Source organism: Neolamprologus brichardi, chromosome 3 (genome assembly GCF_056152115.1).
Source record: "Neolamprologus brichardi isolate AB-2024 chromosome 3, ASM5615211v1, whole genome shotgun sequence".
Taxonomy (NCBI): Eukaryota; Metazoa; Chordata; class Actinopteri; order Cichliformes; family Cichlidae; genus Neolamprologus; species Neolamprologus brichardi.
The window spans coordinates 46544744-46616832 of NC_142106.1; the positions used below are offsets into that span (position 1 = coordinate 46544744).

General features: G+C 39.7%; 4 protein-coding genes across 6 annotated transcripts in view; 2 read left to right on the forward strand and 2 right to left on the reverse strand.

Moving 5' to 3' along the window:
- Positions 1-8976: 8976 nt before the first annotated feature.
- Positions 8977-14087, reverse strand: cfap184 (cilia and flagella associated protein 184). The gene is made up of 3 exons (XM_006802577.3): positions 12927-14087; positions 9708-10055; positions 8977-9618 (listed from the first exon to the last, which is right to left on the reverse strand). The coding sequence occupies exons 1-3, from the start codon at positions 13647-13649 to the stop codon at positions 9304-9306; spliced, it is 1386 nt and encodes a 461-aa protein (XP_006802640.2). The 5' UTR covers positions 13650-14087; the 3' UTR covers positions 8977-9303.
- tada2b (transcriptional adaptor 2B) lies at positions 13848-19015 on the forward strand. Its single transcript, XM_006802576.3, has 2 exons — positions 13848-14153; positions 15786-19015. Exons 1-2 carry the CDS (start codon positions 13884-13886, stop codon positions 16995-16997), a joined length of 1482 nt encoding a protein of 493 aa, XP_006802639.1. The 5' UTR covers positions 13848-13883; the 3' UTR covers positions 16998-19015.
- A 2574-nt stretch (positions 19016-21589) lies between these two features.
- grpel1 (GrpE-like 1, mitochondrial) lies at positions 21590-25156 on the reverse strand. Its single transcript, XM_006802575.2, has 4 exons — positions 25005-25156; positions 23832-23979; positions 23413-23494; positions 21590-22703 (listed from the first exon to the last, which is right to left on the reverse strand). The coding sequence occupies exons 1-4, from the start codon at positions 25070-25072 to the stop codon at positions 22357-22359; spliced, it is 645 nt and encodes a 214-aa protein (XP_006802638.1). The 5' UTR covers positions 25073-25156; the 3' UTR covers positions 21590-22356.
- A 31543-nt stretch (positions 25157-56699) lies between these two features.
- Positions 56700-72089, forward strand: part of sorcs2 (sortilin-related VPS10 domain containing receptor 2) — a 375253-nt gene continuing 359863 nt past the window's right edge. For all 3 annotated transcript variants that reach the window (XM_087837752.1, XM_087837753.1, XM_087837754.1), the window contains exon 1: positions 56700-57125. In XM_087837752.1, the coding sequence (XP_087693878.1) occupies positions 56790-57125 (336 nt within the window). In that variant the 5' untranslated portion in view covers positions 56700-56789. The remainder of the gene's footprint in view (positions 57126-72089) is intronic.

Genomic DNA, 72089 nt, shown 5'->3' on the forward strand with positions numbered 1-72089 from the left:
TTGTTAAATTATGTAGTTAAGTAATTATTTAATTAACTCAAAAGTTTCAGATTTTCATTTATAGAAAGATGTTTTTTGGGGTGTTTCTTGCATTATTTTCTTTGTATACAGCTAAATAGTTTTGTCCTGTATTTCAACCCTTAGAAGACCTGCATGATGAGCAACTACGTCTCCTGTAGTGAAGCTCCCAAGAGTCAACACACCATCAAAGAAGGTTTCTCACAGACGCTCTGCACATTCTTGTGATAGAGTGAAACGACAACTGAACTCTCCTTATCAAAGTTATCGACATAAGAGATCTAGTAAGGGCGCTGCTTTCACCATATGGTTGAACATTTTGTGAATTCTTTTGTACCAGCACTAATCAATCATTGTACATTGCTCAGAATCCTCACATCATTAATATTTTCATTACTTTGGTGCCTAAATCAAATAAAAGGTCATGTGACATAACCTCTGTCTGATCTGGAAGTGATCAATAAATGAACAAACTTGTTTGTTTATATATTCTGATCAGTTTTACGTGTTTGGATACTTTGCTTTCATCATATGTTACACACACTACTGGAAGGTAGTCGTTTGAAAAAATAAAGTACATATTTATTGAAATAGAATTTTGAAAAGCTGGCTTTTTCAAAGTTCACATTTCTGAACTTAAAATTATGTAAATAAAGACATATTTTCCATGTTAAATTCCCCAACATCCCTATAAAATATAGCACTTTAGTAAAATGTTAATACAAAGAAATGTTCCTAATCTTCTCTCAGACAGAACAGGGCATCAGCAGCCAAGTTTTTGAATGTGATAACTTGTGAAGTTATCACATTTCAAACTGATACCAGATACAGCTACTAAAAATATCAGGCAAGTCTAAATCCCGGTCAGAAGTTTTCCTAAAAGTGTTGGGAATGCAAAAACTTGAGAACAAGGCGAGGTGGATTTTGAAATGTAAACCATTTGTGTATTTACTTGGAGGATGAGGGGTAGCACTCGTGGCCGTCAGTATGTTTTTATTGTCTGATCTTAATGCTCGAACAGGACTATTTGCACCTGATTTACTCAGGTGCAAATAGTCCTGACGGCTGCTGCCACAAGTTTTACCCAAGAAGAATTAGAACAAACCTCATCGTGTCGTATTACCTGACTGATCGCCGATGCCCAAATCCTGCCGCCATGTAAGTGAAGAAAAGTAGGTTTATTTTTTGCCATAATGTTTAACACAATGACTGAAATTACTGTAATGAAAAATGCGCTGTATGACCATTGTAACAGTATTTGTACAATTAAAAACGGCAAATTATGCACATGATGCAAAGTTCTATATTTTTGAACTGAAAGTTATGTAAATAAGGACATTTTTTCATGCTAAACTGCCCACTTTCCTTTCGAAATAGAACACTTTAGAAAAATGTGTTTTTACCTTTTTATTTTTTAAAAAAAAGAACAGATAATAACTGCAGCATTTCTACCTCTTTGTTTCAGCTTCATTACCAAAAAGTGTCATCCAGTCTGTGTGGGTCCGTCTCTCTCCTGGGTCAATAGCATCATGAAAACGCTGGATATGGACTATTTTCAAACCTGCTATCTGCTCATCCTTATACGTTGTTCTGTTTTATCAGATAATATCATATCATGTTTATAATCATGTTTATAACTTCATAATATCATTTTGTAATTAGTGCTTTGGTGAGCAGCAGCTAGATGAGTTGTGCTTGGTTTTGCAAATCACCCCATTGTTTTTTGGCCTGGTGTGGCTGGGGAAGGCCTCTCAGGCATGTTTTGTAGCCGACACAGTTTTGATTCTAGACAAATTGAAGATTAGAACATTCAGTGGTTGGAAATCAAGGCAACTCTTTTCTTCTCCTTTTCTTAATTTTTCTTGTGACCATCAAAGACCTGCCCATCTTACAGTAACGCGTAGCGCGTCAAAAATGTCTTGGTATTTCTGCGTGTATAGATGCGCCTGCTCCTTATTTCAAAACATGTAGCTCTCCGACTTTATATCCTGTACGAGAGTTTGTCTTGTATTATGTTCAAATGTTTAATAAAAACGTGTATCACTCATTAATAAAGAAGAAAACTTTGAAGAAAACTCTGAAATTATCCCGATTAGTGAAGAGTGTGTTGTTTCCGCAGCACTATTCTTTGTTTCTATTTAATGTATTTAATGTATTTAAATCTAGTATTGTGTAGATTCAATGAGAATGATCATCACGTGTCCTTACATGATATTGTAAGAACTGTATTTAAATAATGTAATGGAGAGCAGAGGATCATCACACTTTTTTCATATAAATGGTAAATGGCCTGTATTTGTATAGTGCTTTACTAGTCCCTAAAGACCCCAAAGCGCTTCACACATCCAGTCATCTACACACACATTCACACACTGGTGATGGCAGCTACATTGCAGCCACAGCCACCCTGGAGTGCACTGACAGAGGCGAGGCTGCCAGACACTGGTGCCACCGGGCCCTCTGACCACCACCAGTAGGCAACGGGTGAAGTGTCTTGCCCAAGGACACAACGAGACTGTCCAAGCCGGGGCTCGAACCGGCAACCTTCCAATTACAAGGTGACCTCCCAACTCTTGAGCCACGATCGCCCCTTTTCACTTATTGTATAAGACACAATAAGTGAAAAAAAAATTATCACCTGTGATAAAAGGCATCGCATTATGAAGGGGGAAGCATGGATTAAACAGTATCAATAGATCAAATGAGTGTTCAGACAGCTTAAGAACAGTGAACTCACTGTGATGTTCAAGAATTGAGTGTATTTGTGTCCAAATGTCACTCTGGTTAATTGCACTGATGGTACATTTTGTGCTCTGGAAACCAGACACTTTGAAGATCATGTGCTGTTGGTTCTTTGTGGTTAAATGAGAAATTGCTCAATTTAAAACCCACAAACACCCGCAGAGAGAGATGAAGTTATTTTAAAATATCTGAGGGCTGCTGATGTATCCTTCAGCATGTCTTTATTGCACACCATCTGTTACTGTGCTCACAGTGCCAGGTGCATGTGCAGGTGCAGCACACAGAAACATGCAGTGGACTCATGTTATGGTAGCTCTACTGAACATCATGTGGATTGCTTTCTTTTTACCTCCACATCTTGTCCCAGGTAAGAGCTTTGACTTTGGTGTTTTAAATGTTCATGTAAAATTGTGCCTCCAATAATAGCTCATGTTTCAAATATAATCATTCAGTGTAGATCCATTGTTTTGAGGTGATGTCATTTGCAGTGTTTGTGCAGAGAAGAAGCACAAGCATGTCTGATAAGAAAATCCTGTTGAGAGAGTTTTGTATTCAGCCTCCACCTGACATAAACTGGATATCAAGTGTACCAGCAGTCTACATCCCTGATAATAAAACCAACTCCACCAACACAACCTTAAAAAGTAAGCTTCCTTTCTGCTTTCATCCCTGCTCAAAATAGAATCAAGACTCTACATAACAACGAGTTTAACATGTACCAAACCAATAACTACTGACTATTGAGTTCTATAGAAAATGGTGCCACTTAATCTTTGTGAATCAATAATTTGTATACCCTCTTGTTAAATTATGTAATTACGTAATTATCTAATTAAATCAACAGTTTCAGATTTTCATGTATAGAAAGTTGTTTTTGCATTATTTTCTTTGTATACAGCTAAATAGTTTTATCCTGTATTTCAACCCTTAGGAGACCTTGATGGGACAAAAGCAACTACTTCTCCTGTAGTGGAGCTGAAGGTCCCAGGAGTCACCACACTGTCAGAGACAGTTTCTCACAGCAGCTCTGCAGCTCCTCGTGTTAGAGTGAAACAACAACCGAATGCTCCTTTCCAAGCAAATTATGCTTCCGGTAGACGTGAGTTAGTGTGATGTTACTTTCATTATTTGTTTCTGAAAATGTGGATAAACAACTTGCCAATTTTTTTGTACCAGCACTAATCAGTCATTGTATATGTTCAAACTTGTACCACAAAATATTTAGGCAAAGTTTAGCAGAAGTCCTGAGTTATTTTGAACCTTCACACATTCTGCTGGAGGGAAATGATATAAAATACTCATTTATATGTTTATATTATAATGGCTTGTCTACTGAGCTTCTATAATCATAAGTACATACTATATTATTAAGGTAGAATTTTTAAGATGGCTTTAAAAAGTATTTTATCCTTCATAGAAGAAGAAACAAAAATGCAGTTTGCAGTCATAATTTATTAAGGGAACTACAACGCTAGCCAAAGCTAGCAGAATATCTTTAACCTACTTAACCAAACCTACCAAATATTATATGTTTCTGGTTATGGTGAGTTAGTATGCTTCTGCTTTCCCTTTTTGTATCCAAAAACATGGATGAAAATTTTGTGAATCCTTTCGTATCAGCACTGATTCATTGTAAATTGCTCAGAATCCTCACATCAGTACTATTTTCATTACTTTAGCGTTGGTCACAAATTTAACAAACATTCAGATGACATCACCTCTACTACACCTTGCCTGGAAGTGATCAACAAAATGAACAAACTTCTTTGTTTTTATGTTTTGATTAATTTTTGACATGTTTGACTACTTTGCTTCTTTAATATGTTAATACACAACACTACTGCAAGGAAACTGTTTCACATTTAGATTCACATATTACAGCCTAGTTGACATTTTAAGCGAATGAATATATATTTATTGATATAGAATTTTGGAGCTGGTTTTATTCAGTGTTCAGATTTCTGAAATGAAAGGTGTGCAAATTAGGACATATTTTTTATATACAATTACATTTTAAACTTTTAAAAATTTGTAACAGGGCTCTAGACTAACTTTTTGCCACAGTTGCACTGGTGCGCCTAACTTTTTTCTTAGGTGCACCAGGACAAAAGTTAGGTGCACCCAAATTTTTCAACCGCATCGCTTAAGCTTGATAGTGGCCATGATGCCAGGTCTCTCTTGGAAATGAGATTTTTAAAACTTTTAATTTAAAATCTTCTTTTGCTGCTGGTTCAGTCAATTTTGGTTGTAGAGTGAAAAAATCTGCAGCATCAGAATGTAGCGCAAAAAAGACATAAACACAGAGTTCGGACCTCATGCATAATATGTGAGCTGTCGGCTTCCAGCCCCGATGGCACGTACGTGGACACGCTGACATCTCACTAATGTATCGGGTCCACGCTCTGTGTTTACTCCTTTGTTTGGAATCCGTTCACCTGCTCTCATCATGTTTTAGTTATTTGGAGGTTGTTAAAATAATTGTGTGAGCTTTAACCTGAGATTCTGGCGTTTCTGGTAAAAATACACATATATTTAAATTTCAGGATTTCATGAATCGATATCGCTTTATTCAAGCTACTCACCTCCCTCTATCCAAATGCACTTTCAAACATACACACGCGAAGGACTACAGGAATATCTGGACTGGACTACGGCCAGTCAGAGAGTTCCCGCCTATCTCTGTTTGTTTTGGTTTGGTTTTTTTGCACTGAACAGCTGGTCGCTATAGAAGCCTGTTTCCGCCATTAAAAAAAAAAATCAAAAACTCGAAATTTCGAGTTATCTTTCTCAAAATTTCGAGTTACTTTTCTACAAACCAATAACTACTGACTATTGAGTTCTATAGAAAATGGTGCCACTGGATCTTTGTGAATTAATAATTTGTATACCCACTTGTTAAATTATGTAATTACGTAATTATCTAATTAAATCAACAGTTTCAGATTTTCATGTATAGAAAGTTGTTTTTGCATTATTTTCTTTGTATACAGCTAAATAGTTTTGTCCTGTATTTCAACCCTTAGGAGACCTTGATGGGACAAAAGCAACTACTTCTCCTGTAGTGGAGCTGAAGGTCCCAGGAGTCACCACACTGTCAGAGACAGTTTCTCACAGCAGCTCTGCAGCTCCTCGTGTTAGAGTGAAACAACAACCGAATGCTCCTTACCAAGCAAATTATGCTTCCGGTAGACGTGAGTTAGTGTGATGTTACTTTCATTATTTGTTTCTGAAAATGTGGATGAACAACTTGCCAATTTTTTGCAGTTAAAAAAAAAAATCAAAAACTCGAAATTTCGAGTTATCTTTCTCAAAATTTCGAGTTACTTTTCTCAAAATTTTGAGGTAATACCTCAAAATTTTGAGTTAGCTCTGCCAATTAGTAATCTACGTGAATGAGGTCATTTTCTTGTTGCCCGGAAGAATATGGCGCAGAGGAATGCGCAACAAATTGGCGCTTTCTAGAGTACGTTTGCTGATAGTAACGCCATGTGATTCAGCTAATAACACAAGGATTTCATCATTTGAGAAGCCACGTTGAAAATACTCAGCTATTTGTACATTCATGACTGGCTCTAATACTGGTAGCTTAGCTGTAGCATTTGTAGCCAGGGACTTCAGCTTCCGGGTAACAAGGAAATGACATCATTCACGTAGATTACTGACTGACAATGCAACTCAAATTTTTGAGTTACTTTTCTCAAAATTATGAGTTAGTAAGTCAAAATTTTGAGTTAATTTACTCAAAATTTTGGGTTAATAAGTCGAAATTTTGATGGGTACTTTTTTTTGTGGCGGAAACAGACTTCCATAGGGCTGCACCAGTGCGACCTAGATTTTTTTTAGTTGCACCGGTGAGAAATTAGGACCAAATTGGACCAAATTAAGGCGACTTTTTTTGTGATTTGGCGCTATATAAATAAAATTGAATTGAATTGAATTGGTTTCACTCTAGAGCCCTGTGTAACATACAAAAACGTTCCTTATTCTTACTGTTACTATTGGTTTATAGAGATTTCTTACTGTCTTACTTTTTAAAACAGTCTAATACATTTCTTAATGTTCATTGTCCAGGATGTTGCCGCAGGTTCGCTCATGGAAGACTTAGGGAGGTTGATATCAGATCATATTACATTACGGATCAACATTGTCCAATGACTGCAGTCATGTAAGTTCCTTTACAGCAAGTTTACTTACATTTCAATATATATTTATTACACGTGCAAGTGTAATAAATCATTCTCAGGATGACCATTGCTTAGGAAATAAAGTAGAATTCAGGGACAATGAGAGTTTTAACATAAAAGTTTTTATCTCCATTGCTCTCACCTGTCATCTAAATTTTATCTCATGCACATCTTTATTTTGCAGCTGTTTTTATTTTGTAAAATAAATAAAAAAATACATTTTAGTAATGATAATCCTTTTTCTTTGTTTCAGTTTCGTTATCAAAAAGTCTCGTGAAATCTGTGTTGATCCCTCTTCGCCCTTGGTCCGCAATGACTTTTTAATTCAGGAAGCATTACTCTCCAGGAAGCATAACCATCCTTAAACTATTACTCTCCTGCTCATCTATAAAGTTTGTTCTGAAATATAAAACGTAAAAATATGAAAAGCCTGTAATGCTGCATTATTTGAAATAAAGTTCCTGCTCAGTCAGTGAATTTATGATCAGAAGTGTGTACCAGAGGTTATTCATTGTTCAGATTTGAGATATATGTGTGTGTCAATAAAATGCTCCTCTAAAAATGATTTAAAATTATTTGTGAGCCTCTTCTGACTTTTGGTACAAAATGTTGCTGGTGTGAAAAACTGTAGTCTGTTTGAAAGACACTTAGCGATAATATCAACTTTACACCGGAGTGACACCATTTGTTAGATGTCCGTGTAGCTTCTCAGTCATCCAGGTCATGGTAAGGAGCTTGGAAATAAAAGCAACTGGACTTCTTTAAATTTCTTGCAGATGTTTCAGACGTGAAAGACAGTTGGTGTCGTAAGCCACTCCCACCTACAATGCAGTCTTGAGATCCTTTCCCAGGCACCTGAACCCCCACTTACACCTTGCATCAGATGGTATCAATAGGTCACTTGATAGGGTTAGGCAAGGTCCCACAGTGGTTTCACCCACAACCTCTGGTGATAATGACCCACACTTTTTTTTCACACCTTGACTCATGTTATGAAGCACATGATTAACGACCCCTCATCAGTAGTGCACTCAAATACACTAATAGTATTTTAGTGTGATTTAAAATGGGGTAGCACGGTTACCTCACTGCAAGAAGGTCCTGAGTTCAATTCCACTATCAAGCCAGGGTCTTTCTATGTGGAGTTTGCATGTTCTCCTCATGTTTGTGTGGGTTCTCTCCAGGTACTCCGGCTTCCTCCCACAGTCCAAAGACATGCAGTTAGAGGGGATAGGTCAATTGAGAAATCTAAATTGCCCATATTTAATAAACACCTAAACATCATGTCTCTGTACTTTCACAAGGATGAGGTGCCCCGGCACAAACAGTAACAGTACTATATTACTCTGTACCTGTAATATAGTGTACGCTGTTAAGTGCCAGGAGGATAGCTATGATATATTCATCACTACACTACGTCAAGATGAACGGAATCAACTTTTTGGGATTTTCTTACCTGGATGATTGAGCATTCATCAAGATGTTTTATCCCCACTATTAGGAATTAACAGGCTGGGGGTAAAGTCTCAGACTTTACCCCCAGCTTCTTCTTGTGTATGTGCTAACCTGAGCTAATTGGCGGCTGGCTTTATTCTTTTAATTTTTTTTACCACTCTAACAAAATCAGTTTTCCAACAGAAAGCTAATAGGTATGTTTTGTAAAGTATCAAACAATCAGGAGGGCGACATGTAGGAACTCGTTTTACAGTAAGAGTTGCAGATGTTGAGAACTCCCCACTAATAAACTGAGCAGTGCAAGTCAAAAGTTTACCATCATCACTTAGGGAGGGAATAAAAGTTAGATTTGACTCTATAGTGTATGTATTGTTGGGAGTCTGTTTAGTGTTTAATAAACTTTGCATGTTGTTGTAGTTCCAGATGACACTTGGTGTGTTTTTCCTGCACTTAAAGATCACAGAACAAGTGACATTCTTCGCCATGCCCTCTGTTAACTCCCCTGGTGGTTCATTCATAGTGATTTCCTGAAATGGACCTGAGCAAAAAAGTTAGAGTGAAGCTTAATGATAGCAATTGTTGTTTAATTCAAGTAAAACCTTTTTTGTCTGTTCATGACAGCATGTGTATGATGTGTATACATTTTTTCAAAACTAAAAGGCATTGGTTGCTATAAGCTGCCATTCACACAACAACTGATGTCTCTACGCAGTTGTCTATAGGGTGTGTTATTTAAGCTGCTTTAGCCTGCCCACAGTTGCTGTGCACCTTCATGCCACCTAGCAATCCACTTCCACTCCAGAGTCCTCGGTTTATACTGTGTCTGATTTAATCATTGTCTTATCTGTGAAGCCTACTCTTTTCTGCACGGCAAGCTTTGAAACCTGAGATAAAGTTTTAGTCATTATTGACTCTTCCACCCGCCACAGCTGAAGAGGATCTCGGCTTGCTGGCACTTCAGATGTTCTAGTTGTTCCTCCAGTTGGTCAGAGGCATTCACAGTATCCTCAAAGTCCTGCAGCAGGACCCTGTTGCCCAGCAGCCCACGCTGCTCCTTCAACCTCAGGTTTTGTCTGTGCAGGCGACTGTTTTCTTGCTTGACCCTGGTTAGGTGGTCCCTCTTCCCAGCCACCACGACCTCCACCTCAGTCAGTTGCTCTCTCTTCACCTTGACCTCCATCTGGCACCAGCGCAGCTTCTCCTTTATATGTGACAGGCACTGATACAAGAGAGACAACAAATATCACTGCTATTGCTCATAATCAAAGAAATTAGAAGCAATCTGTATCCATGGATTTGTCAGCATACCTCCAAGCTACTGCTGATCTTCTTCAGCAGCTTTACAGATCCCTCGTGCTGCTTTTCGGCTTGTTTTTTCTGCTCTAGCTTCTCAGCCTGCAGCTGCTCAAACTGGATCTGTGTGGGGTCCCTGTCATGTTCTTCCCCACGGCGGAGCTCTGCCTCCAGCTTGCAAATCTTCATATTCAACTTGATGTGCTTCAGCCGCAGTTTGATCAGCTCGTCCTGCCGAAGCTGTTCAGCTCGCAGAGACGCCTCCACTTTGGCCCGAGCTGCTTCTTTACCCAGGCGTCTGCTTAGCATCTTCACAGCTGTATCCTGTTTCAGTCCCATCAGTGCTCGCCATTCATCTTCCACCTGAGGATGAAGATGAGACCGTTTTTGGGTGCATTAACAGTTTGCTAAATAATTTAAATAACAGGGCTATATGTACAGACAATGTATTTTTGGTGTATTTTTATTAAAATGACAGCAGATTTCTACTTAGTTTGAAGTTATATTTAACAAACGGTCTTTGTGCATCTTCCACAGCTTCCACTGTGTCTGCACAGTTCAGTATGCACTGCACATCCATCCAGCTTCCCTGCAAGTGTGCATGTGTGGCTCACTTGTGCCCATTTTCCCTGCAGAGACTGAGGTATCATATAAAAGCTTTTCCCTTTTTCTAAACATGCAAAAATAATGATAAGAAAATGAACACATAAAAAATGATTTACTGTTTCATGCATGTACTGTGCTAACGTCTGTGTGTCTAGTTCACCCATGTTTGACGTGAAATTGAAGCCAACAAACACAAACAAACAAATAGATGGATTTTAGGTTCAAATGCAGCTAATCGGACAGCTGAACTGAAATATATCACCTTTTGCCCTTACAGAGCACTCTACTCAGTCCATTAAAGTCGTATTTTTGTTGTGGACAGAATTCTCCAACACACACAATTACAAAAATAACACAATTTTAAGTGTTATCAACTTAATTAGTGTTGTGAGTCTTTCAATAATTTTGATCCACAATGACTGGAAACTGGAACATTTTGCCATATCAAAACTGTGATTTTAAAATCTACTTATTTTTGTTTGTGCTTTTAACGTCGAATTCGTATTTAAAATTAAGGACAACACTAATGAACAGGAGCCTGAATAGGCTACATTGAAAACAGTCTCAAGAAAAGTTAACTGTGCGCCCGTGAAGACAGAATCAAAGCTGCTCTCTTTTCCTCATTTGTCCGCCTCTCTTGCAGATACATTTCAGTGGGTGTTACTGTGAACAGCAAGAACGGGGGCAGAACTGTGCTCATATTTGTGAGCAACTGAAAATGTTTTTGTCTCTTCTTTCTTGTACCTTAAGTACATCAATTTCAGGTGACAAAAGATCATCGGTTTAATTAATCCTCTGTTGTTTTAATTTAGGCTCCTTTTTAAATACAGGCTAAGGAATGACTGACACTGTAACTGTGTGCAGCTTTCTCTGCACATCTACTCTCAACAATGGCAGTAAAGTTGTAGCAAATCTAATCTCATGGGAAATAAAAGTTTTATTGATAACTCTTCAGTCAGTTGAGGAACACTGGACATTACTGTATCACAGAATTTCTCTTTTTACTTGTAGCTTGACTTTGATCTCTCGGGACTGTAATAAGTGCAGCTATTGTTCTGTTTGGCCTGTAAGAAGAGGCCTTATGGTGTAGACTGTGAATCAGAATTTACATAACAAGTTTCTTTCTTAAAGGTGTTGTGGGTTTGGTGTCCAAACAAAGAAGTGTGAAGCTGTTAAAGAAGTCATCGAGTCAGTGATGGAGCCTAAAGTAGGTTCAAAGACATGTAAAATAATGCCTCCATGCCAATCAGCATCAGCGTTTTTTGTTTTTTTTATTTTTTTAGGATGTACATTTAAAGTGTAAAATGAAACTCCAGTTCCTGACAGAAACTGTGGCTTTTTTCAGTTAACTAAAGTTTTTTTCTTTTTCTTTTAAAGCTACTATGTATTTAGTCACATAAACACTTTATATCACATTGCTGTTATTTTTAAAAGTGGACCTAAATGTGCCTGTTGAAAATGTGTCTTTGCAGAACAGACAGAATGTGGAATCCAGCTTTCTGGAAAATCCAGCTTACGAGCAACAGGAGTGAGTGATTAAAGTCTTACCAATTTTTAGACCATCTGATTGATGAAAGGTTAAAGGTTTCAGTTTTTTACAATCCTTCTGGCTTGTTTAAGGGTTAAGATTTGGAGTCAATGTTATGGTCAGTTTAAGGCAAGCAGGCAAACCTGTGCGTCCTGTCCGATGACAAAAGTTATGCCACAGCAACACCAGTAGAGTCACGAAGGCAGAAGTTATAAAACCCGCTTTAGGGCGGAGTGTGTTTCTTTCCAACTGTCAAGTGCTTGCGACTAAAAAAGCGACTGGACTTCTTTAAGTTTGTTGAAGATGATTCAGCTCTCATTCGATAAGCTTCTTGAGTTCTAAGATCAAAGATGGAGTGTCAGAAGTATTTAAGCCCTTGATTATGTGGCTCACCACATAAGCTAAGGTGTGAAAATGTGTGTGTGATATCTGCAGAGGTTTTGGATGAAACCATTGGGAGATATTGCCTCAAACTATCATGTGGCGCTTGGGAAGAGATCTCAAAAATGGATTATAGATGACAGACAGTTGGTGTCATAAGCCACCTCCTCTGTTCAAAGAGGGTCGTTAATAACAGTTGGACATAGATGGCTTCTTTCACTCCTCTTTAGAACCAAAATGTAAACAGTAGCATCCTTGAAAGAGTGACCTTTGTCCTTTAGATGCAGATGTATCTAAAGGTTCTGATTGGGGCTTTCAGTAAATTATAGCCAGTATTTGCCCCCTCCAGGCCCAACACTGGTAACAGAAGTGGTATGCAGATAAAGATTGAGTGGGGAACAATGAAGTGTGAAACAACTACTGATTAGTAAACGACACTTGACCTGTTGAATAGTAGTCGAAAAGGATTCTGTCTGAAAGCATAAAAAAAACAGAGACAGAATTTTTAATGAAATCAGACCCATCTGATTTCTTTCAGTTTTTATGAACTCTGGAGTTAAACCAAACAATAAATCACATCATCTATGACCAGATACCGAGAGAGACTGAAGCTTTAATAGACTGGAAGTTTAATTGTTATTGTGCTACTGCAGATGTGAATATGGGATGTAAAACTGTGCTTTAATGTAAAAAACACAATCCCTTAAAACAACACCAACCTTGCCCAGCTGCTCCTGGGACTGTAGCCTCAGGTCCTCTGCCTGACGCTGGGCTGCCTCTGATTCAGCCCGGAGCTGCTGCTTCAGGTCAGTCAGGGTGTTGATGTACCTCTCGTACTCCTGCAGCTGCTCTGACACAGGCTTCTCGCCCTCCAGCTGGACACTGTCCCCAGCCTTCTTGAAGTATTGTGCCAGTTTCATCTGCAGCTGGCTGCTGTTATGCCTGGCCTTATCTCGCTCCTTGCACAGCTCCTGGAGGAGCTGTCTGTATTCTTTGTACTTTATGTTTAGTTTTTGTGCACATGCAGATGTGGCTCCCTCTTTTTCAGCCTCTTCATCTTCGTGGTGTAGAGGGCTGGAGATCTCCGTGTCCTGAGTCTCAGGATGTAGCTTCAGAGCGTCATCGTGGTAAGTGCTGTTCGTCTCAGAAACCACAATTTCTTCGTGGCACAGTGGCTGTTCTTTGACTTTAATCATCACATCAAACTCAGTGCAGAGCTCATCTTCACTTTTGGCTTCTGGTTCAAAAGTGGCGGCCTCTTCAGCTGAGAACTCTTCTGTGACTTTCCCACTATCACAGTGCTTTTCTTCAGGGTCTGATGTGGGCATTTCAGCTGAGACAGCTTCATTTTTATCCCCACTAACAGAAAGAAAATTCTCCTCTGTGTCTCTGTCACTGTGAATTCTTACCTTATTTTCTCCCTCTCCCGCCTCTTTGTCCATTTTAAATAATATTTACTTTGTATACAGAGGTAAGGCTCGTGCAGTTCTGTGGTCAATGAAACTGTTCGTTTTGTTTCGGTTGCCCTGGAAACTAAGCAGAAGAGCCAATCACAGGAGCCCTGACCCATTCTCATTAATATTTATGAGCAGGATGTGAGTAGCTCGCGCTGCGAGGCTCGCTGTACGCAGGCGCGAAGGATTGCCTCCAACAACAAGAAGCAGACGCCAGGCAAGATGGCCGACTTGGGGAAGAAGTACTGCGTTAACTGCCTTGCAGATGTTACAAACCTGCGGCTTCGCTGCACCGAGTGCCCTGATATCGAGCTGTGCCCAGAGTGCTTCTCAGCGGGCGCTGAAATCGGTAATCACCGGAGATGGCACGGCTACCAGCAGGTCGACGGCGGTCGGTTCTCTCTCTGGGGTACAGAGGCAGAAGGAGGGTGGACCAGCAGGGAAGAGCAGTCGCTACTCGATGCTATCGAGCAGTATGGATTTGGAAACTGGGTACATCACTTTTTAAGTTATTTTTCTGACCTTTAGAGCTTTCTATACAAACTCATAGGAGTTTCGTTGTGTCTAGTGCTTAGAAAAGAAAAGAAAAACAAGAGCAGTAGGCTTGTAGCGGTAATATAAGAATAACGCTAATGACCTTTAAGATAAAAATGATTTTTTTCTTCTTATTTTCGTTGTTATCGTTGTACATAATTTTCGAGACGTTAAAAACAGAAGAAAAGCGTGAATAAAATAGATTTGAGAATAGTGTTACAATTTACTTTAAGAAATGTGGAATGTCAACAGCACGTCGCATAAAAAGGAAAAATAATCGTAATTATCATTCAATAATTGTATTGCTCCGAGTCACAAAACAACAAGGGGCAAAACAGGAAGCAAATAAGTAAGGAAAAACTATATTGTTATGTAGTAAGTAGTAATTAACTCCTTATTAACTGAAACCTAACCTGAAACTTGTGTTACAATGCAGCATATTAAAGAAACATGTAAAGTGTATCAACCTCTGAATTAAATGTGTACCAAAGACCAACTGTTTTGATATCAGACTAATGGAATACACACAAATGTTAAATTCTTTCCATAATATCCCACGAATCCTTGAGTCACAGTGCTTTTTAGTGCCTACTTTAGCTTAGAGATTCATTCAAAACTCTATTTTTATAAGAAAATTAACAAAAAAAGAGCACAAAAAAAAAGAAAATGGCACGAGAAAGACCACAGAGATGCTTGTGGATGTAATGATGGAGGGTATGCAGAGGGTTGGTGTGACTGTAGGGAGAGGGTGAGATGGAGGCGGAAGATCTGCTTTAGCGCCCCCTGAAACAAAGTCAGAAGACAAGGAAAGGGAAAAGAAAGCATAGTTCTGTGTAAACACAGAAAGAAAAGTAATGTAACTGTAATCAAATCTCATTTTTCATAATGCAAAAGCATATCAATCTATTTTGTTATCAACTTATCCATCTCAAGGTCAGGAGAGGGTTGAAGCCTATCCCAGGGGTCAAAGGGCCAAAAACCAAGGCTAACATTTAAGAGTGGAATAGTGTCACGAAAGGTTTGCTGGATATGTTACAGATATGCAGAGTTATCTTGTGGTACAAACCAACCACCACCAAGTTATGTTTAATTTACTCAAGTATAAAATAAATGTTTGCATGTCAAACAGTCAGAAAAATGCTCAGACATCTGTTAATGTGGAGACTCCTCTTAAGTATATGTGGACCAGTTACACTTCACCTCCAAAGCTCCATTTACAGTCAATTACAAAGTGCATGTGGCTTATGTGTAGCGTATTAGAATATTTGTCTGTGTAAAATAAATTATATTAAGTTTGACTTACTTGGAAGTTTTTAGATAAAATTATGCACCCCTATAATGCATCAGAAAATGTACATTTTCAAATATTTCATGGTGATGTCTACAGTTAACTTGTTTAATTTTAAAAACAACCCAAAATTGAAAAGCAGAAAATATGAATATTTAAATATCAATGATGAGAATTCATTTTCTCTTGAACAGCTAAACAGATTGTTTGAGCATCACTCTTTCATCTTCTAGTATAACATAGAAAAAATACAATGGTGTAGGTGTCCTCTTAGTAACAACTTCCTTTTTGTGGTCTTTCAGGAGGACATGGCTGATCATGTTGGAGCATCCCGGACTCCTCAGGAAGTCATGGAACATTATGTCACCATGTACATCCATGGAAACCTGGGGAAAGCCTGTATCCCTGACAGTATTCCAAACCGGGTGACCGATCACACCTGCCCGAGCGGAGGGCCCCTGTCGCCCAGCCTGACCACTCCGCTCCCTCCGCTGGATATCAGCTTGGTGGAGCAACAGCAGCTGGGCTACATGCCACTACGTGACGACTATGAGATTGAGTATGACCAGGACGCGGAGAAGCTCATCAGCGGACTGTGTGTCAACTACGATGATGAGGACGTGGAAATTGAAATGAAGCGCGCCCATGTGGACATGTATGTGCGTAAGCTCAGAGAACGCCAGCGGCGTAAGAACATCGCTCGTGACTACAACCTGGTGCCTTCATTTTTAGGCAGAGACAAGAAGGACAAGGAAAAGGACAAAACAGGGATGTTGGGAGTAGTAGGAAGTGCAGCTGGCGTGAGTGGGACAGGGGCTGGTGGTGGTGCAGTCGGATCAGGATCCATGGCGGCATCGGGAGCAGGTCCTCTCCCAAGTACACCTAAAAGAAAAATCACCAAGGAAGAGAAGGAGCAGCGGGTGAGGCTGCGAGCGCTTTGCCAGTTCATGGCCCATCGGGAGTTTGAAGAGTTCTTTGAGAACATGCATAAAGAGCGAGTGCTGAGGGCCAAGGTGCGCGAGCTGCAGCGCTACCACCGAAACGGCATCACACGCCTGGAGGAGTCAGCGGAATACGAAGCAGCACGCCACAAACGGGAGAAGCGCAAAGAGAACAAAAGTGTGGTCACCTCAAAGCGGGGAAGCTCGGGAGGAGGAGGGCTTGGTTCTGGGATGGGGCTCGGGGGTGGAGCTGGAGGAGGAGGAGGCGTTGCTGGAGGACTAGGGGTTGGAGGTGGGATCAAAGAAGAGGGCAAAGATGGTGAGTTTGCTGCCATTGAGAATCTGACAGGCTTCGAGCTGCTGTCAGACAGGGAGAAGGTGCTGTGCAACTCTCTCAACCTCAGCCCGGCACGCTACCTGACTGTCAAAACCATCATCATCAAAGATCACCTGCAGAAAAGGCAGGGCATTCCTGCCAAAAGCCGAATGCCCAGCTACCTGGATAAGGTTCTTAAGAAGCGCATTCTCACCTTCCTCACAGAAAGTGGCTGGATATCCCGAGACACCTCTTAGCAGTCCATCGTTGCTCAGGAAATTATAAACAGATAAGCTATAAGCGCTGGAAGGCAGGAAAAACTACTGGTTTTCACCATTTTTTTTTCAGGAGTGACCTTGTAAATATATACGTTGAAAAGAAATAAGATGCCCAACTGGAGAAAAAAATATTTTCATATAAGGGCAAGGAACAAAACTGCCTATATTTTTGCATTCGGAAAGGAACAGGGGATTAATACAGCTGTGTGGGTTACAGTACTTTCTATTCTAAATGTTTTGACAAAAATAATAACAGCAGTGTTAACGCTTGCAGGTATTACAGAGCTGTTTTGGTGTTGTTACAGCAGGTACACTGAAGGTAGAAATAATGTAATGAATGCAACCGGCATGCTGAAAAGAAAAGCAAATAACAAAATCGGATTTGATGATAAACTCTTATCCCATTGGTGGCTGCAAAATAAGGTGATTGGGGAAAAAACGCAAAGAAAAAAGCTCCAAAAACCAGGGTTTGCCCATGGTTTTAGCACAAACTTAATTAGATAGCCTAATATTAGTTAGAGCGGGCTTGCTGAAGTTTACAGTCATTATCGGCCTATCAGAGTTTGCAGTTTGCACCAAATGCCGAGTACAATAATGAATACAAAAAGATGAGTTTCCACAGGTTCCTTCGACTTCATTCCTACCCATACCTTTCGGTTGATGTCATTGCTAGCCTATCACTGCTTACTTAGATTAGCTAGAGCTTGACCTGCTGCAGGTGGCTGATTGCTGTATATCTTCCCCCCAAATTTCTTTTACCAAATAACTGATGCAGAAAAAGGCGTTGGGGTAATTTAGAAATTTAATTTAGAGTTTTTGCAGGATAGTGTGTGCCAACATCCATTCCATACAATACTCCCAGTACATGTAGCAGAGTAGAAACTAGTTTGAGAAATACATTGCTGGATAATTAAAGAGAAGCAAAACAAAAAACGACACCCGTTATTGTCCCTTTTTTAATGTAACTAACATAAAGAATATATATGTGTATATTTATATTAAACAAATATTGACCAGTATATCAATATTGGAATCTTTTCTCATTCCTAAACATGACCCTTAAAAATCCACTAAGGCTAATAGCAGCAGTGTCACCGCAGGTTTGAAAAAAATGACCAGAAATGCCAAAGAAGAGATCATAGTCAACGCCAGTCACACTCTGTCCACCAGAGGGCACTGCCAGGCTTATTTTTAACCTGTAAAAAGTCCAACTCAGAATGTATTTTTGTTTGATAGCTAATTTAAAAAGATCCTGTTTAAATATCTTTTTTAAACAAATTTAAGTTAAAATTATGTATGGCTTACATTTGTTTTAAAGCCCCTAAAATCTCAGCGTGAAGTATTTTCTATATTTAAAAAGAATATTTTCTTTCAACCTTCTATGTTGTAGAAAATGTAAGTGGAGCGATTTGATTGACTGCGTCAGCAACCCACCAATAACTATTTTATTCCTTTCAGTTTGTCCTGAGGAAAGTGTGGGTTCAGCTTGAAAACTTTAAATATTTTACAGTCCACGTGCTGTACTACAGATGATAGGACTTTAAAAGTACAAGACTGCTGTTTACCGAGTGAGTACACAGAGCTAATGCATCATCACAACGTTGCACCTTAAGGTTTAAGGTTCAATAGTCTTTTAGTCTTATAGCTGACCACATTTACAGCTGCCCAAAAAGGCTGATGTGCAGCCTATCAACATGCCTTCACTTCACTTTTTACATTGGCTAAAAGTAGAAGCAGAACAGTGGCACTGTGTGGCATTATTTTCTTTTGTATTGCTTTTTTTGGCGACCCCAGCTGAAAATTAGTTGTCTCACAGCTGAAGCAGGAGTACGTTTAAAAACAAAAGAATTAGAAGGACAAGAGGTAGTGTGGGTGTTACCTGTGCTGGAAAATGTCTAGATTCACATTCTCTTCTTTTCTTTGTAGCTGACTAAAATTTAGCTTCCTGGATGGAGCGGGGATAGTCATGCAGGGCATTGTTTTTGTAGTGTCGCTTTAAACGTAGTGTCGCTTTAAACGTGGAGCTTGTTTTGTTTATTACAATGTAGCGTCTAAGATTGTAAGGTTCCGCTCTAAGCTTGAGGATCATTTGTGCAGGGTGTTAAATTTCACTTACATGTTAACAACATTCGTGGCCAAAGGAGCTTCATTATGCTAAATGCTACAGCTGATTTTTTGATTGTCAACAAAGTCTTATGAAAAGACCCTGACAATCAGTCAGTGTATCACACAAATAGTGTGTGCCTGTTGCACTGATGAGTACAAACAGTCCAATGTACATTGTCCACCTGTAACCAGCTAGAGTACCAAATGTGTATTGATCTGCAGCAGGAAATAGTCCCTCTTATTTACAGTATGCAGAAAACACAGAAAAATTCATTCAAGCAGATTTCTTTAGGTCATGGATATTGTTTTCGGGTCCACTCCTGTACATTGTGTTCATTGGCTGTAGTGGGTTTCCAGAAGATGCTGGTTGAACATTAGATGAGTGTTCTGTTGATTTTGCAAAAATAAGCATTTTTCTGAGCCTCTGGCCCAGAATGTTTTTCGAAGGTGATGCTGAAACCAACTGGTCATTTTTCTTTAATTGTCACTTTTTCTTTTTTTCAGGTTTGCACGTGCAACTAACTGTTCTAGATTGTTCCAAAATGGTGTGTTTTGATATTAAAATCTCAATCGAAAATGTGGAAACTGAAGAATTTTTGTTCTCATTGGGAAAATACTTTTTGTAAGGGGGATTTGCTGACTTTACATTACCAAATGTAAATATCTTTATAAGAAAAATTTTAGGGGGGGAAGAACTATGCTGACCTGTGAAATGTACAGTATTTTATGTCATGGAAATTTTTATAGCTTTTTGTAATTAAAAAAAAAAAGTTTTTGGAATCGCAAAGAAGTAGAGGTTTTGGTTCTAGTCGTGGCATGCTGTCGAGCTGTCCTAAATCTTGTTGCCCGTCTCATTATGTTGAGTTGTTTTGCTGTTCTGTTACTTTGTTGTTGAAAATGACAAAGTATCTGTGGAGATGTATTAAAAGTGCAAATACTTTATTATTCTAAGTGGTGGTGTTTCAGTGTCAGTAAATGTGATCTTTCAAAAACTAACACAAAATGCCAGAATTGTTTGAGTCACAAAGAGAGGGTTTGTCACTTGTATAGCTGACCTAACGTCCACACCAGGGCAGAATATAAATGAGGTGACAGAAGTTTCAATGATCCCTTTCACTGGGAAAGAAGACTTGATATGAGAAAGTAAGAATAGAATGGACTAACTGTAGTAACGTGTCAACCACGCAATAAAAAATGTAACAAGTAAAACTAAATGCGCTATATTAATGCAATCCATCATTAATATTATTGTTATTATTATTATTATTATTATTATTAAACTGAAAAGGAAGAAAAATACATTTCTTAAAGAAAATTAGCTAAACAACAACAATAAAACCTTAACCTACTTTACAGTACAGTAGTGGATTGCAATTCTAAAGTAGTTGTAATTTAGTATTTTCCTATTTATTTTTTTTTACTGTAATCATCATGTCCTGCAGGTTTTAGATGTGTACTTCATCCAACACAGCTGATTTAAATGACTAAATTACCTCCTCAACAAGACATGTTGGGGAGGTAATTTAGTTCTCCAGAGGCCTGGTAATGAACTAATCATTTGATTCAGGTGTGTTGACCCAGGGTGAGATGTAAAACCTGCAGGACAGCAGCGCTTGAGGCCTGGAGTTGGATACCGCTGCTCTAGGGCATTGCCATTCTGGTGATCTGAAAATGTACACACTATGAGGAAAAAGGGTGGCTCTGACTCAGAAGACTGTCATTCCCACAATGAAGCACATCTTGCTATGTCTGCATACATGATAATGTTTATTTTGCACATTTAAAAAAATGAAGTGATATTTAATCATATGAGAAATTAGCAGCTGAAACCTTGAATTTTGTAACTAAAGTCACAAGCATGACTTCACTTTACAGTGCTTTGTGGAACCAGAACTGCCCCCTGCTGGCCAAGGGAAACAAAGCTTTAAGGGACTTCCACAGTGACCTACTTTTCAGATCTGGGAACCATATACATCAGGGATGTCGGACTCCAGGCCTCAAGGGCCGGTGTCCTGCAGGTTTTAGATCTCACCCTGGGTCAACACACCTGAATAAAATGATTAGCTCATTACCAGGCTTCTGCAGAACTTCAAGACATGTTGAGGAGGTCTTTTAGCCATTTAAATCAGCTGTGTTGGATCAAGGCCTCGAGGCCTGGAGTTTGACACGTGATATACATCTTTTAGTTACAGTTTATGGAACAAATAAAAGTACAGACAGCTTTACAAACTTACTCTGGTATTAAAGAAACCTAAGGTCAGTTCTGGAGTTATAAATGCATTAGATATTAGAATGGACACAACTGCTAATTATATCCTTGAGAGAAAAAATAATAATTAATTAATTAATTACAAATGTAAACTGATTAGGGACTCTGAACTGGTTGCATGAGCTACCTGCACCTTTCATTAAAATGCAGTCCATTAAAGATGTGTGTAAAAGCCAAACAGTACCACAATAAGGATTTCAAAATTGATCAGTTTATTTGGATGCAATGACAATTTGGACAAAAAGGTCCATATACAGAATTCTTCTACTTGACAGATAAAGCTCTCACATCACAGTCAACCACAACTCTGGGAGAGATGTTACACTGGCTGAAGTTGGCTTACCCCACCTGATCACATCCACAATACCAGGATTACTTTAACAGGGCTAATAGAAAGCCGCTATCAGCACAGAGCAAATGTCAACCTTCCTATCATTTCCTGTTGTGCTGTTCTTTCACTTTTTCACAGAATGAAATTAATTATTATTCTAATATATGGTTATTAATATGAACATTTTACAATGAAGTCTGGAATGATAACAACATTAACCACTTTGTGAACATATTTTATACCTCATCTCCGCCCAAAAAGTCTTGCAAGCAGGGGTTCACGATCTCACTTCATACTTTTCTTATTATTTATAGTTCTGAGAACTATGTAAATGAATACCTGTCCTTGTTTCCTTGATCAAAAGACAAAGATCACAACTTGCATGTCTAATGAAGAAAAAAAAAAAAATCCTGTGCGATACATGGTGTATCTGTTAAAAACTGTTGGACACTGTCCAGATACAAAGTTCAGCTGGGCTGCCCTTCTCTTTGAGGCACCTTAGGAAGGGGATGTGTGGACAGACGTGAGAAGATGATGGTAGGGTGCCTTGAGCAGTCTGCTGAGCCTGAGGTCAACCAACAGTCAGGAAAGAAATACTAATCCCGCTCTGTTACAGACTTACAGTGTCAGTTCTAGAGAGCTTTGGCTACACCCACCAAAGCTGGTCTGAGGGTACGACCATGAAGCTTGTAGCCCACTTTGGTTACTACGGCAACAGTGCCAGGCTCTTTACCCTCGACAGGGGCGTGGAAGAGGGCCTCATGCTCATAGGGGTCAAATTTCTGGCCATCTGGGTTGAGCTTGATGAGGCCGTGCTTGGTGAACACCTTCTGGATCTGGACCTCGGTCATCACCAGGCCGTCGTACAGGTTCTTCAGGTGAGGGTTCTGGCTTGTCACCTCCTCCTTGGGCACGCTCTCTGTGGCCTTCTCTAAAATGTCTGCAACTTCCAGCAGGTCCTTGCAGAAGCTCTGGATCCCTAGTGAGGGCAAGATGTTGGATAATTATTCCAGTTACACCTTCACTTATATTGCATTTTTCTATCAACAATCAACTCTAACCTTGTATCATTTTTAAACTACTCAGCATTTTCTTGAGTCATTTTAACTATAACCTAGCAACAAATACCAAAGTCTAAAAGATATGATGTCACTATACAAAAACAACTGAATTAAATCACATAAGAAAATCATTTTTCTAACAAGGCTAAAGTTGACCTCTTCTGACATCTAGTGGTAGGAACGTGCAACAGCAGATTGTTAGGTGGTAAGGCTAAAACAAACATTGCATCACTCGTGGCACCTGTTTACTCACCGCATTGCACATTGATGGTTTATACTAGTGATAAGGGTGTAAATAGGTGCTGCAGTGATGACTGATAAGTATCTCCATTTAGACAAAACCTCCACATCAGCATTGGTGAAGGAGGAGAAGTTGTCAAAACCAGAAGCAGAGAAATCCTTTTTTTCGCTCATAGAAAGTCTCAGTCTTTAAAGTGTTGCCAAATTTCCCTTTGTATAACCTGTGAATCTCTGAGCTTCTGTAATACTTCTCTGATATATCATTAAACTATTGCTATGTTCATGCGCTCATGTCTTCAACCTGGCTGCAACAGCAGCAACAAAGTGTGTGAGGTTACAAAAACAAAAAACAAAGGGTATAGAACCAGCTGAAACGACAGCGCTTACCATATAATTTAGCGTCCTCTATCATCTTCTGAGTTCTCGTCCTGAGGTTCTCTGTATCTGCCAAAGCCCTCTTGTACTTTTCCTGGAAACAAACTGCTGATTAAAAACTGCACTTACATTTGTTAAGCCCCTTTATAAAAGCTATAGTGTTCTATCACTAAGACTAAAACTCATTTGAGCTCAAAAAGGGCCAAATACTTTAATCACATGCCCACTGGAGAATCCAAGCCTTTTATTTTGAGTGATAGGTTATAAATGTATGTGCTGCTCTGTGAAGAACACTAACTTCACAAAGAACAGCTAACTTGACAAAAGCTGAAGTACAGAAAAAGGTATTGACGTGGTAATGTTTATACCAGGTCAGTGTAACTTTGGTAACCACTGAACTGGAGGCTGATCTGCAGCCCACACTGACTTACTGTCATGTCCTTGAGCTGATCCTCCAGCTGGGTTTTCTCCTCCATTAGGGATTTCTCCGTTGGGCTTGGTTCTGGCTTCTCAGCCTCCTCCTCTGACCTGTGGCCATTCTTCTGCTGGGTGGCCATGCACAACAATCGTGGAGACCCCCTGGGTGGCAAGGACACTTTTAAATTTTAGCAAATTTTACCATATATGCACCACACAGAGAGCATGATCTGATTAGTCGACTAATCGCAAAAATAATCGGTGACTAGTTGACTATCTGTGGCAGCCCTAATGTACAGTGCTAAAATATTTCTTAGTCCATAACTTGTGTTACTCTAAGCACTTTGATAACAGAAACCTGAAAAAGAGCTAATACAAATGTTTCCTCATAGCAAACAAGGGTATGAAAATGACACATTCAGTGTCCCCATATGAACACAATTTTAATATTCCTCAGCAAGGCGTTTAAAGTCATTGTATATGTACTAAATACATAAGACACATCAAATATCAATTCAACTGGTAGAGGATCAACTTAGAATTTCTGCCACTGAATGATAAATGCTGTATATCATATATGTCAGCCTTATTTTGTTAAACTCATTGTAACAGCCCATTTCGCGGAATATGTGCATCTTTCTCTAGCCATGAGGAAAGTTTGGAGACCTGACGCTAATTTTGATATTACATTATTTAATGTAACACGAAGGTGTAGTTAAACAAGAGGGGCTTGTGTAAGGAAGGTATCTACATATATGAAATTAGTTTGGTCCATACGCATTGCGTCAAGTCCCACATAGAAACACAGAAGACGGTTTAGTACATTAAAGAGATCAAATAAATACAATTTTTAAAATCCCACGTCCACAACAGCGTGTGTAACAGACCCCTGGATATTTACTGTAGCATGGACTACTTTCAGGATACGTCAGGTTATGTCATCATCCTCCAGTTTCTAGGTGTTTCACGCCTATACGGTGATTAGGCTTCAGTTTGACCCACTATATTATCAAACATACGTATTTAAGCGTTTCTTTGATCTGGATTTTCACGTTAATGGTAACTGTAGGGACTATTTAACCCTAAAAAAGCTAACTCTGCTAGCCACCACCTGACCAATGAAAGCCTGTCGTTACTGTAAAAACGCCCATGTTAGGGGACGTAACTCACCAATAAATACTCCTTACCTTATTAGCGCAGGCGAAGCTACAAAAGAGTAGCTCTGTCTAACTGCTCGTACACACCAGCTCGCCATTTTCAGAATAATTAGCTGTGCAGTTCAAACCTCCTTGTAAAACACGCTGACGGGACGTACAACCCTGCTGTCAGCAGCGTGGGATTCGCACCAATCACTGACAAGTAAAAAGACCCACTCTCGCAGAGGGCCAATCGTGTTTATTAAAGCGTTTGACGACATAATATAGTTCGGTTGAGTTAAAGTTAAAGGTGAAAACTGCACAGGAGAGCAAGGACAGTTTTTTAAAACCCTTATCAAACAGAAGGTTACTCATCGCTTGGTTATTCAACCGTAACCGTTTAAGTAGCAAACACTTAGTCGTATATTTTATTTATTTTGTAGTGTATAAAACGCGATTGAATTAGTAGTTCTTTGGTATTAGAGTCTCATTCAGGTCTGTCAGTAACTCTTTAGAAGGATCAGGCTTTCTAGCTGCCTTTCCTCACCAACATGCTCTGCCGTGTTGCACTATTTGATTCTGATACTACTACTACTACTACTAATAATAATAATAATAATAATGATAAAAAAATGTCTTGGATAGTTTATACAGTAAAAATTCTGGGTTTTTCAACAAAAAGAACAGCATTAGCAGAATAATAAGAGCAATTTTTAAATGGTTAATTTAAAGTTCTTGTGGAGGTCTAAGAGCAAAGTATTACAATGATCAAGCCAGCCTGATAAAAAAAAAAAAAAAAAAGAAAAACAAGAAAGGATGTATATGGGAGACCTAAGATTGTAAAATGTACTTCAGATTTTGTTCTTAATTTGAAAATCAAAAGACAGATTATGGTCATTGATCACCGAGGTTCTGTTTTTTTGTCTCAACAGTGCATGCAGCTCAGTAAATTAACCAGAACCATCAAAACAGATTTAGAGCTTAGAGTCCTTTATATGTAAATCCTATATAGTAGTGATGTGTCGGTTGTGAACGAAATGGCTCTTAGCCAGCCAGTTTTTTTTTTCTCTCACCCTCTCTTGCACTTTGCGCTGGGAGGAGGGGGGAGGGGCGGTAGTTACACGCAGTAGCACAGGAACAGAGCGGGAGGGAGAGACAGAGAAAGAGAGCCAGGGACAGTATAGTAATCATCCACAACTATTTTCAGTTGCGGATGATAAAGGATTCAGAAAGTTTATTCATGCAGGCCCATATGACAGAGAATATGCATGTTCCTTTTGTTTTCATATTTTAATTTATATTTAATTGTGTTGTGGTTTGCAGTGTTTTGTGTTGTTTCACTTTAAACTTGTTTAAGAGGAAAAAGCTGAAAATTTAAATAGTTAAAAGCTGAACTGTGAATAGTTGGTTTTTGTAATATATGATTTATTTATTACATTTTATGTGGAGTGAATAAATAAAAGTATATTTACGATGGCCACTAGAGACAAAGCACATACAAACTCCAAAACACGTAAAAACTCCAAAACACATACAAAACACAACAGAAGTGCTCCAGGATGCTAGGGGCAGTGTTGAGCTTTTGTTACCTAGTGGCTACACCAGCCAGCAAGTACCAACGACCGGATTTGGTGTGTGGTAGTAACAGGTAAATGAACATTTTTTTAAATTATTTGAATATATATGAGTGTTTGTGTAAATACACAAACAATACACATTTGCTTTCAATTGTGTAAATTAAGTGATCGAGGTAGTTCTGTTTTGGAAGTTCAGTTCATGCTAGAAATGTGTTTTGGAGTTGTTAATAATAAATTAAAGCAACAAAACAACCTGAAGAGTCGGTTCGGAGCCGAAAGAGCCAGTTCTCTAAAGAGAGAAATCCCATCACTACTATATAGGATGGCGGTTTGGAGGGCTGAAAGTCCTTATTTAGGTTGAACCAAGTTTTAATGCTGGATTATGTTTCAACAATTCAACAAATATAAAACTGTGATTGTGAGCTGTTTAAAGTCAGTGCGAAGAGTGTTATTTCTGAACTGAATAAAGTATTGTAGTGTAGAAACTTTACCAAACATAACAAAAAAAGTGGCCCCATAAGCCAGACATAAACCAGACATAAACCAGACATAAACCTCTTATGTAAGGAAATCAGTGGGCTTATTACTAAGTCAGGTAATCCAAATCAATTTTATTTATAAAGCACTTTTTTAAACCAAGTTTAGCAAAGTGCTGTACAAGGCACCAAAACATCATACAATAACAACAATAATGATGATAATAATTAGACGGTAAAAACAAACCACTTACATTTGAGTTAAAAGCTCTGGAATAAAAATTCTTTTTATGCCGCACTTTAAAAACTAACAATGATGGGGCCCTCTAACATGGGCAAAGCTATCATTCGTAGCTCAGATATGTATGGTGGTGCTGATCCATTGAAGGTTTTAAAACCAAATTATTAATCCTAAAAACAAACAGGGAGCCAGCAGAGGGAGGCAAGGGCAGAGGAAACGTGCTCCTGTTTCCAAATAAAAGAATGAGCCGGAGCATTTTAGACTAACTGTAGGCAAGCAAGGCAGGCTTTGCTAAGGCCAACACAGAATGTGTTACATTACATTAGCCTGTGTTGTGATAAAAGCATGAATGAGACGTTCAGAAATTTGAAAAGATGAGGTGGATTTGATCTTGGATAAAAGCCTCAAGTAACTAGCTTTAATAGCATAATTTTTGTTAATCTAGTATATATAAAAACCATTCAGTTTTACACCAAGTTTAGTCACTGTTGGTTTAACATAACAGAGGGCCCAGGTCCAAGAGAGATGCAGCATACACACTTTGATATCATTCAGACTCTCCAGTAGTGCTTTAGAGGAGACGGCATATAAATTTGGGGTCATTCGTAAAATCCATAAAAATGGTTGGCAATGCAATTTGTTTTTTTGAAAAAGGCCATAAAGTCAAGCTTAAGTTGCTTTAGCTAGCCACCAGGTCTTCTAGCTTTGCTAATTTATGTGATATTTTTTCTTGTGCGCTTGCTCTGCTGTTGCTCTGTTCTCCTGTTTCCAGCAGGCAGGAAGGTCCCACGTCAAACTATATACTGCCAAATATAAATTTCTGCAAAAATAAATGTTTTTTGAGTAAAGTGGTCCAGCCTGACATGTGGTTTATGGTTCATTTTTATACTTCCTCATATAAACATATGCTGCCCTGCAAGCTCAAAACTGCCACTGAAGAGACAAGGACTCCTGACAAACCATCCAACTGTGATAAGCTGGGAGGGAGAAGAATGATCATCACCATAAGATCCCGGAGGTTTAAGGTGATCAAAGGCTTCCAGCTCTTTCCAAGGAATCTTGAGACCGTACTGGGAGATGCAAACCTTCTGGCAATGATACATGTGTCATTCCAGAGGAGTTGGACTACCCGTTCAACCTCGTAGGGGCCAGGTATTGCATCATGCTACCAGTAGTAACACTGACCTAAGCCAAATGCAAAACTAGTAAAAAGGGAGCCATGAAGGAAGGAGGGAAAACGTCAGCAGCATCCACCTCTAAGCTATTCCTGTTTTGCAGGGATGTCTCATTGTTGCACCCTTACTGCACCTGCTGATTTCTTTAACAGCAAAGCAGCTGAAAGTGACTGACCGGATCTCAGAAGTTTAATCGACCTGATGCTATAAAAATGTTCCTTTTTAATTTATTTGAGCAGACAAACACATGGACACACAAACTTGTGAGCAGTTATAGGTGAAATGTGGCTCCATTATGAGAGTTGTGACAGTCAAATTGCCTATATCTTCCACCGTGCTCCTGTGAATGACATTTCCACTTACAGCCTGGTATTTGAAGATGTGTTGTCACTCTGTCTGCTTCCCATCAGCGAATCAGCTTCATTCTACATGAAATTAAACCTTGCATCATTTTTCTGTCTCTTTATGTCACACACACAGTTCAAGCTCCTTTTCATTTCCTCTCTCCTCCTCCTCTTTTTTCAGTGCACATCTGACAAGGTGGAGCTAACTGATCAGCCTGCCATTTTCTCTGCCCCCCCAGCCCTGTGACTCCACCTGTTCACATTTCTCTGTCACTGCCTTAAAGGGCTGGAAAAGTGAGGATGGAAATGACTCCGTTTTGCAGTAAGCGTAGCAGACATGTTGGCTCTTCCTCATTAGGAGGGGGTTTGTTTCATGAGGTGGAGCACAGATCCTTCTTGTTTCTGCTTTGATGAGGCTGCTCACTGTCAGACTTTGATGTCTGTCATTAATGAACCTCTTTAAACATTTTTGACTCAGGCAGCTCGGTGCTGCTGAAAGCTTAGCAGCAGCTACTCTCACTGACTAAAACCATCAGACAGAAGCTTTAACCCAGTTTCTTTTTTCATGTGTAAAAGCATGTTCAAGGCTTTTCACCAAAACGTTCTCGCATTCTAGCAGCTTTTGTTGAGACATCTGAATTTAAGCTGAGTTAAGTTTAGCACTTGGTGCAGAGTACAGTCAGCCAGAGAGGGCTGCTTCTCCTCAAGCTATTGAGATGTTATCCGAGGCACAATCTCAGTAATCTGAAGTTTACAACAGGGAGTTATTACACACTGAGGCTGTTAAGCATTGTTGGAAAAACCAAAGCATACTTTTATTTACATTTCAGAAGGAAAACATTTCTTTTTGACAGTTATATCTATTAAAAAATACATTATTATTAAGTGAGCTCTTTTTTCATAATGAACAACTTTCGATTTGGTGCAACTAACTACAACTTGAAGCTGGCTTACAAACTTAAGTGCATTAAAAAGCACTCTAAACACCCCGTAAAACAGGGGTGTTGAACTCCAGGCCTCGAGGGCCGGTGTCCTGTAGGTTTTAGATGTGTCCTTGATCCAACAGAGCTGATTTAAATGGCTAAATTACCTCCTCAAGTTGTTTTTTTAAGTTCTCCAGAGTCCTGGTAATGAACCAATCATTTGATCCAGGTGTGTTGTACCAGGGTGAGATCTAAAACCTGCAGGACACCAGCCCTCGAGGCCTGGAGTTCGACACCCCTGCCATAAAAGGAAACTCGAGGTGAGCATGAACGCACTGTTAAGCACATATGCATGCCGTTTGAACTTTGGTGGACATACTACTACATTTTATTTCGCTACAAAGTCACTAACCCATTTAAAGCACTTTCAAATTTGACAGGTGAGTCTATGCATGGAGTTTTATGTCCCAGTCTCCATTCACATAGAGAATTATAACTTTATAAAGCAACACAATGGTGACGTTTCCAGGGTGTACCCCACCTTTTCGCTCAGTCACAGCTGGGATAGGGTCCAGCACAGCCACGCCTCTGAGATGGACAAGCAGAAGAGATTCAGTTCACAACAACAATTGCCTCAGGGGACTTTATATTGTAAGGTTAATTTTTCATGTATTCACATAGGCTCCTAACTGATTTTTTTGATAGGTCTCATCTATTTTGTTGACCCTCATTCTTGCCGCTCTTCCATCTTTCTTCCTTTCCAAAGTTTGATAGAGGCGACACGATGAGTGTGTTTGTCAGGCGCCTATTTGGGTTAAGGCTTTAGTCCTCATGAATAATCATGATGAGCCCCCAGCCTTGGGGATAGTGCAGCAGACAGACTGTTTGTTTACCAGTGATGTTGCAGCAACTCGCCTCTAAACCTAATGTGCCAAAATAGCAGAAAAAAGAATTGGAGGCGGCTGATGGTAGTCAGGCACAAATGAGGGGCTTAGGCACTGAAGGAGAGCATGAACACAAGGGCACAGAGGAAAATAAACCTCACTTCAAAGTTGCTCATACTGGAAGAAAGGTCGAGAGCCGGTGGGTGGATACAGATTGAAAGTTTGTTGTTTTTTTTTGTTTTTTGCGCAAACTGGAAGACAACATATTCAAGGTTGTTCAATTATTCATGTGTGGGGATTCACTCCAAGCCCTTTTACTTCTCATCCAACAAGACTAACAAGACCTTCACAGTATTACCAAGGGGATGTTTGTTTACACAGATCAGATCGAGGGCAGGAAAATAGTTCGCTTGGGTCAGATGATTGCCACAGTTTGATGGGGATAGTGTGTAGGCCACCAGCAGGGGGCATTCAAGTACATATTTTAATGAATGGCCTGGGAGCAGTTTCGCTGATATGAGAATCAGCGAGGAGAGTGCATGCTATGCACAACAAAGCCTGGAGGGACTCTTTCACAGTGTTAGTGACACTTGCAGGACAGCCGGGTTCCCGAAGGAGCACTTTCATTCTTTTTTTTGGTATTTCTCTGAGAGCAGCTCATACATTCATACAGTGAGCGCTGAACGCGCACAAAGAGGGAGAGGTACCCTGTCAACAGCACTATTTGTACAGCCCATCACTTTGTGTAATGGAGAGGGAGAGTGCTCTGCTGCTGCATAACTGCTAAATGCAAAACATCATTCAAATGAAAAGAATTTGTTCTCAGAAGATCCCAGGGTCTTTAAGCTTAGTAATGTACTAGCAGTGAATTGCATCACCCACTTAAATTCTCATAACTGCAAGTTTCAAACTAGGGATCTGCTGAATTAGGCAGTAATAAGAGATGTCTTAGTTTGTAAAGCCTTCAGTAATGTATAAATCAGTTACAAAGCAGAAAGCATTCAGTGATGTTTCAGTATAAGTTACATGTGGCAGGCGTGGTTTTCCGGTGCTGCTGCAGGTGCGATTGACCCACCTGAGCGGCATCTGCAATCACGCCTCGCCGGCTTAAAAGAGTTTTTGGCGAATGTTGTTGTTGTGGTTGTTATGTAGAGCTGGCAGCGGGAGAGCTGCAGCTCTGTGTGTATTGTGGACAGCAACCCTCAAAGTATTAATGAAAATGATCAAAATGCCACTGGGTCTGCCGTAGTCATTTACATTACATTGTAATGTTTAATTTCATGCTTTGGATAGCAGGCAAAAAATATTACTGCAAAGCTGATGCACCTTATTATACACTCAGCGTGTGTTTAGCCCTGTTTACTGGTCATAGTCTCTATGTTCCTCTTTTCTCTCCTGATCAACCACAATAGTCACGGTACATACTAGGCCCTCCCTGAGCCTGTTTCTACTTAAGGTCTTTTGCTTTTAGAAGGGAGTTCTTCCTCCCCACTGTTCTATTTACTCAGTTTTATTTATATTGTATCATTTTACAAGAGTTACCTCAAGGCATGGCTATGCAGTGATGTTTGAGGGGGCAGGTGCTCAAAGGTAAAAGGGGGACCAGGCTGAATAACAACAACCCACATTCATCAAGAATTCAATATGGAATCGCAGACATTGAAAAGTCCATAGGAGAGATGGTGGCTGATTAAAGAAGTGTTATGAGATAATAATAAAATGCAAAGAATGGTGACAATGCTTGGAACCATAAGGCAACCAATTAAAAAAAAAAACAACAGTGGGAAATAAAAGGGACAGATATTAGACCGAAACCCAGTGATTTATGATCCCCCAAAAATGATTTATGACCTAGGAAGTAATAAAACATAGGGTAGCCAGATATTAATAAACAATATAATATTAATATAATTATGACATTTAATAACTCTTTAATTTTCAATTTTTTCAAAGAATGATCATGCAAAAATATCAAATTTTTATCATCAAAAGCAATTTTCTCATTTCAAGCCATATATAAATAAAACCACTTTTTTTTTTACATTAGTAATTTGTGCATAATTTTATATTATTGTTAATAATAAATTAATTAACGCAACAAAACAACCTGAAGATCCGGTTCGGAGCCAAAAGAGCCGGGTTTTTTTAGTGAGGCGAGCCGAAAGAGCCGGTTCTCTAAAAAGATCCGGAAAAAAAACTTTTCCCCTGAGATCAACCCGCCTCCGAGACCACTCCTTTATTTTACCTTCAGCCGCTACCAATCACATATCACGGGTGCGGGCCGACACAGCCAATCGGCAACAGGTCCGATTTTACCATCTCGGACGGAGCTCCCACAAGACCCCTGTCTCCAACCAGATCAACAACTGGCGTCGCTTTCCCTCTGTGCATATCAATCGGTAAGTGTTAATCTTCCTGTCTAACTACATTTTTGCATTTTCCTTTTGACCATTCTGTCAAACAAAAATAGTTTTAAAACATGCAAACTAGTGAAATATCAAAGGAGCATAACATAACAATAACAAGATGATATGAGATACCTGATGAGGCCATGATAGGTGATGTAGACATGTAATGTATAAACTTTCACGGGAGTTAAACTAGAGTTTTTAGATATTTTTTTAAAAAGTGTATTGTACGTGTTACAAACCATTGTGATATTTTTTTTGAAATGAAAGGATTGACAGAATGGTCAAAAGGAAAATGCAAAAATGTAGTTAGACAGGAAGATTAACAATTATGTTCATTTAAATGTTACTACCACACACCAAATCAGGTCGTTGGTACTTGCTGGCTTGTGTAGCCACTAGGTAACAAAAGCTCAACACTGCGCCTAGCATCCTGGAGCACTGTTGTGTTTTGTACGTGCTTCTGAGTTCGTAAGTGTTTTGAAGCTTGTACCTTTGTCTCTAGGGGCCACCGTAAATATACTTTTATTTATTCACTCCACATCAAATGTAATAAATAAATCATATAATACAAAAACCAACTAGTCACAGTTCAACTTTTAACGATATAAATGTTCAGTTTTTTCTTTTAAACCGATTTAAAGTGAAACAACACAAAACACTGCAAACCACAACACAATTAAATACAAATTAAAATATGAAAACAAAAAGAAGATGCAAATCCTCTGGGTTAGGTGGGAGCCGCGGTGAGCTTATGCTTGGAGGTTGTTTGGGATTACGAGAGTTTGTGAATCAGACTCTGAATTTCCTAGTTCAATTTAAACAAATGCAAATAAAATGTAATAAACTGTTCCCTCGGGGCATGCAGCTTGTAACTGTTGCCATCCTCACTGTTACAAAAGCTCAAAAGTTCAAAAAAGCACTTTTACTATGGTTTAACACATTTTCACACACAGCATGGGTCGAACAGATGGCATTTTTTGGCCATAAAAAAAAAGTAAAAACTTATTTTTTGGCTTGAAATGAGAAAATTAAATTTTATATTTTTGCTTGATCATATTTTTTTTGAAAAAATTTAAAATCAAAGAGTTATGAAATATAATAATTATATTGATATTATATTGTTTATTAATATCATATTTTTATGGCTACCATATGTTTTATTACTTCCTTTATTACTTCCTAGGTCACAAATCATAAATCACTCGGTTTGACATAAGGGGTCTAATATCCGTCCTAATAAACTAGAACCAGAAGGGCAAAAGAAAGGTCTTGTCGTGGTACTGTAAGAATATAACAAAAAAAATCTATACACATAAAACACATGCACACACACGCACATACAGTGACACTTTATATCTTCTCCAGAATACTATATATATACTATGGCCACACGTTTGCATCATGGTGCTGATCCAGAATCCTAGGGAAGGGAAGGGACTGGTCATGTTTTTGAGGTCTGGCCTCTGGTTAATATTACTGATTATTGGTTTCAGTGTAGTTTTATTGTTGCTTTAATGTTTGGAGCTTCAATTTTTGTGTCTTAGCTTTAGGTTCCTGCCTTGGGTTTACTAATCTTGTGACACATCTCACTTCAGTGATATCTTGTTTTCCGTATTTAGTTTGTTGTCAGTATTGCCTCCTGAGTGTATTGTGTTTATCTTGAGTTTTCCTGTCTCTGTGTTTTGTTTGTGCCTTTTGGATTGTTTCTTGATTTAATCTGATAGTTTTTCAGGCATCTTGTTTTAGTTGTGACTTCCTGATTGTCTGGCTGTCTTCAGTGTTTTTTAACCTGCATCTCCTTCCCCTCCTGTGTCTCATCTTCAATCAGTTTCCTGTGTATAAATAGTCCTGTCACCTCTTTGTCACATTCGCTGTATTGTTCTGTGTATGCTGGGTTTCACTTACTCATTCAACAAAACACTGAATGGTAACATTAACCAAGTCTGCTCTAAGTGAAATAAGAGATTCCTCTTTCTGGAATCACTGAAAGAAATCCCCATCTGTTTTTATAATTTCTGGTGATTTACATCTGTTTTATTGTCTTTGCTGATCTTTTGTCTCAAATAAAACAATAAAAACGCAAATAAGGTAAAATTAGGTTAAAATGTACAGAAAACATCAGTTAAAGTAGAAATACTATGTTATTTAGTGCCTTCACCAATGAACCAAGATGCAAATTACATCCGTGTTTGTCTGGACTCATTAATATATCAGTTACATGGAGCTGCCTGAATGTCCAGTGTAGTTTGGTTTAGAAATTACCCCTTGACATTTATTTGGCTTAAACGCTTAAATTGAGTTATTATTGGTAGTAAATGTGATATATCACATTTAAAATATTGACTACCTTAAAATAATTTCTCACCTGTGGAATATTAGTCTGCTAAGTTGTGTCTGTTCAACTTCTTGCTCTGTTCTTGAGGCAGTGAACAGTTGAAGTGTTGGCTTCATTTTTCATGTGTGAAGAGGATGAACACAGCAGTGGAGGGTGGACACTTTCCAAATCGAAGCTATGTGACCATCAGACAAGCACTTAAGTGTCACAACAGCAACATAACTACTGCAGCAGAAAACTGTAGCACTGAAGCACAAACATTTCAGCGTTTGTCCCTCTTGAGGCATTAATTTGAAAACACCTATTAGCCACTTGAACTTTCAAAATGACCCCAATTTTCCAAGATTCCAGTCCAGCCAAGAAAACAACTGTTTCATCACAGAATTTCATGTTTGGCTCTTGATTTTGACAAACAGCAAGCCAAACATATTAAGCTAACATTTTATTTTTGATATTATTCTGATTAGTATACTTGAATAAGTATATATCATAGACTGGTCATGAAATATTTATACTGTAACAAAAACTAGCCTCGGTGTTCTTTCAGCCTGCTAGCTTCGCTAACAAATTGATTGTTGGTGTTCCAGCTCTGACTTACAGCCTTTAACACTTGACTCAGTCATGTCATGGCTGCAGAGCTGCGACACAGTAAGCTGCTCTGCTAGCTACCTTGTTGAAATGTTGAAAGTCAAATTAAACAAAAGAAACGATTGTTAGTGGAAGTTACATTATCCATTAGCCTCTTCCCACAGTTAAGCCTAGAATAGTGGCAGTTATGTGGCTTTATATTTAATAGTTATTATCTGCTCCACTCACTACACTCTTGTGTCTTTTCTCCTCTGTCAACTTTCACAAACATAACTCCTCTTCACTTTCACCTGAACGACTTTGTTGTTCTCATTAGGTTTGCTTAAAGAGAATCATACGTACCACTTGTAATAGGAGTGAGAGTCGTAAGATCTAACATACGGTGGAATTTTTAATGCACTTTTCTACCTTTACTTAGGGCAATTTTTAGGCTACCAAATTCATCATGATTTGAAACTAAATTTGATATTATTTTTGTCTTACTTTTGTATGATTAATTAGGAGGAGGCTTCAAGATAAGTTCACTTTGCCTCCTACTGTACTGTGTTATTTATTATCTTTGACGTTTTTATTGTGTATTTTTACATTGTGCAAATTAATATGTTTAAAACTGAAGTTAAATGAGTTACACGATTGCAAACCTAATCTTTATCTCAGAAAATTATATCTTCTTGTGGGATCTTGAAAATAGTAGCCATCATCAATCTAATCTGTTTACAACTGTTTATAACTTGTATAGTTCATATTTCTGTATAGTTTTCATATTTATATCCTGTACATAGCTTGTACTCACTACAGCCTGTACATACTTATAATTATAGGATATTCATAACATACCTTCATACCGTGTACATTGTAACATACCCATAATAGACCCATATTTTGTACCCTCATACCTATAACAGACCCATTTTGTAATATATCTATATTATTGCTAAGCACTTTCTGGATGGATGCAAACTGCATTTCGTTGCCTTGTATTTGTGACATGTACAATGACGATAAAGTTGAATTCTATTCTATTCTATTCTATTCTATTCTATTCTAATGAGCTATGGACAGGTCACCAATCTGTCCCAGGCCGTCCTTCCCACTTATGTAATTTCATGATGCAATATGTTGTAGTATGTATACATCCGAATAGATACGATTTTTGTCTGTTTTGAATCTCACTGAAAACCTTATATGTCTTGATATGACAGTGCATTATTACCTCTTATCTCCACACACAAGCATACCAGCCTGTGCACACTATACACACTAACACGCACACGTAAATGCTTTTCATCCCTTTTCTTTGTCCCACCTTTCCTCTGACAACAATTAAGACATTTGCCTTGCACAGTAAACAAATCACACACAATTAGCGTTGTTACAGCAGGGTGCAGCACGATGGTGTGTGTATGCGCGTGTGGTGGAGGGGGGTTTACAGGGATGCTTTTGTGTCTGTGTAGATCTCCTGAAAATAAAAGCCCAGGGGAAGGGTGAGTTTGACTGAGTGGGAGTTGTGGGTAGGAAGGCCGGTGGAAAGTGGCCAAACTCTCTGAGGAAATCTGACAAATGGAAATGTGAGAATTCCCAAAGCAAAAATTGACATCAAGCACTGGCAGAATAAAGCTGCTCCAATGTGTTTATTGCTGCAGTGAAGAGTTTTTAACAATGTTTTACACTGATGGAGCTGGAGGACATTTATCGTTATATGGCAATATAACTTATTCTTATTGTAGAATTATATGGTGCTGTTGTGACCTAAACACTGTGTTACAGCCCTTTTATCATTACAAATGATTTGGCAATAACAATACAGAATAGTCTGAAAGTAGGGTTGTATTCCCCTACGACTGTATCGTTTTTCTAACAAGGTACCAGTTGAAAAGGTTTATTAGTGGAAGCTTAGCCCTAATTAATTGTTGATAAATCACCTACTATCCCTTCAACATCCATTAAAATCATTTGTAAGCTATCAGTGTTAAAGGGATACCATGAGACTAATAAGTGGGTTAGGCTTTTTCTTCTATGTTTCATGTGTATTTATTTTTAATAAGGGCTAAAAATCAAAGTCTAATCCCACCCACGTGACGCCAATGCAGAAGTGCCTTAAACTTCTTTCCAATGGCGAGTAGGGGGTGGCTTCTCTGGTTGTAAAAAGACATCAGGCTGTATTGAAGCTTTTGGGGGAAAATGCCCCCTCTATGAGAGAAACCCAACAATCATATGACCCCATATGAGCAAGCACTCAGGAAGAAACCTCCAGCAGAACCAGGCTCAGGGAGGGGCACCATCTGCTATTCCCAGGTGGTCTCCTATCCACATACTAACCAGGCCTAATCGAGGTGTTTTGGTGTGGTTAAGCCAGCCAAAATGGTTACTGCAAATATTATAATCTTTTGGGTGTACATTAGGGAGAGGTGTTTTAAATATTCATTTTGTAACAACAATAGTCAGTTTCAGCATAAACCTTTCCCTTAGATGTAGTCTGTGAAGGATTGCCACAATGTCGACTCAACATGTGCCATTTAAGGACTGGCTAGGCCCTGTAGCTATGAATAACATTATTTTTTAATGGAAAATGTATTTAATTTTCCACATAAAAAGACTGTAAAATTATAGTCACAAATGTAACATAATTACACAAATAGGCAGTGTTTATTTGTTTTAAATGTGAAATTCTAGTTTAATGCTGCAAATACGTGTCTAAAATTTATTTAGATTCCCCCCATCCTGCAACATAAAACCCTACAGAGACGCAGCCTTCTCTAAACCCACTAAACTGTTTACTGAATGGCCAAACTCATTCTAAGTTGGTCCAGCGTTTTGTGATCAGGATGAAACCCACATTGTTCCTCCTGAATTTGAGTCTAACATGAGGGTGTTATGTGCAAACACATGCAAAGTCTGTGTTTGCACTGAAGTGAAGGTTTATTTTTCAGTCTGATTGTACCACAAAAACTCAGGTTCACTATACCTTTCCAGTCTATCCGGGACCTGTGAGCTCTGGCATTATTTGCACCAGCTGCTGGGCTGGGGTGTGGGCAGGATGCTATCTCTGTCCCCACAATTAAGGCGATACGTCAGGTGGAAGCTAACTGCATCCTTAAGCCTATGTGCTTTGCCCTTGAATTTAATTTCCACTGGCACTGGGATGTTTGTGAATGTCCTCATGCACACATCAAACCTTCATTCACCCTGCCTCCAGCAATGCCCCTGGCTAAGCCTTGCTTTGGTGGACCAGAGCCTGCAAACAGCCCAGTCCACTATAGCCTAGCGCAGGGGGTGTCGAACTAAAGGTATCAAGGGCGGGTGTCCTGCAGGTTTTAGATACCCTGGGTCAACACACCTGAATCAAATGATTAGTTCATTACCAGGCCTTTGGAGAACTTCAAGACATGTTGAGGAGGTAATTTAATGATTAAAAATCAGCTGTGTTGCATCAAGGACACATCTAAAACCTGCAGGACACCCGCCCTTGAGGCCTGAATTTTCCCATCCCTGGCCTAGCGTATACCTGCTTGGACCTTACTGTATGTCCCTCCTTCCTGCACCTCCTGCACTCCTGTTGCAGTGTTTGTGTGGCCTCCTTTGACTCAGGAGCAGCGCCTGTGTTCGCCGGGCCCTGGGGAGGAAGATCAAAGAAAAAAAGAGTTACTGGGCCCCAGTGCCGGGGTGGAGCTTAGGAGCCTCCTCCCCGGAGCTAGGACCGGCCAGCTTGATCAGCTGACCAGGAGCCCAGGCCTCTTCCGACTGTGCCACTTGGTGATCCTCGGTGGTCGAGGACCACTAACTCATCAGTTGTGCCCTTTCCCTCCATGGCTTGGGCTGAAACCACCTTGCCGCACATGCTGGACACTTTGTTCAAATGTGAAGGGCTGATCCTCTGCTGTCACTTTGCTGCCATGGAACTGTTGCTAGTGATCCTCAGAGGAGAGGGCCCAGCCAGTACACAATGGCTCTGGACACATGATGGAAACTTCCCCTCAAAGTTGGGAGCAAGCAGCCGTTTGGGCCTCACCCAACAACAGCAGTAACAACTGTAGAAACCATTCCACTGCAGGCCATTGGCACACTTCTGCTGTGTCCTGGACATGTTGAAAAAGTCTTCCGTCTCCATGCAGTGCAGCGTTACCGACAGATGACTCAGAGTGACCTACCAGCTGATCTAGGACCTGTCACCTCTGCCATAATTAATTTGCAGCCTGTGGTTCTCAAGCGTCTTCCTGGGTTTCAACACTATAATATCAGGGTGTTATGGACCCAGTACAACATACACTCACACAAAGCCTGTGTTTGCAGAGTAGTGATAGTTTATTTTTCAGTGTGACTGCACTACAAAAACTCATGCTTGTGCTCTTGCTCTTGTCATGAGAAAGCTTTCCAGCTGTTATGTCTCCAGCTCAGTTCCTCTACTTCCTCCAGGTCCTGGCGTTAAGAAATAGGGAGAGCATGATTAGGGAATTGGTCCCCGCTGTCTTGCCAGCCTGCCTCGCACTGCACCCAACCCACTGCACCACCCGTCCTCTGCAGCCGAGGCGCAGAGTACAGCCCTCAACTCTGAGGTTAAATTAAAGGATGAAATCTCCTTTCCGGTATCCTGGTATAGACCTTCTTAAAAATAGGAACTACCACCCTAGTCTGCCAATCCAAAGGCACCACCCCAGATCTTCACGTGATGTTAAATAGGTGTGTCAGCGAAGACAGACCAAACAACCTCAGTTACCTTGCCCCCAGTGATGGGAATTCCTCAAAGGATTCCCTCCACCATCCAACTATATCTACCATTGAAGTCAGCAATCTTTTTTCATGGCCTCACCAAACCCACCACCAGCTCGTTCACAACTCAGCTCCTCACTCTACTTGAATGCTAGAACATACAACCACAGATCAATTGTAATGATTATGAAATTAATATTCAGCTTGTGGCCTACAGTGTCCTGGTGCCACGTGCACTTATGGACAGCCTTATGTTTTAACATGGTGTTTGTTATGGATAAAGTGTGGTTTGCACAGACGTCCAATAGCAAACACCACTTGGGTCCAGATGAGGCAGACTGTTCTTTGCCATCACATCACTTTGGGTTACACTGTTGTTCCCCACTTAAGTGCTGAAGTCTCCCAGGAGCATGTAGTCAACAACTAGAGTACCCTCGAGCATTCACTCAGCTACTCCAAGAACACTGTTATTAAGTGAGATTTTAATTAAACTTCCAAGCCATTTGTCTGAAGTGAAGGGAAGTCCGACCCTTTTCAAACATTTCTCTCTTTTGGCTCAGCTCCCTTGCAGCCTTCTATTTTAGGCTAATTTAGCAAATATGAATGATTTGTATGTTGGGCGGCATTTTTTTCTAATTCAGTGCTTTTATAAAAGCCTTATTTGTCTGCACAGAGCACTCAAGGCGCTTTATACAATATGCCCCAGCCCCCTCATACATGGGGCTTAAGGCCTAGATAAAAAGTGACAAGCAAAGTTATCAAATTTCTGCGTGACTCAAATTAGTTATATGTACCTTGCTCTAAATAATTTTTAAGTTTTAATATTGGTATAAGTCTTCAAACCAGTCAGATTCCATTAGTCATACAGTTCTGTTAGTAAGAGGAACATATACTGTCCTCATAGATAGCGCCACTCTGATTAGTCCATCATCCTTGAAGGTTTAATGTAGGTCAGTGTGATTGCTGGGAGAATTAAATCATCCTGTGATGGAGCTTTGCACATCATTTATCAGAACTGAGCTACAGCATAACAGCATAACACAGCATTTCTCAAATGGGTCAGCACAGGGGAAAAAGGAAAAACTGTATGTTAAATAATGTAGTCTGATTTGCCTGAAAACTTCATTATCCGACACGAGAAACACCCTGCACACACATTTTCACAGAGTTCTAATCAGTCAATCTTGCAAGTAGATTTTCCACCTGTTATACTTATTATCTGTTAACGTTTCACCCTAAAATCGTGCTTTTGCTGTTTGTTATTTGCTGCTGAGGTTTCTGCAATAATGTATGACTTGGTGTATTCAGTGTGAGTATAAATAGTACAGCCCAAGATGTAAACGCGACTATGCATGGCTGCATTGACATGAAAACACTCATGTATATTCATCTAGTACAAACGTTCCTGTTCATGCACTAGTGGCGCCAACGAACATGGAGGCATTCGATCCACAAGGTAGGCTGAGTTATCAACCTCGCTGCTTTTAATCTATGATGACAGAGTGTGACTGCATGAGGTGGAGGGGGGGACACAGTCCTGTGTGGTCCTTAATAGATGGTCATGCCGTTTAGACCATGCAAGATGAGATATGAAATACTTAGTGGGTGACTGCTGCTGTGTGAGTGTGTGGAAAAAGGTGTGTGTGAGTGTATTTGCATTTATATGTGCTTTATGTTCCCTGAACTGAGATAATTACTTCTCAGGAGTTCAGTAAGATCAATTGCCTTGTGCTTCATTAAAATGAGATCCCTTTAAAATGACTCGGAAGTTTGACATTCACCGCATCAGAATGTGTGTTTGTGCTATAGAGACTAGAAATGTTAATGTAGACATTTTGGGAATTGTCTACTTTTTAAAGCGTTCACTTGATCTGTTTTTGATTTCAGCTTGTTGTGGAAGTTTTCCACTTAAATAAAGCCTGCAGACAAGCGGTAGCTAACATTCTTTAATCCAAACACACAAAGAACATACAACCAAGCTTGATGGAGAGCCTACATGAGTCTCACTGAGCCTAGCATGGCTCTCAGTTAAATACCTTCTTCAGGATCAAAAGGCAGTACACAGCTGTTTCACACCTTAAGGTTCACACTCCCTTGCTACCTCCCAGAGTCCTCGAAGAGACAAAAGACTCTTCCTGTGTAGTGTCTGCTTCCCCCCAACTTCCTTACTACACCCCCTACCATTTGTCTTAACATATGAGTGTCAGACTTGTTTAAATCCAGTGGCACCAAGGCATTATACAATAATAATGTGATTAATACATAAATGAAAGAAATTCCTATACAATCTGAATGAATTTAACATTAAGGCTGCACTAATCACTTTTTGTAAAAGTTACAGTCAAGTCAGAAAACTGGCTGTAACATGAAAAGTGTTACATCTAGTGACCGATTGTTAAAGAGTTCCCTAAACTCTGCAGTCTTCTTTGCTTTCATGGCACATAATGTTTAAGAAAAATAGTAAGGAGGTTCTGATTCCTGTCTTTTTTCTCCTTTCATGTCATCTTATTAAATGAAATCCATTTAAAATGACAGAAGGCAAAATCATTACAGAACCGCAGCCAAATCAAAGAAGAACAGGACTCTATGGTAAGGTCTGCATCAGATTGCTAAGGGCTGGACTACTGTTATTTGTTATTATCAGGACGTCCTGAAAACTCCTTGTAGAGCCTTCAGCTAATTCAAAGTGCTGGAGCACCTATATTGGCTCCTCTTCATTGGCTCCCTGTTGAATCCAGAATCCTTCTCATCCCAAACAAGGTCTTGAATTACCAGGCCCCATCATATAGTACTATATCACCCCATTAGAGCACTTTGCTCTCAGACTGCAGGCTTTTTGTGGTCCCTACAGTTTTTAAAAGTAGAATGGGAGGCACAGTCTTCAGCTTCTAGGCATCTTTTCCATGGAAGCAGCTCCCAGCCTGGATTCTGAATAGAGACATCCTCTATACTTTTAAGATTAGGCTCAAAACGTTCCTTTTTGATAAAGCATATAGTTAGGATCGGATCAAATGGCCTTTATCCTCGCTCTCGCGGCTGCTAGGGGCTTCCCATGATGCACTGAGTGTTTCTTTTCCACTGTCTATTGTATATTTAAGACTCTGCATTTAATCGTTCATTCATTATTTCTCTGGCTCTCTTTCACAGCTTGTCCTCGTCCTGTCTTACTGCTCTTACCCAAACAGGTGGCAGCAGATGGTTGCCCCTCCCAGAGACATGTTCTACCTGGTAGTTTTTCCTTCCCAGTGTTGCCCAAACGCTTTCTCAGAGGAGGTCATAAGATTGTTGACCACTCTGTTTTCTTTTTATTATTGAGTCTTTACAATATAAAACACCTTGAGGCAACTGTAGTTGTTGATTTAACGCTACATAAAAAAAACTGATGATAATGATAACTGAAACAACTCAAAATTGAGCAAAAATGCTGATGAGTATTTAATTATGGCTCATCAACTTAAATCAAATTAGTGATATTATTATGATATTCAAAGCTAAAGAGCTCTGCTGCAAACAGAATGTAGTTACTTGATAAAGACTTGAATATGTTTCTTTTAGGGGACAGAAACCTGCATCTTAACAGAAAGATGCAAGCTTTAGTGACCCGTGAGCAGCATCACTGTTGAAAAGGAGATCTGAGTTGATTATTTACATGTCAGCATCTTTCTGGTGTTACTGATGTCTGGGAATAAATGGAGAGAGTGGTGTTAATCTAAATGAGGACAACACCAAAAATGAGATCTGAGATCGGCTGCCTGAGTGGCAGAACGGGAGCACACAGTTTGAATATTTGATGGTTTTGAGGGCAGGAGGTGCATCAGCATTACATCAAACACATTTATTTACATTATCACAGTACCAAACAGATTCTGGGTACACGACACTCCCTTCTCTGACTTTTATAGTTTCACTTTTTCTACACCCGCCTTGAAAATCCACAAGCTTTTTCACAAGTCAAAGCCCTAGTGGGCAAAGTTGAATAACTGCCTCTGAGCAAGTATTGCAGGACAGCTATGGGAAGGGCTCAGAATCAAGGATTTTCCAGTATCTTCCAATTTATTTATTAGCAACTAATTTTACTTATTTAGTCATTTTAACAAAATAATTCAGAAGACAACATTGTAAATAATACATGCCTGGATAATGATGAATAATTTACTTAGCATTAATAATATGTTTCAGCATGAAAACCTTACCTCAGTGTGATGTGTTACCAATTGCGGTAACACATCACACATCATAACAAAAGTTGTGTTGTCGAGTTGATGTGGCAGGACTTAATTAAAAATTTACTTGTGATCTAAGAAACAAACTTGTAGGCAGCCTTTATTCACACGCATACACACACACGCACACACACACACGGATAGGAGTGGGTGACAGAGTGTGCCCCCTCCATGACCTCTAATGTCAGTATACTGCCTGCAACTGCACCCCCTAAACAGGAGCGTAAGCTTAAATATTTCATAGTACTGTGGAAATGTGTGTGTGTGTGTGTGTGTGTGTGTGAGAGAGAGAGAGAGGGAGAGTAGGTAAGGCAGCAAGAATACAGATCACAGCCTGCAGATGACCTGACTCCATATGACAGGCCCAATATGAAAGCCAGTGAATGTGGAAATAAAATAAAATATGTGAATTGCAAATTTGAACTCACCTGGAGAAACTACACAAAAAGTTTTGTTTTTGAGTCCTAGTGAGTTACTCCACTCAGAGCTTCCTTTACCACCATATATTAGAAACTTCCTATGGAACCTCAGCAGGAATTTTTTGTAAAAAAAAGTATTATAGACACGGGGAAAACTAATAAATAAAGGAATATCTCTTTGCGGTTGTTTGCTTCACATACTAACAGTTCATACAATCTACTTTAAACCAAGTGACCACTGTTGGGTCCCCAATATTTTGTTTGATCACTGGCTTGAGGCATGGTGGCCCTTTTTAGGATCCTCATTGTTATTCTCTCAGTTCAGATCACATACTGAATACAAAGAGAAAAATAAAAAACATGCACTGATTTAAATTCAAACTGATCTCAGGCCATCTTCTCATGCACTTAATGACTGTTTTTTTCTTTCAGTTTAAGTTCAGTTTTGCCCCCTTGTACTTGTGCTTCTGTTATGGCCATTTGCCTCCTCCAGTGTGTCAAAACTTTATTTCCTGTATTTATATTTCATTTTCTTGACCCGGACAAAACTGCAACGAGGCAAATCTGGTGCGCTTACAAGAATGAGGTGGTTCATTTCCTGATTGTCCCTCAGACCGCTCAGGACCAGCACCCTCATAACTAAAGCTAAATTAGTACTGACTGTTATAAAAACTAAATTTAAAAAATATCTCGATGATCAAAGTTTCAAAGGAGAGCAAAGTCTTCAGATCATCAACCAACAACTAATAACAGGCTAATGGTAATTTATGCTGTCTATAGGTCTGTAATGGCACAGCATTACCTACTGCTGATACTCCAAAAAGCAGGCTGTTTTCAGGATTTACCCTGGATAGAATAGAATCGCTCTTTATAGTCAATGTACAGTGTTGGGAAGGTTACTTTTAAAATGTATTCCATTACAGAATACATGCCCCAAAATGTATTCTGTAACGTATTCCGTTACGTTACTCAATGAGAGTAACGTATTCTGAATACTTTGGATTACTTAATATATTATCATGCATTTTACAACTACGTGAATGTACTATTGCTGTGATTTATTGCTGCTACTGAAGGTCCGCGGCTCCGAACCATAGTAAAGGGACCTCTGGCTAATACGGTGGGTTCTGTGTCGGGCTCATAGCTGAAAACTAGCTTTACTTTGTTGTCTGAGTCAACTCTGCTAGCAAGAGACAGAGAGAGGTGTTGAAAGGCTGCTCCAACGGAACTTATTGTTTTTGGAGGAAAACACGAACACAGTGTACAGTCGAGTCTTAATAGCTTACTTACAACTGGGCTCATCAGGCACTCTTCTTGGCTGCAGTGGTTATTATTATATTTACATGCTTCCAGCTCCCGTTTTTGCTCGATGACAGCTCGTACTTTTCCTTTTTCTCCCTCCCTCGCTCACAGACACATAACGTGTATGGCAGTCCATTCTCCCTGCAGCACGGACTACACTGCCCATGATGCTACATTCTTTAGAGCTATACCTGTAGCATTCTGCCTATTAGCTTAGCACAACAACAACAACAAAAAGGCCTCTCTCACCCAGGAAACACGCAGAGAGAGAGCGTCACCCTGTAACCATGGCAACCGTAACGCTGGCACCTGGAACAACAGAACGTAGCTGTCAAACAAAACCCAAACAGTCCTGACCCGCCACAATATGAAACAGGGAAGTACCGCCGTGTAATCCATTTATTTCAACAAAGTAACTGTATTCTAAATACCACCTTTTTAAACGGTAACTGTAACGGAATACAGTTACTCATATTTTGTATTTTAAATACGTAACGGCGGTACATGTATTCCGTTACTCCCCAACACTGTCAATGTACAATGACACAATTTTGGTACTTTCCTGTGGGTAAAATATAAATAGTAGACAGCAAGAATAAATAACAAACAGGATAAATATATACAAAACAAGAGGAATATAGAGAAATAAGAGAAAGATGCACATTAGAGAACAAAATAGTTGCAAAGTTCTTGAAAGTAGTGCAAAGAAAAGACTTGGTCTGAATAGAGTGTGAGTGGCCTGAGTGATGCGGGTTACTCAGACCATGGCTCAGATTGGTGAGGTGGGTGGGCAGGGGTGGGGTGTGGGTTGATAGTGTTTTTTGACAGTTTGAATGGACCAGGGGAAGAAGCTGTTTGTGAGTCTGGAGGTGTGAGACCTGAATGACCTGATACTCTGACCAGAGAGCAGCGGGTCAAACAGGTGGGCAGGGTGCAAGGTCACCTGTGGTGGCCTTGGTTTCCCTGAGACAGGAGGAGCTGACGGTGGCCTCCAGGGGTTGCAGAGGGCAACCAATTATTTTTTTGGGCACAGCCTTCCTGTTCTCAGTCGTGGCCCCTGTGTACCAAATACCCAGGCAGTAGGGGAGCACGCTCTCCACTGAGGAGCAGTAGAAGGTGAGCAGCAGCTACTGGTTCATGTTACTCTTCCTCAGGGCATAGAGGAAGTGCAGCTGTTGGGCCTTCTTTACCTGGGTGTTGGTGTTGTGGGTCCACACGTGGAGATGTGGGTGCCCAGAAACCTGAAGATCGAGACAGATTTCACCCATTCACCCAGTAATGAGAAGAGAGTGGACCTGTCTGTGTCTCCTGAAAACCATTATGAGTTCTTTTGTTTTAAGGATGTTCAGTTAGCGAGTCAGACTGGTTGAGACCGCTTAGCGAGGAAGCCTTTGATCCAGGAGCAGGTGGCAGGGAGGATCTGAAGGAGGCCAGTTTGGTGGTGAGGATTACCACCAAACTGTCATTGTGATTAAGGTGTTGAACTGAGCTGTAGTCCACAAAGAGCATTCTCATGTAGCTCACTCTTTCTCCAGGTTGCTCAGCGATCTGTGAAACTTATGATCATGCTATTAATACCCTATCCATAGCTTAAAAAATGTTGACCTTCTGTTCTCTTAGCAACAAATAAATAGCCAACACAGGCTATTGTGATTAGCACTGGAGGAGCAGTGTGCTGAATATGATAATTGGCTAAGTTTCATTATTTTTCAAGAATTCATTCTCAAATTCAAAACTGCCTTTTGCATATCCATGTTTTTGTGAAGCTTGGCTGTTTATATGCAGTGTTGGGTAAGTTACTTTAAATTAGTAACTTAGTTACATTACTAGTTACTTCTATCAAAACTTCAAGTTACTCGTTACTTTCAAAGTAACTAGTTACTAGGGAAAGTAACTTTGGTTGTTAATGTGTTGCTTCCGTAACTGGATACCCAGCAAGATTGCCAGTCTTCTAGCTTGCTTACTTGCCACAAGTGCACTGTGCCACCTACCAATAGAAAGGAAAAAATAATGTGTATATTTCCACGAGAGAAATCCCACGCCTGGACCGTCGTTGACCACTGCCATGATTCCAGCCTACGTCACATCGTCACGTGCGCTTTTTACATCCAACACAAAAACTGCAGTCGTGGTGCTTTGATTGTACTCAGAACTCCGAAATTCTGCCTTCTGAATAGGAAGATGTAGGTAACTCCAGACTGCAGATGAGCTGCATACAGGGCTGGACGGGGACAAAAAATCGGCCCGGGCATTTTGACTAGAGACCGGCCGCCATTATAGGAAAAATCATAAAGCCTTTGAATGAAAACAAACGCTGTTGTGACAGTGATGTACACAGTTTTCATGGTATATATGTATCAATCTATCAATCGTTTGTTGTAAGATTCAGATAATTATTTTTTAAAAGCCAGACATTTTAAATGAGAATAAGAAAGAAAAGTATTTCTTTGTGCCCCCCTCTCCCTGTTAATGCCCTACCTGCCCCCCTGGCAAAACTTTGCTAGTCCCGCCCCTGCACAGTTACCATCTGTCAGCTACGTAAAAAAAGGGTCCTGGTGTTATTTGTCTCTCAAAATAGTTCATAACTTCCCTTCAACTCATTCATGTCACCTAAAAGGTAAACCTGTTTTTCCATCGCCTGTTCAGCTCTGATGGTTCAGTAAGGACATCTCCTGGTTTCATCTTCATGTTTCCCTCTCACCACATATCCAAACCGACATCATGACCAGCAGCTTTTACGGCTGTGTCTCCAGCAAACATCAGCTGATACTAGAAATTAATATTAAATAAATTCTAACAACAGCTGATCAAGCTTAAACGTGCTGCTGTCATTTAGCACGACATCCACTGATTTCCTCTTTCTGGTGCAAAGTGGGCGATAAACAAACACGAGAGAAAAGCCGATCAGCTGATCATTGATCAGTTTCATGATTGAAGTAGAAACAGGAGAGAGAGGAGAGAAGAAGAGAAGAAGAGGCAGCTGTGCAGCAAAGACACAGAATAACTCCAGCTTTGTGTCTTTTTCATTGTAGCTGAAGTACGGGACAAACTGTGTTTCTTTTCAGCTCAATACGAAACGCGTAATATTTTCTCTAAATACCAGAAGATTCAGTTTTTTAGGGGGCGGTTGGCAACTGTAATAATTAACCTTATGAACAAAATAAAGTTCAACATCAGTAACATCATAGCACCCACCCAGCTGTATAGAAACTCTGTCATGCTAGCTAGTAGCATAACTGCTACCACTACTTGCTAATGTTAATGAATCTGTGGAAGCTCCGCGATAGCCACCACACGAAGTAACGAATAACGACCCTATCTAAATCCCAGTAACGATTAACGCTTCCTGATTTTGGCATAATAACTAGTTACCGTGCTCGTTACTACAATAATAACGTAGTTAGTCCCAACACTGTTTATATGTGATGAAAACATGTGGGCAGTGACATACTTAAACCCAAGTAGCCTTTCATCCATATCCACTATTAAAACAATATAACAGAATGTGAAAAATACCAAGAAGATTAAATAGAAGTTTAAAGTGATTTATTTTCAAGTAGTTGATGGACAGAGAAACATTTTTCATTTTGTTTTTCAAACAAACACCTTTATGGGAGGAACATTCTGGTTGTATATAATCATGCAACACAATGATTAAAATTATGATAAATAAAAGGAGCAACATTTTGAATTTTTTGTAAAACAAAACGAAACTTTTTGCAATTATAAATGGAGAAAAAAACTCTGTTAAACTTTTTGAATAGAAGCAAAATTTTCCCAAGAATACCAAAAAGTTTGCAGCACTGCCAATATTTTCATAAAATATAAATATTTTTTCACCCACAAAATTTCAAAAGAGACCTTAAAATGTGTTCAAATAAAAACTCCTTCATTTAAAATACACGTAGACAGAATTTAAACAGTGATGTGCCGGAGAATGCACAATCAGTAAAGACAAACTAAATTCAAGAGAAAGCATTTTTCATCCTTACATCTAATATTTTCTCCTAACCTCTTTAACTCCCAAACATAATTTGAGACACACGAGATTTTACTCCAAGGAGCCTCATATGTGGAATGTTTTTCTGGTTGATTTATGATTAAATATATTACAGTCTACAGTGAACAGAAGGAAATGTTAGTAATGAGAGTGAAATGTACAATTAGTTTTGCTTCTGTGCCTTCCTTAATTGCAATAAATTACAATGAAGTTAGACTGCAGATCCTCCGGGGCATGTGGAGAGCACAGCACAATGCAGACGCTGTCGAACCGCTGGCTCAAATTGCCATGATGTGAGTGAAAGGACCTAGTGCATCAAGCTGAGTTATCAAGGTAAGACCATATCACGTATCTGCTAAAAAGGCCAGAGACATCCCCTGGAAGGTGTTGCGTGTCAAAGTCTTTCAAAGTTCTCCTGCAGCCTTGTGAAACTAAAGCACATTAATCTTCATAACATCCAATTATCCATGAAAATTTCATGATGAACAAAGCTACATTCAGGAGCAGCTCAGGAGCATGCTAACAAGCTGGGCTTCTGCAGTCCAAGGTTCTCCTCCCCTTGAGCTGTCTCTGTGCTCAAATGATGCAAGACCTGCCTCACTAATCCATACTTCTCAGGCTGTGAAATATTTACCAAACTGGGTTTGCTAAGAGGTCACAGAGATGCTGCTTGAAATTTCTATATGATTTTGCAGATGTTTAAAAGACAGAGCTCATATCAAGTATGTTTAAACTGTGACTATCTTATTTATGATCAGACTCTTAAAGTATCACATCATTTTCTTTTTGGGGTCTCCTGTATATGTAAATCTTCAAAGCTATAGAAAAAGTGATTTTCTCATTGGATCTTTTATAACTTACAAAATAAAAAACAAGGTGTGGTTGACAAAAATTAATCCTTGTGATTGACTGGTGTTAGATCTTTGAAATACCTTGTTTGTTTTTCAGTATCTTTTTGGTGCTTATGTCTAACCAAGCTGACGCTGGGTGAGAGTCAGGTTGAACCATGACAAGCTGCGAGTCGTAGCAAAACAACCAGCTTAAGGACTGTTCAGAACCTCCCCTCTGATGTGGACATCAGGTCAGTTGGAGGCGCAGTCGAAAGATTGCAGCGGTCCCAGATCAGATGTACACACTGGAACTCTTTCCCATGTTGCTGTCTGTGTTTATTGTGCTATAGTGTATTGATATCTGTACATTCCTGTATTATCCTTTTGTGTTACACATTTCGATGTTTTTTTTTCCTCGCTACCTAGCCTGACCTGTCTCCCCAATGTGATGTTTGTGTATTGTATGTACGGTCGGCAAGGTCTGTCATGTCGGTTGTGGGCAAAAGACCTGCAACTGACAAATAAAGGCTATCTCATCATCATTTCATTAACCCAGTGAGTCTCAGTGCAGCGTCCACATGTTTTTGGCTTCTTAACTGGAATGTGCCTAAAAATCTTTAGAGAACCACTAAACTGTTTTAACATTCATATCACTGGACTGTGAGAGTACACCAGCGCATCTGAGAAATATCCAAGAAAATTCAAATTCCAGAGAGAAAGACCGTATATAAAACTTGATGCCGGTGATCCACCAGAGGAACACGAGGCCAGTTTCCCTATTGAATTCTGCACAAGCAGAAATCCTTTATGCAACCACAGTTGCACCCGGTAAACATAACCTTGTCTGTTTCCTCCTAAATCTAAACATCCCTGAGTCTCTGGTAAGAACAAGATATTGCTAGACATCTTACAAACATGAAGACACAATTACAGATAAAACATCCGAATAAGCAAGAATGCTTATACAGATTTATATCATGTATGCAAATCACACATGATACATGACACCAACTGTCATGTAGTTACAACTACATTTATAGTTGTAACTAAAGCCCAAAATTCATTAGCTTTTTGAACCACCTGTAGCAGTATTAACTCAAAGTAATTATTTTTGTAAAGGGTAAACAGACTGGTTCATATATATAATGCTTTTCTACTCTTAACAGTGCACTAAAAGCACTTTTACAACTTGCCTCATTCACACAAACATTTTTTTCTACGCTTGTCCAATGCAGACCACAGCAGACCACAGCAGATGGGGATCAAACCACCAACCTTCCAATTAGTAGGTGACCTGCTCTACCTTCTGAGCCACAGCCAGGAAGTAGAGCTGTGTGACTCTACCAGTCTCTTACAATTTGGGATTTTTGCAAATTCTCTGATTATTAACAGTCTGTTGGGACATCCACTGTTGGGAACACTGTGGCATTAACATGCACCCAAATGCACCAGGCCAACAACCTGCCAAAAAAACCTGCTCCTTTATAGAGATTATCACACTTGCTGATGATCAGTTAATCAAGCGCATTTCATTAACAGCACTTGGCTGCTATTCACCATCTCAATTCCTATGGAAGCAGCAACAACTTCCAGTGTGGAAACAGGCTGTAGCTAGTTTTTCACAGGACTGCACAGAGTTCTGGGAAAACTTTCTTTCATATGACTATAAATATAAGATTATTGCTTATTAACAAAGCAATGGAAAGGACATGAAATGTGTAATAATTATGTATAAAGTGAATATTTGTTAAATTGTGTAGGAAAGCTTATATAAAGCGAATCAATTCTGTGTGTAACAATAAAACCAAAAATGTTAAAGGTCTGTTCTTAAAGAAAGTAAAGTGTCAGAATTGCTGTGAGGCAAAGCAGGGACGGTACTGAAGCAGGAATCCTTCAGTACCGTGAAAAGGTCCACAAGATCCCAATCCCAGGTGCAAGTGATTCCTCTCACAAGGCTGCTCTCCACTTCAACTTACTCAGTATTTACAATTTTCTCTCCACTCTCTCTACATGCAGTGTTGGGAAGGTTACTTTTAAAATGTATTCCATTACAGATTACAGAATACATGCCCCAAAATGTATTCTGTAACGTATTCCGTTACGTTACTCGATGCGAGTAACATATTCTGAATACTTTGGATTACTTAATATATTATCATGCTGTTTACAACTACATGAATGTACTATTGCTGTGATTTATTACTGTTACTGAAGGTCCGCGGCTCCGAACCATAGTAAAGGGACCTCTGGCTAATACGGTGGGTTCGTGTCGGGCTCATAGCTGAAAAATAGCTTTACTTTGTTGTCTGGGTCAACTTTGCTTGGAGAGACAGAGAGAGGCGTTGAAAGGCTGCTCCAACAGAACTTATTGTTTTGGAGGAAAACACGAACACAGCGTACAGTCGAGTCTTAATAGCTTACTTACAACTGGGCTCGTCAGGCTCTCTTCTTGGCTGCAGTGGTTATTATTATATTTACATGCTTCCAGCTCCCATTTCTGCTCAACGATAACTCGTAATTTTCCTTTTTCTCCCTCCCTCGCTCACAGACACATAACGTGTATGGCAGTCCATTCTCCCTGCAGCACGAACTACACTGCCTATGATGCTACATTCTTTAGAGCTATACCTGTAGCATTCTGCCTATTAGCTTAGCACAACAACAACAACAAAAAGGCCTCTCTTACCCAGGAAACACGCAGAGAGAGAGCGTCACCCTGTAACCATGGCAACCGTAACGCTGGCACCTGGAACAACAGAACGTAGCTGTCAAACAAAACCCAAACAGTCCTGACCCGCCACAATATGAAACAGGGAAGTACCGCCGTGTAATCCATTTATTTCAACAAAGTAACTGTATTCTAAATACCACCTTTTTAAACGGTAACTGTAACGGAATACAGTTACTCATATTTTGTATTTTAAATACGTAACGGCGGTACATGTATTCTGTTACTCCCCAACACTGTCTACATGTTCCTGTACATATGCAATGCCATAAATTAATACCATAACCATATTTACACTGACAGTAGTCCTTCAACAATCCAGCACTGACTGAAGCTCAGCCACTCCCCTAAGTCGTGGCTCTTAACAAGATCAACACAGGTACATGATTGCCAGCAAGTATCCAGAACCAAAAGTTGGGAAATCTTCACTGAGTCCCGCTGCTACACAATAACCAACATACTCAGATACACATGCACACACAGAAACATACAAACTGGGATAGACGAGCAATAAGGTGGCTAATGTTGGTGGCTAATCTAAGCTTTACATCACTTGTACTTTCCCATGCTGTCAAGCTGATAGTGACATCACGGGTCTAGTCCAATCGTCTAGACCTTTAAATCTCACTGCACATTTGTCACTCTCGTGCAATCTACTTCTTCCCCATTACCATTTCTCACTTGTCACTCAGGCTCCATTCAAACTTCCATCGTCATCTCACCAGCGTCTAGACTCCAGGGAGTCTTGTCCTAATTCCAATCACCGCTGGGATTCTGTTCTGCTGTGATGGGCCATCGGAGTCTAATTGCCAAAAACTTCAAACTGAATTCTGTACATCAATAAATCACATTAAATTCCCTCTAATTATCGCTACTTATTGAACTTTTTTTGTTTTTGTAATATAATCATATTTATTGCTCCTGCTGTCTCTATGCTCTCCTTTTCTTTCTTGTCTTTCCATGCACCCCACAACCAGTCACAGAAGATGACTTCCCCTCCGTTAGCATCTTTCTGATTAGGCCTTTTACTGTTAAAATTGAGTTCTTGTTCCCCACTGTTGCCAAGTGCTTGCTGCTAGATTATCCTATCCCTGAGGTTCTGTTGATAATATTGTTGGGCCTTTACTTCACAATATTTAGCAACTTGAGATTCTTTCAACACTTTGCAATTCTGGGCGCAAACTGGACTTTCCCTCCTTGTGGCATCTATCATATGAAAGAGACTTTGACAAATGACAGATATTTTTAAATAGCAAGGATTCATATTGGATGGTTTACAATTACAGGTGAACGCCCCCTTTGATCATGGAAAGCCTGATTTGAAGGAAGAAATCCATAGGCAAAACTGATATTCAACGGAGTTTCATTTTTATATACCTAGAGCTGCAAACAAGTAGACCCAGGGTTTTACAGTCCCACAGTTTTGTAAAGAAATTGGGACGGTAATTCTCATGGAATTGTCGCAACATAAAAGCCCTGAAACTATAATCACTCTCAAAATGTTCCATGTTTTCCACATCACATCAATCTGAAATGGCAATTACTAAGGTTACCGCAGTTAAACCCTTCAGTTTTAAAAGCAAACCCTGAGACTAATAAAGACATGTTAAGCTTTTTGATTTTGTACAGTGTTTTTATGGATTTAACTCTATGATGAGCAAAAATAATACCTGCTATATTAGAAAAACATGCCAAAGGTGAACTCTTGTTTACATATAACCCCAAATACTCCAAAACCACAGAGTCATAGTTTAATTCAGCCTCCAAGTGTAATTGGATACGAGAACAGATGCAGGGAGTGGAGCTATTACTTTGTGAGATCAAATGTGAACTCTGACCCTTTGGCCAGCTGGCAACCAATACACAGAGGGACGGATGTCACGCATGCTTTTTTTTTAAAGGTCATCTTATTGTTTCTATCAGTTAAATTAAAGAAAAAGTTAAGTTAAAGAAATAAATATAAATTAGAACGTATGACCAACTCATTCAACTCATTCTCGTTCACTTTATCTGACACAAAGTTACTAAACATGTCCATGGTACTCATAAATATAACAAATAGAATAAAACAGATAAGCAATAAGCAACTAAATCTAACTCAGAAAATGTCAGTGTGTATGTAAGTTTAATGCATAAATGTATTTTCAGCATATTTCCCACCCGAACATAAAAGCTATAGACTCAACAGTGGTTAAGCAAGTTACTAAGTGACCATCAGGAGTTGCTGATTATCAGTCTATGCCCTGACATCAGCAGATAAAGTCGCGAAGACTAAACCACTGCACCACTACGTCAGTTGTGGATCACTGTGACACTGATCACGGTCGAATTCAGTGTGAAACCAACAAGAAACACACAATGTTGTTAACAATAACGGCAGTGATTTTAGGCAGTGCCGTCATGTTGGAACTCTTTATTTAGATGGATGGAGTGATGCAAGCTCAGTACAGCTGCAGGACAGCAGATGGCACCGCTGCATCGTCCTGTGGTTCGTACTTGGCACCGAGACTCGTCCACGTTGTTCTCACTGTCTGACTTCGCTCCAGTTCCCCTCCCTCTATCCCTCCCTCACTCTCTCTTCCTCGGTTTACAGTATACACCTATCTATCTCCCACAAGCATCAGCAGTCTCTTCATCAGTCTCCGCGTTACGGGCGCTAGTACGGCGTAAAGCATGGCACCTCTCCGTCCCGAAGAACCGGGTTCAGCCGCTGCGTACCTCTGCGTCTTTCTGTTGACCGTCTCGGCCTGGATGGCACTACCGGGACCCGTGCGCTGTGGCAGCGTGGCTTTAAACCGGCGAGGCTGGGAGGATCGCACGTTTGACTTGAACGGCGGAGAAAGAGGCTTCCTGCCGGGCCAGAAAGCAGTCGGGGCGGGGAGCACACCCCGCTTCAGAAGAGCCCTGTCCTGGGATAAACAAATGTCCCTGCTCAGCAGCTCGTTCGTGCTCAAAGGGGATGCGACCCACAACCAGGCGATGGTCCACTGGACAGGAGAGAACAGCAGCGTAAGTAGCCTCTCTCCTCATCCTGTCCCGTCTCGAGCCACTGGTTCATGCACCATCCCTATAGCCCCTTCTTTGTCACCTTCCACCATCCGTCACTCCAGCGTCAGCGCACATCACTAAAAACAAGTTATTGTTCTCGCAGTAGGCTGCTGCTGCTGCGGCTGCTGCAGACGCACACTGCGCGCCTCTCAGGGAGGAGAGGCACGGTGTGGTTTTTATGCACCCAGGTGGTCCACCTGGAGGCGCCGCGGATGTTTAAAGGCTCCGGGCTTTGTTGAAGCATCGGGACTTTTTAATGGCTTCGTGCAGGGGGTGGGGGTGGCTCAGGGTCACGAACATCTTGTTATTGTCTGTTTATTCTGCTCAGAGAAAGTCAAACATTCATAATGGAACGTATTATTCCGGATTCCTTTCTATGAACTCCCTTTTTTTTCGTACGTAACGTAATTGAAGTAAAAGGAAGAAATGGCTCATTTTAATTTGGGGCAGAGGCCAACCGGATGGGAGGCGGTTTAATGTTCACTTAGTGCCCCGGGTCCCCTGACCCCAATTTGAATTACAACCTCCCGTGCCATTGTGTACCACGACATTAGGAAGTCCAAGGACGCACCGAGAGCACGGAGCCAGTGTGGAGACAAGGGGTGCGCGCTAAACAGACAGCTGGGTACTTGATTTAGTTACATGAAGCCATGACTGAAATATTGATGGAGCCTTTTATTCATGAATTTTGCAGTGGCTTGTTTATTTGTGGTTTGGAACCCAGTTTGGCTTAAACGAAAATGGATGTCTTAGTCTAGGCAACTTTTTTACGCCTTCACCGCCACTGTGGGTTTAAATAAAGCACACGTAGGGCCGATTTCAGACATTTGTGGCATATATATGATATAGATCCCTCTGACAGCATCGTTAACAATGCTGTCAGAGGGGTCAAAATAGCAAAACCCATAGCCTACATAGACATGTTTTAGATGATCTGTGTTGTGGGTGAAACAGCCCAAAGTATGATACAGCTATTCTAAGAACATACTGTGTTTTTTCTTAGCCTTCACTTCAATCACAGCAGCTACACTAAACAAGAGTAGTCTTTGTGATGTATATTGACAGAGGCTGGGTGGGGAGGTGGAAAATGGTGTCTGGTGGGGACATCACTTAGAATGAGAGCCTTTTTGTCAGACTATCACATTAAATGTGTCCCTAGAAGTAGCTGTAACCACTCCTGGGGGTGGAAAAATAACGTGAAGTAGGAATTTCCTGAACTTTCATAACAAATTGATTGCTAAATAACATAATGTAACAAATGTAGGATTATGGAGGCTAAGGAGAATTTAAAGGTGATGCAGGCAGCTCTGCTTGTTGGTGGGTAGAAATGCAAGTAGAATTTAAGGTCAGTGCCAGTAGCTGGAACTCTTGAAAGCACATACTGGTGTTTGCTGCGGGAGAGAGATGGAATGATGATTTGAATGCAAGTGTCCTAAATTTTTAAGTAGAATTTTTAAGTAGTTTAATCTGTACTTTGTCTCCAGCTATGTGTTGTTGTTGTTGTTGTTGTTTTAAACTTTTCTAAAGGATTACTTGTGAAAACCAAGTCTAAGCCTTAAGCTTCCATATGGGTTTTTCCAGTTGCTGTGTTCGGCTAAATTCAGCCTACAATGATGTTTTTCTGTTCTTTTATTTAGCAGGTTGAAAATGGTTGGTTTTAAATGGTTTCTATAAAAATTCTGCTTGTGAGAACTGCTTTTGATGTGAAGTTTTTATTCTAATTGGAAAGGATGAACTAACATGCTAGGCTTGATTTCATTGGGAATTTTAGCACTAATTAGCTTAACTTAATGGTGGCATTAAAGCAGCTAGATGTCACTCTTTTGCCAAGATTATCAAAGCCCTGATAAATAATATATATGATAATTAATATATCTTTTTTTAAATCTTTTTTTTCTAAAATCAATAACACAACAAATCAAAGCAAAAATAAATTAATTTATTCAGACAACAGTACATTTTACTGATTCTTTAGTAAATATAGTTTTTAATTTCCGTTTGAGATCAGAGTCTGGTTTGAAATAATGAATGTGCTAAAACAAACAGTCCAAAATCACTATTGAGAGCAACTCGCCACAAATCAGTAATGACTTGTGGGATTATACTACTTTGGCATTTAAGACGGGGCATTTAAGTAATAAAAAATTGACATTCTCCCAGTGGACTCAAGCCTATCTTGCAATGAACTTCCTGTCTTCATCTCTTCTTCTTCTTCTTTTTTTTAATCGAGGCAATGTATCCTCGGGGATCTTAGCGCTCAGACTCTGCCAGCCATTGGAACTCCAAGTTTGACTTATCTTCAATTAACTTGGTGTGGGTATGTACTCTGAAAGGTCGATGAGACTGAGTTCATCCCAGCCTAATAAACACAGAAAAATGGTGCCATTCAATTTCCCTAAGGCTGACATTTATGAACAGCAAGCAGATTGATGGAAGGGAAAAATGAATTTCTGCCTCTCTTCATGTTTCATGATGTCATTTTTGCATCTTTGATGTTCCAAATGTAATTCCTTGATGAAACGGTCAGGGGTGCAGAAGACTTCAATCTCGATGATGGCTTGTCAGAGATGTAATAGAGACCACCTAGCAGTTAAAAAAAGGATAACATGCACACCTTCCTTTAGTTATTCAGGCTAATTATTGCAGGTAATGTGTATATGCTGTTCTGGGCCCCGTCAACTTCTGGCCAGACTACAAAGTGTTTTTTAGACTTATTCAGGTACCTTTATAGTAAAAGTGCTGTCATTAAAAATAGTTTGCTCTGTGTACTCTCTTCTGTCCCCGTGGCAACTGTCACTTTACTTGGGCAATCCCTGATTGGTCAATTGATGGCTTAAAGCATAAAAGAGCCTTCCCTCAGGCTACCGAGGTGTCTTTGAAGAACAGAGAACACAGTTATATGTGTGAGAGGCTGCTTTAGAACAACAGAGCAGTGAGGAGAGGTGGAATTTAGATCCAGACAGAATCAGTGCAGCAGTAAAAATGATTTTCAGTCCAAGTTCTACCTAATTGGTATTTAATAATCCAAAACGGAACATGTTAAAGGTCACAGCTCCTTGAAAATATTCATGAATCACAAAAAACTGAGAAGATAAAATAATACCAAAATAAAGAAATAAATGAACCACTACTACTTAGCTGATTATCCAGTGTATTATATGTCTGCATCTCCCATTAAGTAAATACAGTGTACAAGTGTAGTTTTTTTTACCTGTTTACTGACACATACATGTATTCCAATTATAGTTATATATAGGGATGGGTACCAGTATCTGTCATAAACGGTAGTAACCATACCGAAAAGCAGCGCACATTTCGGTGCTTTATTTCGGTGCTTTTTTTTCCTGAGCTGTGATACGCTTTAGATTCTAGCCAATCATTTTACGTTTCCGAGGATAGTAGGCGGGTCCAGGTACGTACGTTCTTTTAGAGCAGAGCTACAGATTAAAAATGCCCAAGGCGAAGAGGTCAAAAGTCTGGCTGTACTTCACAGCAAAAGATGCAAACTCAGCAGCCTGCAACAAGTGCTTTAAGCTGATACTGTGATACTGTCAAAGGAGGTAACACCTCGAATCCGATGAAACACCTGGTGACGCATATCGGTTTTTTTTTAAAAGCCGAGAAATGCGCCGTATTTGATAGCTTGCTGCGAGACCTCACACCGAGCACATCTACTGCGGGTGTGGTGCCTGTTATCGGACCCGGAGTTAGCAACAACCCCCAAAAACCGGAGGAGTACAGTACAGTGCCAGTGTAGCAGAAAATGATGACGGATGATGATGGCAGCAGCAGCCGTTCTTCTCTGCGTGAGTAGCTTCATGTTGTTCGTGTGTAATTTACGTTGAGTAGGCTAACCACGTTATTACATTAATGCATGTAAGGTGAACTAGCAAACATCATCATAGCTACATGCGGCTGTCTTCTTGTTTGATGGCAGATACTCCCTTCACCCTGGCCAAAAAGGCTAAAATGACCAAAGAAAAAGTGGAAAACAGTTAAACATGAGAGGTTTTTGGACAAAGTTTGTGTTTTTTCCATTGTTTAAGCACTGCTTCCAGCCAAGAGTGATACCATATATGCCCCATAGCTGCAGAAAAGGCTAACATTGTTATCTTTTTACAAAATAACAGCTGAACATGAGAGGTTTTTGGACCAATTTTGTGTTCTCCATTCTTTAAGCACCGGTTTGAGCACCATTTAAGCACCGGCACCGTTTCAAAAGTACCGGTTTGGCACCGGTATCGGATAAAACCTAAACGATACCCATCCCTAGTTATGTAACAGACTTGGATATAATGTGTAAAATGCGAGCTTTCATTTGAGGATATGGTAAATGGCCTGTACTTGTATAGCGCTTTTACTAGTCCCTAAGGACTCCAAAGCGCTTCACACTACATTCAGTCATTCACCCATTCACACACTGGTGATGGTAAGCTACATTGTAGCCACAGCTGCCCTGGGGCGCACTGACAGAGGCGAGGCTGCCGGACACTGGCGCCACTGGGCCCTCTGACCACCAGGCAAAAGAAGTCCATTGTCCAAACTTGAAAGTTGCATTTTGATGGTTTATTTATCCAGTTTGGCAAGCAATAACAAGATCCAATTTTTTTGTTACCTCCTGCTGCTTCTCCTGCTCTGGTAAAAAACCATAGGCCCACCCCAGTGCATGCTGGTCCTATACCAGTTGCTTTATTTATAGAAAACAAAATGGCCCTACAGCTCTTCCTGACTAATTTAACAAAGTAACATCAAACAAACTTTGAAACAAAATATTAACCAACAAATAACTTATAAATAAACCCCAAAATATAAGTAAACTAACAACATACTTTAACTAATTTCAAAATAATAAAAAATAAGAACAAATAGCTCCAACATTATGTTTTAACCAATAAGACTTCAGACTGACAATAAAGATCACAGATACATCAGGAAAGTGTTTGCCTCATAGGTTAAGGTATCTGAATTTTATACAACTGAAGTTCTTCTAGAAGCCAGAGGATCTGCTCCCTGCGGATTATTAAAAGAAGGCAGGTTTAGGGAAGCTCTGAACTGGAGTCACTTTGGATGGAGTGATTATACCAGACTTCTGAATGATGGAAACCTCCATTATTGAAAGCACTCTCTTTATGATTTTCTCTCTCGGCTCTCACTCGTTGACTTGCTGACTAGCCTGGGGGAATTCTGTGTTTATTTCTCTCCCTTTATTTCTAGGTCCTCTCTGTGGTGATGTGAAGCATTAATGTCTACATGTGTGTCCCTGATGTGCGGATCTGTCCTGGCTGGGAAACAGCCCTCAATATTTAGTGGAGTTTCTCTATAAACTTTTTGTGGATTGATTGTTTTGTGGCAATAACATCGGCATGTCAGTCACACTGCTTTTAAATTTGCAAGCCTATGTGTGCTGTTGTTGATTTTTTTATTTATTTTAATTTATACAGCTCCAAATCACAACAACAGTCGCCTCAAGGCATTTTATATTGTAAGGTAGACCCTACAATAACACATAAAGAAAAAAACTCCAACAATCATATGACCCCCTATGAGACAGCACTTTGGCAACAGTGGGAAGGAAAAACTCTCTTTTACCAGGAAGAAACCTCCAGCAGAACCAGGCTCAGGACAGCCGTCTCACCGGTTGAGGTGAGAGAAGACCACTTTGAAGACCATTGTGGTCTGAAAACTCTTGCTCACTCTGTCTTTAAACCTAACCCTAATCCTAAGGCCACATTTTGGAGTAAAGCAGAATTTATATATTTTTTGTTGTATGCTGAATGTTGCAGCATGGTCATGCGGTGATTAGCACTGTTCATTTGTAGCAATAAACTTGTAGGTTCAATTCCGCCATTTGTCCTGGGTGGACTGTGTGGGCTTTGCCTGCACTCCCCTGTATACGTTGGTACCCCAGCTTCCTCCCACAGCTTGCAGTTAGTAGGGTTAGGTAAACTGGTGATTCGAAGTTGCTCTTAAGTTTAAATGGTTGTCGGTTTCTCTATGCTAATCTGTGACTGACTGGAAAGCTGTCCACAATGTACGTATGGAACAATTTGGACAGTGTTGGGGAGTAATGGAATACATGTACCAGCTTTATGTATTTAAGATACAAAATATGAGTAACTGTATTCCATTACAGTCACTGTTTAAAAAGGTGGTATTCAGAATACAGTTACTTTGTTGAAATAAATTGATTACACGGCGGTCTTTTCCTGTTTCGTATGTTAGGCTATTCTCTCTCTATTTTTGGTAATTCCACGCCGAGGCTCTAATGCCTTTGTCTCAATCTCACGGCCCATGTCACTTCTACTTGCAGCCCGCATAATGACATGAAAAAATATTTTTACAAATGATTTATGCTACGTCCACACGTACCCGGGTATTTTTTGAAAATGCAGATGCGTTTGCACCTTTCGTCCACATGTAAACGGCATTTTCGGTCACTGAAAATGGAGATTTTTAAAAACTTCGGCCAGGGTGGATATTTTTGAAAACTCCATTTTTGCATTTACGTGTGGACGAGAAAAACGGAGAAAACGCAGCGTCAAAGGTGTGCGCGTTTTTTGACGTCACACTGTGCGCCACGTTATTGTCTTAGTGAAATGAATTTCTACAATACTGTTACTGTTAATTGTACTCTCTGCAGTGTTTAAATGCTTACATATACACACACAGTTACTATCCCTCCACACATACGACTCGGTTCTGCTTCTATGCCCCAGCTTTGTTTACTATTTCCCACTGAGGCTTCTAGACTTCTGATTGGCCAACATTTCTGCACGGTTAGGAATATATTGCCACCTGCTGCTTTGTTCCTAGCAGCGTTTTCCTTCATTTCTGCGTTTACGTGTGGACGGGATTATTTTTTAAAACGAAAATGGAAAATCTCAGTTTTCAAAAATACCCGTGTACGTGTGGACATAGCATGTATATGAAGGCAATGGGCAGAGTGTTACAGGCCTCAGCAACGGTAGCTGGAGGCATGTAAATATAATAATAACCGCTGCAGCCAAAAAGAGTGCCTGACAAGCCAAGTTGTAAGTAAGCTATAAAGAATGGACTGTACACTGTGTTCATGTTTTCCAATAAGTTCAGTTGAAGTAGCCTTTCAACGTCTCTCTCTGTCTCTCGGTAGCAAAGTTGACCCAGACAAAATAAAGCTAGTTTTCGGCTACAAGCATGACACGGAACCCAACGTATTAGCCAGAGATCCCTTTACTACGGTTCGGAGCCGCGGACCGGTTTTATATACGCGCGGAATAGTTTGCTATACGAGATCGCTGCAAAAAGTGCAGCCTTACCTAATGTCCACCCTCCTCCTGTTACTCATTTTATATTAAGATTTAAAAATCTAGTTGGTGTTGGTATGGCGAGTAACCTTCAGTAATAGTAATAAAGCACAGAGCAATAGTACATTCATGTAGTTGTAAAATGCATGATGCATGATGTATATTAAGTAATCTAAAGTATTCAGAATATGTTACTCTTATTTAGTAACGTAAAGGAAAACGTCACAAAATACATTTTGGGGCATCTGTAGTGGTAAATGGCCTGTATTTGTACAGCGCTTTTACTAGTCCCGCCTAGGGACCCCAAAGCGCTTTACACGTCCAGTCATCCACCCATTCACTCTCACATTCACACACTGGTGGAGGCAAGCTACAGTTGTAGCCACAGCTGCCCTGCGGCAGACTGACAGAAGCGAGGCTGCCATATCGCGCCATCGGCCCTTCTGGCCAACACCACTAGGCGGTAGGTGAAGTGTCTTGCCCAAGGACACAACGACCGAGACTGTCCGAGCCAGGGCTCGAACTGGCAACCTTCCGATTACAAGGCGAACTCCCAACTCTTGAGCCACGATCGCCCCATATCAGTGGAATGCATTTATAGTGGAATGCATTTTAAAAGTAACCTTCCCAACACTGAATTTGGATGCAAGCCACATTACTAACTAGGGGTGCAACCAAATAATTTCTTATATAGAATATCAGTCAGATTTTGACTCAAAGTGACTGAGTGGAAATCTGTCACAATCTATTTAATTACATTTTACATTCCTCTGCCCAAAGCCGATGTACCACTTTCAGTAGCATGACTAAAAGTTATTTTCAGCTGCTTCCTTGTCACAAGGGTCCCACAGCAGTTGGCGCTGCATGTTTGAATTGGCACAGTTCTACACCAGATGCCCTTCCCAAAGCAAACCCAAAGGGGGATTTGTACCTCTGGCTGGAATTGAACCGGCAACCGTAGCGAATCTGTAGTAGCACAACTAAAAGTCCTAATGTCAACCTAAAGATGGCTCTAGATCAGGAGTCAAATTTAAGTCTAAGTGATGCACAGCTCCCCAAAGTGAGAAGCTTATAGCAGTGAATAGCTGTTTCCACTTACCTCTGTTATGCTCCTTGTCATTGCACATAGAATAACCACCTAAGTATACTCATCCTTCTTTTCACCATTTTCAGTCTATTCCTCAATTGATAGTATTAATGTCAATGTTATCGTCCACATTAACTGTTGTCTTTGCGTTGCATATTACAGAATATTAGGTAATACCACCTTTAACACACCATCCCCATTGGATACCTTGCTGACACCATCTTCAGATTGCACGCATCATTTCAGTCAGTTGGGTCCGGGGATTATCTGTCTGCTGCATACGTCTTATCTAAACATCACATTGGTTGAATTTAAATAGAGTATTTAGAGGGAGCCGGTTTCATAATAAGGTTGCTTTCCTTTATTTGCATGCAAAATCATGGCTCATGCAGGTGTGTACACATAGACACACACACATCCAAGCTGTAACAATACGTGGCCATATTTCTAACATGCACGTGCACACACACATTTGGGTCTCTTGGGTCCTGACTTAATGTGAAAGGCATTTGTTCACGCTTCACATACTGAACAGACAGGTTATTTGGCCCCTGGTCGTTCTGCGGTGGAAAATTGTTTGCACATCTGAGGAGAGCCCTTCTCGTCATTTATCTTGTCTGTCCTCATTGGTCCTGCTTAAAAAGATACTCCAAACCCCAGACTGTAAATCATCAGAGCTGTTTGCTCACTTCTCCTCTGTCTATGTTTAAAATGAATCCCACACTGTCTCCAAATTATAAAGTGCACTATCACCACAACATGCTTGCCAACCCGCAAGGCCTTCAGGACACATCTAAGCATGTCACAGTGTCACTCCACAGTATTGAATGGCTCCGGGCTTCATTGTCAATTGCTGCTTGCTGTGCATAATGCTACTGTAAAGGTTTGGACGATATATCTCTGTCATCTTATGTCATCCCAGGACTGCTTTAAAATATTAAATGTTCCAAAAGCTATATTTTGAATTACAAAAAGTCTAAGCCACTTTTGCAGAATTATAATGTTAGTTCAATATTTTCTTAGTGGATTATGACCAGAATTTCTTTGGGATATCCAGCTATATTCCAGCATGCAAAACACGGGAATTGTCTGTGACTTCACTATTATTGTTTTATACTAATTCCATCTACAACATGACAGTTGACATTTTGATGATTTATGTTCTTTATTATGAAAATAGATTGCTATTGTGACCAAATCCATTAATCACCGTGAGATTATAATTTTTCAGAATTCCCTTCAGAAGTTGACTGAGGTGCTTCATTACTCTTGATGCCAGTGGAGATCTTTATATTGGTGAAATAAAGATTTTTATACTAAGTGAAAATACATGATAAGGCAAACATTCTAAGTAAACTTGCCTTTTTGTTACTTTCTGAATATTATAGCCATTTAAGTGGTTGAAGTCAAAAACATACCAACATAAATATGTCACTTAAACCAGTGTCACGTTTAGCTACTCACAACCACATCACTTAAATCTAATCTGGCTATCTAACACTGCAGGATGGTGATAGTTTGAAGCACAATGTGCATATATCTATTGGCGCAATTAACACAGACTACAAGTGCAAGTTAATTATCTGAAAAATAAAAGCACAGCAGACCATCAAGCTCATTGTTCAATAAGATCTTTATCCGAAGCCTTCATCAGTGTTGGCACATGGCTGCTCTTTGCCACTCGGCGGTAGGTAGTGTTTGCCAGTTCGATGCTATGGTTGACTTGCTAACGAGACCTTGGAAAAGTACATGAGGCAGCATGCTACTGTAGTGTTACTGTCTAATTAAGTGTTCAGTGACACCAGGCAGATGCTGGTTGCCCAGGAGCTAAATAAAAGCATCGAATCACCTTTGAGTTGGAGGCTATTCTGAGGCTGCTGGCGTCAGTGCTCACAGACTGCTTGCTCTGTATGTGAGGTGCATTGTTATACAAATTCTCTTTTCCTGTATGCTCTTTAACTCGTTTTCTGGCTGGAAACCTTCAAAGACTTTTAAAGTTATTAAAGATGTGTGTTTACTTGTATATTTGTACATGCAATGGATCAGAGGGATACTGGTTACCAGAGCGGCTGCCAAAACAGCAAGTTGGCCCCTCGTCTGCTTGAACATTCAAATTTTCAGCCCTTTGTTACGGTGCAAAAATATTCTCAGCATGTGTTCATTGTTTTTCCAGATTTGTCCCTGTAAACAGAGGGCTTTCTTTTCTGTTTCATCCCCCTGTTGTTTTGTGCTACTCTCAACGTCTTCTGCAGCTCGGCTGTCATGGTCGAAAGTTCCTGTTCGTGTTGCCCTGGTAACCCACATTGGAATCCTGTCAGGGTCTTCCAGTGGTTTGGTTCCTGATATGAATTTAGAATGGCCCCTCACCATGTCTCTGAGGTCCTGCATTTTTTATGTAGAGCTCTGGCATAAATATATGCCAGTCATATTGAGATTGTCAGGTGAAACCCTTGTACCTCCAAGCGTGAACTTTTCAGTAACAAAGGAATGTGACCTTTGGCTTTGTGGAAACCATCGTATTGGATTCTGACAATATTTGTTAGTCTTTGTCTCAGCCAAGTCAGATATCTGGATGACCAGGATGAAATTTCCCATTTTTGGATTCATGGTTCTCTTTGCGTGATTTCATTATTTCATTAAGTTTAGTGGTCTGCTGACCTCTCTCACAATTAGGACAAACACCATATTAGATCAAGCTTCATTACCAAAGACTTCATGGGACTAAACCTTTGTATTCACAGTGTCCGGAGGATAAATGCTTTCATGATAAATTAGATTTATCATGAAAGCATTTAGAGTAGATTGCACAGAGCACAAGCATGTTCCCCACTGGATGCTTCATTGAGCACTTTGCACACTTTTATTGTCACTTGGTTACTGGTTACTTAGGCAAAAATATAAGTGTTACACACAATGTTATAAAGCAGATAAAGTTCACAAATATGAATTTTATTTGTGTCCCAAGGACAGCCACTTACATATACTGTATCATATTATATTATATTATATTATATTATATTATATTATATTATATTCATTGGCCTCTTCATGAGTGTTATCCTTTTGGGTGTAAATAAAAAAAAAAAACTGTCAACAGATTATTGAAAATGAACTCTTAAAAAGACCAGTTAACTTTTCACACAGTTTTTATGGAAATTACAATGCGTAGATATATAACTCTTGCTGTATTTCTGTAGGTTTGTTGTATGTTGTGTGCGTGAGGGGTGGTGGGAAATGTCTGCCTGCCTCCAGCCACTGGAGGACTAGTGGGAAAGCTCTCCCTATAGTGCCCCTCTGAGAATTGTGAAATGCAGTCCAGCAGGGTTTCTCCAGTATTTTGCATTCACAGTAACGCACTTAGAGATTGGATCTTCTTTCCTTTGTGCCAAGCCTTTGCCTTTCTATCAGCCCCCCTCAGAATCTGAATCCCACCTCTCCCTGTGGACCGGGTTTATTTTCATTTTCTTTTGTAAGCCAATTGTGCAACAACAGCATGAAGCTTTTCACGCAAGCCAGGCATCAAGAAGAATTGTCCTTGTTTTGGGTGGCAATTGCTGAAGGCAAGTACAAAAATACATAGTAAATGCTCAAAGTTTAAAACTTCACCATTATGTTTGATTTTTATTTATTAATTTTTAAAGTTCAATTTTTTTTTGCACCTTACCTCGGAGTCCACTAGAAGTCTTACAAAAAAAAAAAAAAGAATTCCGCAGTCTGAGACTTGGATGCCATGTCATTTGCTAGTGTTGATGGGGGTTTGTCCACTGTGTTTCATGTGGACAAACCACATGAAACACAGTGGACAACCACATGAAACACAGGCCATCTACAAGAAGAATTTAGGGTGTGTCACACTTCCATATGCTGACAAATGAAGTGGAAGCTGAGAAACACTCAACTTGGGCTTCAGTGACGCCTTAGTTGTGCCACAAGCTGATTGCCTCCACATCTATGGAACACCTGGACTGATGTAATGAATTAATTAAATACGTCTCTGAAAACAACTTTGCTCAGATGTTTTAACTTTGCAAAGACGCTCTATCTTGACAAACCAACCAGATATAAGATTAAACCACTACATTCTCGGCTAAAAAATATTAAAAGTGTATTTGTTGACACACAAACAGGGTTTTTTAAAGTACAGTTCTGTTAGTTTCCACATGCCGGTTGTTGGTGTGCAGAAACACCTTCTAAAAACAATGGTCACCAGGCCGAAGCAATGGTTTTGGCTCGATGAGCGTTAACCCCGCCCCCTGAGTTTGATGGGTGAGGTTGACAGATAAAAGTGTGCCAAAATGAATAAATTAAATACACCATTAAATAATTATTTAAATGTGTCAATAATTAATTAAAATGTGAAATAAATAAATAATTAATTAAATGTGTCAAAAATATTTATTTAATTGTTTATTTCCCATTTTAATTAATTATTTCCAATTTTATTTAATTATTGCCACACAATTAATTATTTAATGGTGTATTTAATTAATTCATTATGTCAGTCCTGGCATTCCATACACGTCATGCTGCACTAATGTCAATATAAAGTTTATGTGTATTGCACATTTCATTCCATGTAAACTTAATGTGCTTATCAAAAGAAATAAACATAATTATTTTTAAATAAATTGGGGTTTTTAACGAATGATCTTAGGCTTTCTGATTTTCATGAGCTATAAGCCATAATCATCAAAATTACAAATTAAATCACATTATAAATGTCATTATAAATGTAATTACATTTACAAAAACACTCTAAAATATTTGAATTTATGTGTAATGAATATAGAATATATGAAAATGTACTTAATTCAAATAAATAACTTCTTGACAATATTTAGGTTTTTTTAAATACACTAGTCTTGCCTGGGTAATGTGGATTCATCTACTTATATTTAATTGTTTAGGATCATCATGAAAGTTTTCTCCTTCATTTTTACAGGCTCTATGAGGCCCAGTCATGCACTCCTTCTGGCTAATATTCACTCAGACTTTCCTTGAAGCGAATCAAGTTAATTAGCAGTTAATTCGATTTTTCACACCCTTTCCTTTTACTTAAAACAGCATTAATTAAAGGTTCTCTGGTAATTCCTTGTGGGTGAACGACATACTTTTCAAACTGGGAATTCTGAGGATTCTCTAAAATGCTCTTTTTATCATTGTGAGAATCTGTGTAAATGGATTTCAGAAAATTGCAAGGGAGTTTCTTCAGGTTTACATCCAAGGAACCCAATTTTGCATTTTTAGAGAAATTATTTTATGTAGTTTCATAGTTTTCCTGCTTTCCTGATTGGGTGAAAATTTACCTTAATGCTAAAGTCCAGGTTTGAACTCAAATCTGTATGCAATTCTAAGCAACCTTGCCTCCCATGTTCAGGAGTGATGTTTCTCTCTAGCTGTGCTCGCACACTGACACACACCTACACACAAGTCGATTTGAAGCAGTAAAAACAGGAATTATCCATGTGTTGATGGACATGAAACTTGCCAGTAATAATTCTCTTTCCCTGGAAAAAAAAAAAAAAAGTGGGCTGAATGTTTGTGACTCATGTTGATAGCAATTAGCACACCGGTGTATCATGGGAGGTGTGGTGTTGGTGGCGAGCATGTGTGGGAGGAAAGGAAATGAAAGAAGGGGAAAAAAGGAGAACAGGCAACCAGTAACTGTGCACTGAGGCTTCTTTTATCTAAACTCTGCATACTCCTCGGTTGGTTTTTAACAAATGTGCTGTCAAAAAAAACCCAGTGGTTGTTTTACATGAAAAAGACAAGGCCATGCGCTGTGATCTGATGCTGGCAACAATATAACGGGCTTCCAGGTTGCTACTTGCAGCTTGCGCTCTTCCTGCGTCTCTCGTCCTCTCTGTGTGGTTTACTTTTGGTTGATTGAAAGGAGATGTGTGAGAGTCAAAGTAAAGATGCAAAGCAGCGACAAATTCACTTAATGTTTGGAGTGCAGCTTGTCACAACAGTGGCATCAGGTGATTCCAGTCTGCATTGTAAAAGAAGAAGTTGTCAAGATTCTAAAAATAGTCTTAAATACAAATCAGGGGTGATTATGTGGCTTTTAAAATGGAGGTTAGATATTTTAGTGTGAGGTGTCCATCTATGGATGCACCAATAAGCACAAGTATTTCTTCTTTTTCCTTCTTTCTAACACAGTTCTGCAGTTCTGGTTAGGAAGCAGAAGATAGCACATATATTCCAAATAAAGCAAACAAAAAAGGAACTCTGTTAAAAGGCCTGAAATGCAGAAAAAAAGGTAAATTATTACAAGAAATCCTACGAAGAAACACCAAAATTCAACCTTGATATCATGGTGTCTGCAAAAAGTTCCAAAATCCTAAAACTAAAAAAGAGCAGAGGTGCAGGGCTGTATCCACCTTCAGGCACTTATTACTGCATGATAATCCTCTTCTCTATCAGCATAAAAGCTGACAATAACGCCACAGGCTACATGTGAGTCATATGGAATAAATTATTATAAGTGCAGAATATGTACACGAGTGATATTTTATCTTGTCACTCCCTGCCAACTGGCAGGGAATTTTATTG

Bases quoted from the DNA above. Each gene is read 5' to 3' on its own strand.
- cfap184 (XM_006802577.3), bottom strand. From the start codon at position 13,649: ATGGACAAAGAGGCGGGAGAGGGAGAAAATAAGGTAAGAATTCACAGT. The intron at 10,056-12,926 runs GTTGGTGTTGTT...CTTCATCCTCAG, and splicing joins CCCAGGAGCAGCTGGGCAAG to GTGGAAGATGAATGGCGAGC. The intron at 9,619-9,707 runs GTATGCTGACAA...CTCTTGTATCAG, and splicing joins AGATCAGCAGTAGCTTGGAG to TGCCTGTCACATATAAAGGA.
- tada2b (XM_006802576.3), top strand. From the start codon at position 13,884: ATGGCCGACTTGGGGAAGAAGTACTGCGTTAACTGCCTTGCAGATGTT. The intron at 14,154-15,785 runs GTACATCACTTT...GTGGTCTTTCAG, and splicing joins AGTATGGATTTGGAAACTGG to GAGGACATGGCTGATCATGT.
- grpel1 (XM_006802575.2), bottom strand. From the start codon at position 25,072: ATGGCGAGCTGGTGTGTACGAGCAGTTAGACAGAGCTACTCTTTTGTA. The intron at 23,495-23,831 runs GTAAGTCAGTGT...GTTTGTTTCCAG, and splicing joins ATCAGCTCAAGGACATGACA to GAAAAGTACAAGAGGGCTTT. The intron at 22,704-23,412 runs GTAAGCGCTGTC...TGCCCTCACTAG, and splicing joins AGAGGACGCTAAATTATATG to GGATCCAGAGCTTCTGCAAG.